General features: G+C 57.9%; 2 protein-coding genes across 4 annotated transcripts; one reads left to right on the plus strand and one right to left on the minus strand.

Annotated features, from left to right (window-relative positions):
- Positions 1-22487: 22487 nt before the first annotated feature.
- Positions 22488-29842, minus strand: HEMK1 (HemK methyltransferase 1, mitochondrial release factors N(5)-glutamine; the record flags this gene model as incomplete). Of its 2 annotated transcripts, none has more annotated exons than XM_080695971.1 (10): positions 22488-22524; positions 22651-22761; positions 22882-22977; positions 23695-23803; positions 24587-24636; positions 24861-24925; positions 25180-25314; positions 28934-29027; positions 29316-29407; positions 29612-29842. In XM_080695971.1, the coding sequence occupies 10 exons, from the start codon at positions 29840-29842 to the stop codon at positions 22488-22490; spliced, it is 1020 nt and encodes a 339-aa protein (XP_080552097.1). The 2 variants fall into 2 exon arrangements, with proteins under 2 accessions (XP_080552097.1, XP_080552096.1); XM_080695970.1 differs by having other exon boundaries at positions 22651-22764.
- A 5038-nt stretch (positions 29843-34880) lies between these two features.
- Positions 34881-42096, plus strand: LOC308263102 (uncharacterized protein C3orf18; the record flags this gene model as incomplete). 2 transcript variants are annotated; one of them, XM_080695974.1, is made up of 4 exons in its annotated part: positions 34881-35114; positions 40160-40185; positions 40515-40644; positions 42016-42096. In XM_080695974.1, 4 exons carry the CDS (start codon positions 34881-34883, stop codon positions 42094-42096), a joined length of 471 nt encoding a protein of 156 aa, XP_080552100.1. The 2 variants fall into 2 exon arrangements, with proteins under 2 accessions (XP_080552100.1, XP_080552101.1); XM_080695975.1 differs by having other exon boundaries at positions 34881-35054.
- Between the last annotated feature and the right edge of the window lie 20212 nt (positions 42097-62308).

The raw sequence follows: 62308 nt of genomic DNA on the forward strand, positions 1-62308 counted from the left end.
ACAATAACTGACGGTAACCTTGGCCAACTAAGTCCTCCACCAGCTCATGTGCTCCTGGGGCACCAGCTGGGCCAGACTCCATCCAGGCCCTGGGGACATAGCAGGGACCAAGGCAGACGTGGGCCCCATCCGCCTGGGCTCCGGGCCAGCGCGCTAGTGAACCAGGGAGTGACCCCAGGCCCGGAGGATAAGTACTGAGGGTGTAAAGAAAGCCGAGCGGAGGTGGGGTGGAGCACGGCTTCAGGGACCGGACACCCCTGCGAGGGAGTGGGCAGGAGCTGGTCTGGAAGACAGTTTGGGGAAGGGATGTCATCCATGGAAGAAACTGGCCATGCCATGGCTCCCAGGAGAAAAACCTGCCATTGGGAATGGGGCGGCGAGGCAGGAGGGGCTCATGGTTTTATTCTAACGTGGTGAAGCACCTCTTCAGAGACTAGCCAGGGACTGTCACAAGAGCCCCAAGATTTGGAGGGGATATGGAAGAGCGAGGTGCTGGGGACGGTTTTGGGGGAGAAAGGGAGGTGGGTTTGGAGGTGAGCCTATGTGCTGCCCCTCCCCAGACTCAGAAGTTTCCCCCTGGACTGACTTTGGGACAGAAATGCTGGTAAACAGCTGAGTGCAGTAGAATGCCCCGGAAACCCTAGTACTTGGGAGGATAAGACAGGAGGATCACAGGCTCAAGGCCAGCCTCAGGAACTTAACAAGGCTCTGTTTCGAAATAAAATATATAAAAAGGGTGGGGTGTGGCTTGGAGGTAGAATGCTCCTGGGTACAATTTCCGGTAACAAGGAAAAGAAGAAATGCTGGTAAGCTGTCCAGGTACTTTTGTCCATGGGGTTTAACTGGCTAGCATCTTGCTAAAAGGCTTTACCCGGATCTCAGCGTGACCCAGCACTCCTTGCGTGACTGGGCCCCTGAACTGACTGAGCCAGGCCCAGCAGCCCATACCTGGAGGGGAGGGAGGCTGAGAGCAGATCGCTTGAGTCCAGGAGTTTAAGACCAGCCTGGGCGACACAGGGAGACCTTGGCTCAAAAAGCAAAGCCAGAGGTCATGGGCCAACAGCAGACCTTGCCAGGCTAAGGCTGGACAGAGGAATGGGGCTGAGGTCACGGCTCAGATGGCCCCACTTTCAGATGGGAGCCCTCCACCCGGCGTGGCTGTCCACACTGGAGGGGCCAGGGGCCAAAGGCCTGCCCAGGAAGGCAGGCGGGTCGGGGGCTGTGAGGGCATCCACCCTGGGGACCCACAAAGGCCTTTCCCTCGGGAGAAGCAGAGCCGGGCAGGCCTGGGCAGCCCTTCACACCAACCTGTTCGACCAGATCTTGTCTAAAGCGGGCTGGAGCCTCCTCCTCCCCGCACCCGGCAGCTCAGTGGGGCAGCAGAGCCAGCCAACCCCGGGTCACTCCAGTGGTCAGTGCCGGGCAGCAGGGAGGCTCCCCTCCCAAGCCTGAGAGTCAAGATAGAGGCGGCCCCTGGAGGCTTCGCTCTGGCCAGACGCAGGCAGAGGGTTGCTGGAGCAGCCGCAAGCCAGGCTTTTGGGGAATGTGGACGGGAGGAGCCCCAGGCACAGGCAGAGGGAGGCCAACTCTGCTCAGTGGAGAGGCAGTTGTTCCAAGACCCAGGCCTGGTAGGAGAGGCAGGGCCCAGAGTCAGGAGGAGGCCCCAGGGCCAAGGAAACATGACACTACCATGACTCCTCCAGGCCGTCCGCCAGGACTGGCCACAGTGCCGGTGCCGGTGGTGTGGCTGAAGGGGCACAGTATCCAGCCAGTGCTCTCCAGGGACTCTCCGGGCGTAACACCCAAGAGCCAAACCCATGAGGCCTGCCCCTCCTCCACCAAGGTGCGGGCGCTGTGTAGTCTGGATTAGGCAAAGAGCACATTCTTTTTTTTTTTTCTTTTCTTTTCTTCTTGGTGTTACTGGGGGTGGAACCCAGGGGCTTTTCTACCTCTGGACTATACTCCCAGACCTATTTTATATTTTATTTGGAAACAGGGTCTCACTAAGTTGCTGAGAGCCTCACTAAGTAGCGGAGGCTGGCTTTGAACCTGTGCGATCCTCCTGTCTCAGCCTCCCAAGCACTGGTATAACAAGCGTGCCCACCACGCCCGGCTTATACAGAATTTAGATGAGCCCTTGGACTTTAGGGTTGGTGCAGCTCCAAGTTGGGAATCCGTTAGGATGGAATAAATGTACTTTGCATGTGAGAAAGACATGGAGTTTTGGAGGTCAGGAGCAAACGGCGTGGACTGAATGTTCGCGTCTTGCCTAAACTCATAGGTTGCCATCCAAAACCTCAGTGCATCAGGAGGCGGGACTGAGAGGTAGCCAGGTGGCAAGGGTGGAGCTGAGATCACATTCTTAAAACTCCCTCTCAGCCGGGTCAGGTGGGGCACACCTGTCATCCCAGCACTCGGGAGGCTCAGACAGGATTGCAGGTTTGCGGCCAGCCTCGGCTACTTACTGAGACCCAGTTTTAAAATAAAAAATAGGAAGCCTGGGGTGGCGGTACATTCTTGTAATCCCAGCATTTGTGAGGCTGAGACAAGGAGGATTGTGGTCTGGTGAGGCCCTTTGCAACTCAGTGAGACCTTGTTTCAAACTAAAAAAAAAAAAAAAAAATAGGGCTGGGGGTGGAGCTCAGAGATAGAATACCCCTGGGTCTCTCCCTAGTACGGAAAAATAAATAAATAAATAAATTAATTAATTAATTAATTAATTAATTAAAATAGGGCCGGCTGTATAGCTGGTGGGCAGAATGCCCCTGGGATTAACCCCCAGTACCACAAACACACAAAAAAGTGCCTCGGCCTCAGCCTCCTCCGAGGAAGCATATCACTGCCCCCACCCCACTCACCCCACCTCTGTGCACAACAGTACATGTGTACGCGTGTGTGTGCATGTGTGTGCGCGTGGGTGTGTATGTGGGTGTGTGGGTGTGTGCGCGTGGGTGTGTATGTGGGTGTGCCCGCGCGTCCGCTGACCTTTCCACTTGGCCAACATTCCTGTGTTTTCCTCTGCTCCCTCCTTCTGGTGGACAGTCTAGGAAGAGGCCCTGCCAGGAGGGTGGGTCCTCAGGAAATTTTCTCCCCAAAATTCAGACACAGGGCTTAAGGGAAGGCCCATCCAGGACATAGGCTCCCGGGGCCGTCCTTGGGGGGGTGAGGGCTGGGAGGGGCCGCCGGGGCCGCTGCTGCCCGTCTACAGGGCACAGCTGGGTGCCCCTGGGCAGATTGCTTTATCTCTCTGAGCCACCGGTGGCTCCCGGTAGGCCCAGGTCCTGGGTTTGCTGTCTGTGGGGTCAGATGGCTCTCTCTAGCCCGAGGGCGCCCAGCAGGAGCTGTGGGCTTTGGGAGCCAGAGCACCCCCCCCAACCTTGGCCAGTCACCCCATTTCGCCCTGCCGTCTCCGCAGGTAGCCTGGGGTGCCCGTGAGGGCCTGGGGTGGGCGCTCCGCCCCCACCGGGTGAGGTGTTTTCGCCAGAATCCGCAGCAGCTGCGGCTGGAGGCCTCTTCCCAGGAAGAGCCCAGCGCCTCTTCCAAGAACTCGGAGGAGGTGGCGGGAGGGGGCGGGGGAGTTAATTTTAAACCAAACGGCCTTCCCTGCTTCTCAGGAACTGGTTGCTCAACGAGATCTGGCAGGTCCCGGCGGAGCGCAGGCCGGGTGCCAGCTCAGGGGTGGTGGGGGTGGAGGACACGCCCAGAGGGTAGGCCCAGTGACCTTGAGGGAATTCGGCCCTGCCGCTCCCTGACCCCACCGACCCGGCCCAGCTTGCTGCAGGTGGGGTGATTTACTAAGTCCCAAGCAGGCTAGGTGAAATGAAAACAGGATTAATTAACACAGGTGGCCTTCCCAGAGCCCCAGGGCTGACTGTCTCACCACGACTGGCCCCCGGGCTGTCCCTGTAGAGGTCATCTGCTCTGAGGCCAGGGCAAGGGCAAGCCCCACTCGCTGGGGATGCGACCCAGGCCAGTGGGGGTGGCGGTGGAGGGTGGCAGGTGGCAAGCCGGTGCTGGGGCCCAGGGCGCGGCCCCCCATGTAGAGAGCCAGCTCAGGGACCTGCCTCCCAAGCACCTCCGCCCCCCACTTCAGTGTAGCCGCCCCCCCTGGCCCACAGCTGGGCCCACCTCTCCTCCAATCCGTGGAAAACCCTCCCCACAGAGGCCTCCCCGGTGCCCCACCCCCACCCCCGCTGCCCCGAGAGACCCCCTAGCTTGGGCTGGGCACAGCCTGGGTTCTAGGAAAAAGAACCCTGAGCCAGCGCTGCCGGGAGCTGCAGTTCTTAGAACCCGTGCGCAGGGCGAGGGGACACTTCCTGGAAACCGCTGGCCATTCTGAGGAGAGCTCAGAGGACGGCCAGTGACCCGGGGTGGGGCTGGGGGTAGGGCGCTCAGGCCCCGCCTCCAGGAAGCCCTCCTGACTGCAGCTGCCTCCTGAGGCTCCCCCAGACGGGTGCTGGGCTGCTGGGCGCTCTAAGGGCTGCTCCTAAGGGAGGGTGTGGCCAGAAGTGCTTCCACCTCAGGGTCCCAGGGTCCGCGCTGTCCAGCAGGGCTGGGAAGCCAGGCTGTGGGCACAGGGTTGTGGGCAAGGACAGCACAGAGGTGAGTAAGGACCCTATTCTCTGGTTGGGATGCTCAGGGCTGCAGCGTGTGTGTGTGTGTGTGTGTGTGTGTGTGTGCGCGCGCGCGCGCATGCGCGTGCCCTCTGGGCAGGTGGTGCTCCAGGGGTGTGAGGTGGGGAGGCAGTAGAGGCCACCCGGGGACCCCACTTATTGCTGTGCCCATGCTAGGGGGCGGCTGGCAGGGCAGGCACGCTATTGTCTGCCACTTAGCTCCCGGCGGCGTCTGACCGGCACAAAGAGCCCTAGTGGGAAAGCCGGCAGGGGTGGAGCTGCAGCAGTGGCCCCCTGCTAGGCCGCAGGAGAACCTGTGCCCTGCTACGTGTGCGTGGTTCCAAAGCCACCGGGAGCCGGCGCCATGACTGTGTCCAAAGCCTAGGCGGTGTTATCACTGACCTGCGGATCGCTGTAGGAGGAAACTAGACGTGCTGACTTTATTTCTCCTGGGGCCTCCCCCCTAGCTCCCATCTTACGCCTCAAGCTCCCCTGTTTCCAGGGGCCGCTGTACCCCTGAGCCCCAAGAGCACTTTCTCCGGCTCCTGCCACTGGGAAGCAAGAAACCGAGGACTCATCTACTTTTCTGTGCTCCGATGTTTGTGGTGCTCCAGCCAACGGACAAAGGAAGGTCCTCACACCAGAACACAAATATTTAAAATTCATAAATCAAAGTACAAACTGCTAATAAAATAGGTTCTGTCCTCCTCCTTAGCAAATAAACTTTCATAGCAAGAAAAACATCTGTAAATTTATGACTGATGTCTGGAAGTCAACAGATAGCAAGGGATGATGGAGCGTGCTGATTACTGCCCTAGTCTAGGGCTCCCTGGTGGGCTCAGGTTTAAGTAAGAAAACAGACATAGGTAGCCGGGCGTGGTGGGCGCGCTTGTAATCCCCGCGCTTGGGAGGCTGAGACAGGAGGATCACACAGGTTCGAAGCCAGCCTCAGCTACTGAGTGAGGCTCTCAGCGACTTAGTGAGACCCTGTTTCCAAATAAAATATAAAATGGGTCTGGGAGTATAGCCCAGAGGTAGAAAGTCCCTGGGTTCCACCCCCAGTACCACCAAAAAACCCAAAACAAAACAAAACAAAAACAGACATAGGTACTCAGAAGGGAGTCTGTATTGATTCCGTAAGACTAATTGTCTTGCCAGGCGTGGTGGCGCACGCTTGTAATCCCAGCATTCGGGAGGCTGAGACCAGAGGATCACGGTTCGCGGACAGCCTCAGCTACTTAGTGAGGCCCTCTGCAACTCAGTGAGACCCGGTTTCAAAATAAAGAATAAGCCGGGCGTGGTGGCACACGCTTGTGATCCCAGCATTCGGGAGGCTGAGACTGGAGGATCGCGGTTTGTGGACAGCCTCAGCTACTTAGTGAGATCCTGTTTCAAAATAAAGAATAAAAGCTGGGCCTGGTGGTGCACGCTTGTAATCCCTGCTTGGAAGGCGGAGACAGGAGGAACGCACAGGTTCGAAGCCAGCCTCTCTGGCTTAAGAGACCCTGTTTCCAAATAATAATATAAAATAGGTCTGGAAGTGTAGCCCAGAGGTAGAAGGGTTCCATCCCCAGTACCACAAAATAAATAAATAAATAATAAATAAATAGGGCAGGGGGTGTAGCTCGGAGGTTGAATGCCCCTGGGTTCCATCCCCAGACACCCCCCCCAAAAAAAAAGAAATGAAAAGAAAAGAAAAAAATTAAAATAAGTAAAAATTTAAAAAATAGGGCTGGGGTGTAGCTCAGGGACAAACTGCCCCTGAGTTCAATTCCTAGTATCACTAAATTAATAATAATAGTAATAACAATAAAATAATCAAAATTACTTAGTAAAAGTGAGGGTAAATGAACTACCCATTATAAGACACTAGTGGTAAACCTAAATATAGTTTAAAACTAAAGTTTTGCTTATCTTTTTGAGTTTTCTGAGGTGCTGGGGACTGAACCCAAGGCTCCTCGCATGCTAGGCAAGCACCCTGCCGCTGGCTATGCCTCCATTTCAGCTACACCTGAAATTTTTTTTTTTTTTTTTTTTTTTGGTGGTACTGGGGTTCCTGGAAGCCCTTCTACCTCCAGGCTATTTTTACATTTTTATTTGGAAACAGGGTCTCCTAAGCCAGTGCGTGCGGCTGGCTTCGAACCTGCGCGGGGATTACAAGCGTGCGCCACCACGCCGGGCTGAAATTTTTATTAAGTGATATTAAATATTTTTATGATGTTTCTGTTGTTGTCATTGTTATTGCTGCTTTTTGTTTGTTTGTTTGGTAGTGGGAATTGAACCCAGGGCCTTTCTATCCCCAAGCCACACTCCCAGCCCTTTTTTATTTTGAAACAGGGGCTCCTAAGCTGCTGTGACTGCCCTTGAACCTGCAATCCTTCTGCCTCGGCCTCCCAAGGACTGGGATTACAGTGTTCAATGCTCTCATAGAAAGCCGCCTTGCCGGTCTACAGGCCCGTCCAGGATGAAGCGGTCCTCCCTGCAGGCGGCGGCAGTGTGGCCTCCATGCGGACTGTTGCGTCCTGATGCCCATGTGTCCTTTGGTAAGTGTACTGGAAATTAGTCTTCTGTACATCTGTGATACGTTCTAAATGGCAGGCCCCAGGCAGATTAGGAGGGTGGTAACAGACCAGGCACGATTTCCAACAGAGGAGATTGGAACAAGTTTGAAAAAAAAAAAAAAAGTCTAATATCTACCTGCCACCTGCCACCTGCCACTCCATAAATTCTTAGATGGATCAAATAGTTAAATGTTAAAAGGAGACGCCAGGCTGGGCGTGGTGGCGCACGCTGAGGCTGAGACAGGAGAATCGCATGGGTTCAAGCCAGCCTTAGCTGGCTTAAGAGACCTTGTTTCCAAATAAAATATAAATAGGTCTGGGAGAGTAGCCCAGAAGTAGGAGACCCCTGGGTTCCATTCCCAGTACCACCAAAAAAAAAAAAAAAAAAAAGGAGACGCCAGGCCTCCTCTAGAGTTCCTTCCCAGCAGCCACCGCAGCCTGGTTCCTGGGTGAGGAAACCTCTTTTACCTGCATTATTTTCAGGACAGGGGAAGGAGACTCACCCCAGAAATCTGTCCCTGCCCATTGGGCTGTCTCTCCATCCGGGAAGCAGATCCGGAGGCACGGATCCAAACGATGGCGCGATGCCGAGGGTGGCGGCAGGGTTAGACTGCGCCCCGTGGTTTTCGCCCACGTCTGCACACTTGCACTGACCACCCTGTGCCAAACCATCTTTCCAAAGGTGGATATCAGAGCGAACAGCCTATGTCTCTGAACCCCGAGCCTCGAGGGTTCGTTCGCAGGGCTAGCTTGCCAGCTCACAAGGAGGGTAAGCTCTCAGCCTTGGCGGTCCTTAGCAGCGAGGACCGGGCAGGCAAGGCAGGAGGAAAAGGGGGCCAAACCAGGGCGCTGGACGAGCCGCTTCCCTCTGCAGGCGACCGAGGCTCAGAGCTCAGTCGCCAAGTGGTGGAGAGCAGCTAGGCAGGCAGCACACTGGACTCCAGTACTTGAGAGCCCGAAGCCAGAGGATTGCGGGTTCGAGGCCTGCCCGGCAGCTGAGCAAGACCCTATTTCAAAATAAAAAGGAAGTAGGCTGGGGATGTTGCTCAGAGGCAGGATGCCGCTGGGCTCAATCTCCAGTATAAAGAAAAAGGGGGCTGGAGTGTGTGCCCACCACTCGCCTCCCTCCCCGGCTAGAGCCGCCCCAGGGCCGAGCGCCTTTGGGTCACTTACCAGCACCGCCCATCAGTGCGGCTGCTGTGTGTGGGGGACGTGAGTGCCCGGACCCCACCGGGCTGGACTCCAGGTGAGCCCGCCCCGTCCAGGCACCGCTCATCCCAGTGCCACGCCGCGAGGACCAGGCTCACCTCCCCGCTTCTCCACTAGGCCCCGTCCTCCGAGCGCAGCGACTTTGGCTCCCGCACCCCAGTGTCAAGCGTAGACTGGCAGCCAGCAAGTGTCCACTGGAGGTTTGTTGAATGAATAAAAATGCAAATAAATGAGCATCTAAAACAAAAACAGCAAAGCCTGAGTCATGGAGAACCAGAACTAGACTTTTTTTTTCTTTTTGGTACTAACTCCAAGCTACACCCAACCTTTTATTTATTATTTATTTATTTGCATTACTGGGAATTGAACCCAGGAACATTCTACCTCTGAGTTGCACCCCAACCCTTTTTATTTTATTTATGTATTTATTTCTTTTAGTACTGATGATTGAACCCAGGGGCATTCTACCTCCAAGCTACGTCCCCAGCCCTATATTTTATTCTTTTTTTTTTTTTTTCTTTTGGTGGTTCTGGGGTTCCTGGAAGCCCTTTTACCTCCGGGCTACACTCCCAGACAGACATATGTCTGTTTGGAAACAGGGTCTCTTAAGCCAGTGTAGCTGACTTCGAACCTGCGCGATCCTCCTGTCTCCGCCTCCCAAGCGTGAGGATTACAAGCGTGCGCCACCACGCCCAGCCTATATTTTATTCTTTTATTTTATTTTATTTTATTTATTTATTTATTTTTTGGTGGTACTGGGGTTCCTGGAAGCCCTTCTACCTCTGGGCTACACTCCCAGACCTATTTTATATTTTTGAAACAGGGTCTCTTACGCCAGCGCGGCTGGCTTCGAACCTGCGCGATCCTCCTGTCTCCGCCTCCCAAGCGCGGGGATTACAAGCGTGCGCCACCACACCCGGCATTTATTCTTTATTTTTAAAAAAGGCCTCACTAAGTTGGTGAGGGCCTTACTAAGAAGCTGAAGATGGCTACAAACCTGTGATCCTCCTGTCTCGGCTTCCCAAGTACTGGGATTACAACTGTGTGCCACCACGCCCGGCTTTTGCTGAGGCTAGCCTTGAATCTCCATCCTCCTGTGTCAGCCTCCCAAGTGCTGGGATCATAGGCCTGCCCACCGCGCCTGGCCTGGCTACACCGCTGTTAGCTAGAGGAGACCCCACAGCCAGCGCGCAGTGGGGAGGTAGCAGAGGCGCCCACGGGAGTGGCAAGCACAACGCACGTGTTCCAGCCATTCCCATCTCCCAATATCATATTGACAATCTTAGGCCAATTGTAAAACAAGGGAAATAAGTAAGAGCTGTGAGCATAGGAAGGAAAAAACCAAACCTGTCATTATTGCCAGTGCAAAAATGTCGTGCAGAAAATCCGAGAGAAGCAATGAATGGCAGCTCTTATAAAGGAAACCCAGGGGAGATAAACTCACGTAACCCACCGTCCCCGCTGTGTGCCAGGAGAGCCAGTTAGGCCGTGCCTCCCTAGAACAACAGAAGCGGTGTGCGCATCGCGCCGTCATCGGGAGCCTGACTTAGCCCGCCACGTGGGGTAAGTCAGATGTGCAAAGGTGCGAGCCCCCTCCCCCGGCTGGTGAGTTCTACCTGCGTGCACCCTTGAGCCGCCCTGGCTTCTCCAGTGCGCAGGGAAGGGCCTAATATCCTCTGCTGAGCTGACCGGGGTTGGGCACGGCTGGTGGTCTCCAGAGTGAGCCACTGCCTCGTCCTTTCTCCAAGACCGCGTGGAGCTGCAGCCCTGCTCAGGGATCCCACGCTAGCCAGAGGCTCCCGGGGGAATCAGAGAGGAAATCAGAGGTTCTGGGAATCAGAGAGGAAAGTGGGGGGGGGGCAGGTGGGAGACTGGGGGGCAGCCAGGTCACTGTGGGCCTCAGAGTCCCCGAGCTCCAGGCGGCCTTTATGTGCCCCCCATGACCAAGAGGAAGTGATCAAAAAACTGGGCCAGGCGGGCGTGGTGGCGCACCTTGTGATCCCCCCATTGGGCAGGAGACCGGAGGATCCAGGTTCAAGGCCAGCCTCAGCTACTTAGTGTGGCCCTTTGCAATTCAGTGAGACCCTGTTTCCAAATAAGAAATAAAGAATAGGGCTGGGGGTGTAGCTCAGAGGTAGAATGCCCCTGGGTTCCACCCCCAGTACCACGAAAGAAAGAAAGAAAAAGAAAGAAAGAAAGAAAGAAAGAAAGAAAGAAAGAAAGAAAGAAAGACGAAAACTGTGTGGCACCCTTTAATGAAGGGCAACACCCAGGAAACCTGAGGGGCCTCTGTACTTTGGCTGCCACCCTCACCCTGCCAAGCAGGGCCAGCCACAGCTGGAGGGTGCTCAGGGTGCGGAGGAACAGCACTGGCATGGGGCCATCAGGCAGGCCTCCAGCCTCCTCTGCCCTGGAAGGGCCCTCAGATCTTGGGGGCTTCTGGCGGAGGGGGCCAGGGCTGGGTGTGGACTCTGGCTAAGCCGGTCCTCTCCTAGCTCCAGGGCCCACCCTGCAGGTCGAGGGACTGCACAGGCCCCTGCGGCTGCAGCCACCACCAACTCCAAGAAGCACCACCTGATCCTAGGGTCGGTGGGTGAGAGAGAGTGTGGGGGGCTGAGGTGGGGAGGTTCTGGGAATCAGAGAGGAAAGCCTTGGAGAAGAACTGGGAAGGCTGGTCTTTCTTTCTTTCTTTCTTTCTTTCTTTCTTTCTTTCTTTCTTTCTTTCTTTCTTTAAGGAATCAGAAGAGAGAAAGAGGAAGAGAGATAGATTGATTGATTCCAGGTTGCCAGGACAGTCCAAGCAGAGAAACTGCGGGGCATTCTGGGAATGGTGGCAGAGCTGAAGGGGATGCTAGGTTGGTCCCAGGTGGGTTTCCCAGGAGCACCGCCAGCCATATCTCCCAGCGATGGGTGGAGTGTGGTCCTCAGCCGGTGCCAGGTTCCAAATACCAGGCCCAAAGGTCAAGGATCTGGATAAGGTGCCCAGGTCTGGCTCGCTCCCCTCCCCGGGACACCCCAGCTTGCTGTGTGACCCTGGGCACATCAGGGGCCTTCTCTATACTTCAGCCCTGATTTCCAGGAAGTGGGGGCTCAGCACCTGAGCCTCCATGGGCTCCCATGATGCAGAGACAGCGGTTGGGTTGGGCCTCTGAGACAGGGTGATGCCACACACCCACACACACACACACACACACACACACACACACACCACCACCACCACCACCACCTGAACCGGAAGCTTCCCTAGTGCAGGGAGGCCTTGTGTGACTGGTCCTGACCATAGGCCCGCGTTCAGGCCCCACCTCCTGCGCACGCGTGTACGTGTGGTGCCTGTGATGTGCAGGTGTGACGCGGCCTGTCCCCTCACCCAGCCTAAGGCCTCCCGTGGCTCCCCATCCTGACAGGAGTCCCTTTGCTCCCCGGGCAGGCCCCACCTGCCCCGCCCTCCCCCCCCTTAATGGAGGCGGGAGGGGAGGCAGGAGTGGTGGCGAGGGCGCCCACCCCTTCCCTGCGCTTGGAGAGCTGGTCTCAGCCCTCTCAGAGGATGGCGGTTCACCCCAAAGCCGCGTCCTCACCTGCCCCTGGGTTCTGCCTCCTCGGGCACCCCAAGGGAGGCTGAGGTTCAGGCCCTCAGCCATGATTCAGCGGAAGGAAAAAGAAAAGGGGGGTGCTGGGGCCCCAAAGGGTTTTGCTTCTCACTTCTATTTTCCACAGCACAGGCAGTTCTCAGAATTGGAGGTACTGAGAATCCGAGAAAATCCAGGCTTTCAGGAGCACCGGTTCCCGGTCTTCCCACCTGGGCGGCACCCTCGAGGGCCTGGGGAAGCCCCCAGCCCAGGCCCCCCGCTTGGGGCTCTCCTCCCTGCCCGGGCCAGGAATGGCGCAGCTGGCGTGGGCACAGGGGCCAGGTGGGGGCCTTGGGGAAGCCTGTGGCCTAGATTCACTCCGGTGACGATGCGGGTGGAAGGAGGTGCTGGGCGCTCCCTGGAGAGTCAGGCGGGCCTGGGGGCGTGGCCTGCCGCCGCCCACCCGCACAGCTCCTCTCCTTTTCTTTCTTTCTTTCTTTCTTTCTTTCTTTCTTTCTTTCTCTCTCTCTCTCTCTCTCTCTCTCTCTCTCTCTCTCTCTCTCTCTCTCTCTCTCTCTCTTTTTGCGGGTCTGGAGATGGAACCCGGGGCATTTGACCTTCGAGCTACACCCCCAGCCCAATATTTTATTCTTTATTCTGAAACCGGGTCTCACTGAGTTGCAGAGGTCTCACTAAGTCACTGAGGCTGCCCAGAACCTCCCGAATGCTGGGATGACAAGCGTGCCCACCACGCCCGGCTTCCTTTCCTTTCTTTTCTGTCTTCCTGTCTCTCTGGTTTTCTTCTTGCTTGCTTTTTGGTATGAGGGATTGAAACAAGGGGCATTCTGCCTCGGAGCTACACTCCGGCCCTATTTTATTTTTTACTGTGAATCCAGGTCTCATTACATTGCTGAGGCCTGAGTGCCTGAGACTGGTTGTGAACCTGCGATCCTCCTGTCCCAGCCTCCCAAGTGCTGGGATTACAGGTTGAAACAGTCTTGCTAAGTTGCTGGGATGGCCTCATATTTTTCTTTTCTCTTTTTTCTTCCTCTTTTCTCACGTTCCCTTTCTCTTTCTTCTTGTATTTTATATATATACATTTATTTTCATGCATCTGGAAACATATTTATATTTATATATAATCTGGGGATCAAGCCTAGGGCCATTCTACCTCAGAGCTACACCTCCAGCCTGGTATTATTTTTGAAACAGGGTTTTGCTGCTGGGCGTGGTGGCTCACGTTTATAATCCCAGTACTTGGGAGGCTGAGACAGGAGGATCACAGGTTTCAGCCAGCCTCAGCCACTGAGTGAGGCCTCCACAACTCAGCACCCTGTTTCAAAAATAAAGAGCAAAAGCGCCAGGCGCCGGGCGTGGTGGCGCACACTTGTAATCCCCGCGCTTGGGAGGCGGAGACAGGAGGATCGCGTAGATTCGAAGCCAGCTGTGCTGGCTTGAGACCCTGTTTCAAAAATATAAAATAGGTCTGGGAGTGTAGCCCGGAGGTAGAAGGGCTTCCAGGAACCCCAGTACCACCAAAATAAATAAATAAATAAATAAATAAATAAATAAATAAATAAACAAACAAACAAACTTCACACAGCTGGGCATGGTGGTCATTCCTATAATCCCAGTACTCGAGAGACTGAAACAGGAGGATTGAAGGTTCAAGGCCAACTTCAGCAACTTAATGAGACCCTGTTGCAAAATAAAAAATAAAAGGGCTGGGACATACCTCGGAGGTAGAACACCCTTGGGTTCAATCCCTAGTACAAAACAAAAACAAAAACAAAGCCTCATCAGAGGTTCCAACAGGCCCAGCAGGAAGTTATGAGCCATTAAATCTTCCCTGCTCAGAGGACAGGGTTTGTGCTTGAAGTAGGACTGCTCCCGCTGTCCCTGCCCATCAGGCTGCCGGCTGGGCCGCAGGAGCCGCGACTGCTCTCAACACCGCTGTGAGTAGGTGCCTCGGTCCTGGGCCACTGAGAGGAACTGGACGCGGGGCCAATGGAAGAGGGCAGCTCCCGCCCAGCCCCACGGTGTGTGCCACTTGCTGCCTGCGCCATCCACCTCACTGGGCTGTGGGGCTGCTGTGGTGGGCTCGCCTGTAATCCCTGTGCAGCACCAGGGGCCTGAGACGGGACCGCTGCGAGGTTCAGGCCAGTGTGCAGTAACTTACAGAGACGCTGTTTCAAGATAAAAACAAAAAGTTGGGCGTGGTGGCGCACGCTTGTAATCCCAGCATTTGGGAGGCTGAGACCGGAGCATCGCGGTTCGCGGTTCCATCCATGGTACCGCCAAAAAAAAAAAAAGATAACAAAGATATGGAAGTGTAATTAACACACACACATATACTGCTTGTGTGTGTATGTGTGTGTGTGTGTGTGCGCGCGCGCATGCACGCGCAAGCTTACGCGCACGCACGCAGTACTAGAGATAGAACCCAGGGGCATTGTACCTCCAAGCTATACCCCCAGCCCTAATTTTTATTCCTTATTTGGAAACAGGGTCTCACTGAGTTGCAAAGGGCCTCACTAAGTAGCTGAGGCTGTCCATGAACCGTGATCCTCCTGTCTCAGCCTCCCAAGTACTGGGATTATAAGGATGCGCCACCACGCCCTGCTTGCTTTTATCTTTAGAACACCTATCTGAGCTGCATGTGAAACCTGGGTGGAAAGCTCCAGAGAGCCAGGCAGGAGGAGGAGGAGACCGCAGGCCTCCAGCCACACAGAGAGCAGGGAACGCTGGCCAGACCCGGGCCCTAACATGCTCCCCAAACACGGTGGGCTCAGTGTCCCCGCAGGTAGCTGGGGATTTGCCCCCTAGCTCACCTGTCAGCTGAGAGGAGCCAGGGCGTCTAGGGCCCCGCCCACGAGGCTCAGTCCAGAGGCAGCTGCTGTGACTGTCCTCTGTCCCCCACACTCGGGGCTGTGCAGAGGATGGCCCAGGACCTAAATGTGCCAGTCTCAGTATCTCTGATGGTCAAATTGGCACCAGTGGCAGCCTAGCCTCTTGGGTGCAACCTGACCCATGACTGTACTCTGCCGAGCACCACCGTGTCCTCAGCCTGGACATGGGGATGATTAAAAACCCTGCCTAAGCCAGACGTGGTGGCGCGTGCCTGGAATCCCAGGACTTGGGAAGCTGAGACAGGATCACAGGCCAACCTCAACAACTTAGTGAGACCCTGTTTCATATTTTTACAGCCAGACATAGTGGCCCATGCTTGGAATCCCAGTACTTGAGACGCCGAGACAAGAGGGTCTCAGGTTTGAGGCTAGTCTCAACAACTTAGACCCTCAGCAACTCAGTGAGACTCTGTTTCAAAATGAAAAATAAAAAGGGCTGGAGTGGAGCTCAGGGGTAGAGCTGGTTTCAGTCTCCAGTACAAAATAAAATACGTTTCTGTGAAATGTAAAGCTAATAACGGTGAAGCAGCTGGTTGGGCCCCATAAGGGCTCAAGGTAGGGAGGGGGAGGAGGAGGAGGGGGAGGGGAGGGGGAAGAGGGAGAGGAAGATGAGGAGGGGGAGGAGGGGGAGGAGGGGGGGAGGAGGAGGGGGAGGAGGAGGAGGAGGAGAAAGGCGATGCTGCCTGGATCCTATACCCAGCTGCAAGGGCCGAGGGCCATCAAGGCTCAGACAGTACTAGCTTGGGGTTCACACTGCAGTTACGCAGCTCAGCCCCACACTGACTTCAGGAAGGGCAGAGGGACGCGGCTGCTTCCAGCAGGCAGGGTATTCCTGAAAAGCAAGGTTGGGGGGGGTCTTCAGTCGCTGGAGAACCGGCTGGTGGCTGGGAGCCCCCCAGAAAAATCTGGGCTCGAGCGCCGGCCCTGCTGAGCCTGTTTCCTCATGGGTCACACAGGGATTCCAGCCCCAACAGTCCAGCTGCTCCCTGGGTTTAGAGGGGGAACATCTGCCCTCCGGCCCCTCAGACACACACGTGCCCATGGAAGGCTGCAGGGACAGTGGGTTGGCTCCGAGAGGCACCCAGGTCCTGGGAAAGGGGCCACCTGGCCAGGCCTGCACCCCATGGGGACAGGGTTGCTCTGAGCTGTCTCAGCCCGGCCCAGATGGAGGTCAGACCAGTTCACAGCTCAAGAGGGCTCCCCTTGCCTCGCCAGCCCTCAGCTTTGGAAAGCCACTCTCTCCTGGCCGCCCACTTGCAGGACTTAGAAGAGGCAGGAAAGAAAAGGGCCCCAGGTCTTGGCCAGATGGGAGGGTCCCTAGGGCGCTTGGCCTCGGCCTAGACAGGGCCAGGGCCAAAGGCACCTTTGGCCACTTGGGCTTGGGGGACCAGGAAGCCGAAAGCCCCTGGGATGTGCTGGTTCTACTCCAGGGGCAGAAGGGTGACACCGTCCTGGCCCAGCCTGTGGCCGGGGCTGAGCACTCCCTGGTGGCTGTCGGGAGCCCAGGCCTGCACCACTGACCTGGAGGGCTCGGGTGTTTGCTCAGTCGGCAGCTGCTAAGCTCACTTCGCAGACGTGGCCCCTGTGACCCAAGGTGTGTGGGCTCTGCTCACACTCAAGGAATGCCACAGAACGGCCACAGAGCAGCATGAGGGGCCAGGCGGGCGTGGAGCCCATCTCTCAGGTCCTCCCTGAGGCCTGGTGGCACTGCAGGGCCGTGGAGGCCAGCCTTGCACTTGCTCCTAACCCAGCCCATCCGCCAGGCATGGTGCGACACGGGGGCAGGACTGTGCGGTCAGCAGGGCAGGGTGAGGCGGTCTCCCCGACCCAGCCACAAGGAGAGGTGTTCAAGGCCCCGCACCCCCCGGCTGCTGCCCTCTTCCAGATTCCGATCACAAAGTCTCTTCCATTTTCTGGTCTTGGTTACAGCAGCTCTCTACTTGAGACCCAAATCTGTATTCGTTTCCAACAGTCCCACAAGTTTCGGGGCCTAAGACATATTCCTGTAACCCCTGCCCTTCAGGAGGGTCACAAGTTTGAGGCCAGTCTGGGCAATTTAGCCAGGCTCTGTCTCCAAATTAGTAATGCAAGAACAACAACAAAAAACTTCTACCCCCTCAAAAAAAAAAATCCCCACTCCACAAGTCCATCATCTCGCAATCCTAGAGGCTAGAAACCCAAAGCCGAGCCAGGCGCGGTGGGCACGCTTGTAATCCCAGCAGCTGGGAGGCTGAGGCAGGAGGACCGCAGGTTCTCAGCCAACCTCAGCTACGTAGTGAGGCCTCCACAATTTGGGGACTTGTTTTCAAAAATAGAGAGTAAACTGGGCTGGTGGCGCACGCTTGTAATCCCAGCATTTGGGAGACTGAGACAGGAGGATGGCGGTTCCTGGTGTTTGCAGACAGCTTCAGCTACTTAGGCCCCTTTGCAACTCAGTGAGACTTTATTTCAAAAAAATAAAGCATAGAGCCGGGCATGGTGGTGCATTGCTGAGACCAGAGGATCGCGGTTCGTGGACAGCCTCAGCTACTTAATGAGGCCCTTTGCAACTCAGTGAGACCCTGTTTCAAAATAAAGAATAAAAAATTGCACAGGGGGCGTAGCTCAGAGTTCAAATGCCTCTGGGTTCTATCCCCAGACCTACACACACAAAATAAATAAATAAAAATAAAGAACACCTGAGTGTGGTGGTGCACACTTGTAATCCCAGCATTTGGGAAGCTGAGACCAGAGAATCATGGTTCACAGCCAGCCTCAGCTACTTAATGAGGCCCTTTGCAACTCAGTGAGACCCTGTTTCAAAATAAAGAATAAAAATTAGGGGTGGGGTGTAGCTTGGAGGTCGAATGCCCCTGGGTTCTATTCCCCAGACCCCCCCCCCACACACACACAAAAGAATAATAGGTCTGGGGGTGTCACTCAGAGGTAGAATGCCCCTGGGTTCCATCCCCAGTACAATAAATAAATAAATAAATAAATAAATAGTAAAAAATAAAATAGGAGCTGGGAGTGTAGCTGAGAGGTAGAATGCCCCTGGGTTCAGTCCTCAATACTAAAAAAAAGAGAAGTAATCCAAAAATCCAGCTGGGTACAGTAGCACATGCCTTGGGAGACTAAAACAAGAGGATCACAGGTTCGCGAGAAATCCAAAATCAGTTTCAGTAGGCCTAAAACCAGAGTGTTGTAAGCTGCGTTCCTCCCTGGGGCTACGGGGGAGAGGCGGCACATTCCTTGGCTCCAGCCCCTTCCTCCAGCAATCACACCAGCCGCTGCCCTCCTCACGGCCAACTCGCCCAGGCTCCTCCTCCTCGTTTTGTTACTGGGGATTCAACCCACGGGCATCCTACCTCCAAGCTACACCCCAGACCTGTTTGTTTGTTTAAATTTATTTTGCAGTACTGGGGATGGAACCCAGGAGCATTATACCTATGAGCAACATCCCCAGTCCTATTTTTTATTTATTTTTGTATGTGTGTGGTACTGGGGGTGGAACCCAGGGGCTTTTCTACCTCTGGGCTATATTCTCAGACCTATATTATACTTTATTTGGAAACAGGGTTTCACTAAGCTGCTGAGAGCCTCACTAAGTAGCTGAGGCTGGCTTCAAACCTGTGCGTGCGATCCTCCTGTCTCAGCCTCCCAAGCGCGGGGATTACAAGCCTGCCCACCACGCCCAGCTTTATTCTTTATTTTGAAACAGGGTTCTCACTGAGTTGCAAAGGGCCTCACTAAGTAGCTGAGGCTGGGATTACAAGTGTGCACCACCATGCCCAGCTCTATTTTTTTATTTTCAAACAAGGTCTCACTAAGTTGCTGAGGCTGGCCTCAAACCTACAGTCCTGTTTCAGCCTCCCAATTACTAGGATTACAGGCATGAGACATCCAGCTCCTGCCTCCTTATACAGACCTTGTGATCACCCCCGCTGACCCCCAAATAATACAGAACAATCCATCTCGAGATCCTTGATCACATCTGCAAAGTCCCCTTTGCCAGGTAGGGCAGGAGTCGCGGGCATGGCGGATTTGGAGCTGGGCATCTTCGGGAGCCATTATTCTTCCCAACTCAGGGGGACTGGGTTACTTTGCCAGTCCCAAACACAGCAAAGGGACCTAACCCAGGACAGAGGAGTCAAGAAGGGGGACCCCGCCATTGTTCTAGCTGCCACCAGGCTGGGGCTGCCCAGGGTCAAGAGCTCCAGGAAACCTGGCACCCGGCCCTGCTGCCACCCAGGACAGCCTGTTCTCCCGGCGTGGCTGGCGTGCGGGTATCAGGTGCACTTAAGCCCTGAGAGTGGCCCTGGCTCAACTGGAACAGCTGCCTGGCTCGGGCGGGCCCAGGCTCTCGCGGCTCACAGGAATACGTGGGAGCTGCTACCGGCTCCGGTGTGCGCTGCGCGGGGAGTTCCAGCCCTGGTCTAGAAAGCAACGCTCTGTCAGCTTATTGGTGGACATTTACCGGACCGTGGTCTGCCAGGCTCACAGCGGGCCCCGGAGACCAGCGAGACGGGACGGGTTCCAAGTGCCTGGGACGGAATGTCACTGGCACCCGCAGGGCCTGGGCAGGACAGCAGGTGTCCCCGGGGTGCAGCATTTGTGCTGGGAATGGAGGGGCCCCCGGCCTGGGTGCTCAGCAAGGCGCCACAGCAGACGCCCTGCTAGAGAGAAGGCAGGCTGTGTTCAGAAAGACGGCGCTGCTGGAGGCGGGGTCCAGGACGGTAGAAAAGGCTCTGGAGGCAGAGGGAAGAGGCAGGTCTGTGGCGGTCGGCGGGGTTCCCACCTCTGCCCAGCAGTTCCCAAGCCTCCCAGCATGCCTGGAACAGGACTCCCACCCCAGCCAGGGTCTGGGCTCTGGCTGAAGGAGGCTGGGGGCAGTAGGTACGTCCCTCAAGACTGCACCAGTCTACTCCCAAGGTCTCCTTGACCATGGTGGAGGGTGAGGGCGGCTCAGGAGCGAGGGCGGGGACAGGGCAGGCCAGCCTGGCTGCCCCTGGGCCTCAGGCCACTCGGGCCCTGGTGGGGAGAGGCCATGGCATGTGGGTGGTGAGGCCGCCAGCCTCAGAGCCTCCAGCTGCAGAGGGCAGAGGGAGGCCAGGAGGCCAGGGCGAAGTCCCGGATGCCCGCCTTCTCTGCAGATGGCACCGGGCACAGTGCAGTAAGGCACAGGGTTCTCTGAGGCAGAGACGAGAGCACCCAGGGCCAAGAAAGCAGCAGCCCAGGGGCCGCACAGCCATTCCACAAAACACAGCGCTTTGAGCTGGACACAGTGGCGCACTCCTGAAATCCCCGTACCTGGGAGGCCGAGAAAGGAAGATTATAGGTTTGAGGCCAGCCTCAGCAATTTAGCGAGGCCCTCAGCAACTTAGTGAGATCCCACTTCAAAATAAAAAAGGGGGGCCGGGTGGGAGTATAGCTTGGAGGTAGAATGCTCCTGGGTTTAACCCTCAGTACAGCAAAACTAAAGTAACGCACTTTGGTCTCATTCCTCAGGGCTTGGAAGCCAAGGCCGAGCAAGGTGAAGCCGCCTCCCGAGGTCACATCCCGGTGAGGGGGACTCCAGGACTTGGAACCAGGCCCTGTGGCTCCTACGTCGCAGCTCTGTGTCCAGGCCCAGTGAGCCAGCGACTGGCTGAAGGCCCTGCCCGGCCAGGGCACTTGGCTATACCTTTCTCCCCAGCAGTCAGGCCCCACACTTTTCTGGGAAGCAGGCTGTCCCAAGGGTGGTTCCTGCTCCACTGACCCCGGCTGCCCTGGTGTCCCACCCACATGCCGGCCAAGGCTGAGGCCAGGGCATGAGACCGCAGCCCACGGTGGGGCAAGGGTGCGACAGACAGGCCCAAGGGCAGCGCTCGAGACGCCCTGGGCAGCAAGAGCTGAGGCCCAGGCGGAGGGCGGAGAGGACTGAGCTCGGAGGACTCGGCAGGCAGCGGTCCAAGAGCTCAGGGGCTCGGGAAGCCCTGCTCTGGCTCTGCCCCACTGCCCACCCAGGCTCCTCTGCAGCAGCCACGGGAAAGCCCCGGGCCCTCCCGAAGCCCGAGTCAGCTCGGGCTGGGCCAGGCAGAACACCGGGGCTTTGGGGCCAACAGCATGGCCTCTGCTGAGGTGACTGCCCACCCCAGCAATCCAGGCTTCCCAAGGCGGGACCTGCCTTCCTCCCTCCACCGGCCACCTCCTGTGGCGGCAGGCACGCCTCCCCTGGCCATCTCGGCCTCCCTGCCTGGGCAGCGGCGTTAGATACCAGCGTGCATGCTCCACCTGGCTGACCAAGTAAAAGCCTTGGCACTGCCCTGGGCTCAGAAGAGGCAGCTTCTCACAGAGACAGCAGCTGCCTGAGGCAGGACGCAGCCTGGATTCAGGCCTGACTCTAGCGGAGGGCGCTGCCCACTGGGCCACACTGGCGCTGGGCCGGGGCTCAGGGAAGTCGGGCAGGGGAAGCCTCGATTATGACCCACGGCACACCAACTTGGCCCTCTTGGCACTGCCGACCACAGGCTGGTCTCTGGGCCTCCATGCAGCCGAGTCTGCACAGCCCAGAGCTGGGGTGGGAGACACGCTGGTGGCCACGGTCTTGCTCCTCTCCCTGCCCACCCAGAGAGAAATGGGTCATTCAAAACCCAAAGGGCAACTTGGAAGGGATGTTTAGCTTAAAGCTACAGGAATAAAGAAAACATATAGAAAGATTGTGTACATTACTTCATATCTGGTGAAATAAAAGAGTATCACAATTGAGAAGCATAAAACAGGGTATATTTGTGTAAAAAGTACACACATGAAATATCCTCAATTACATACAGACTAAAAGAAAACACACCAAAATGATCCTACCCTACGTGTTTATGTCGAAACTAGGGGGATCGTTTTTAATCTCTTTCTAAAATGACTACACTGGGAGTGGGCTTTCATCATCAAATAAAAATACATACATTTAACAAGAAAAAAACATTCAAAAGCCCCGCTCACCCTCACTGGCTCAGGCCTTCAGTTCAACAAATGTGGGTGTGTGACCCTCAAACTGCGTGTCAAGGCCCCGGCCCGGCGCCTCCAGGAAGCGGGGAGGCCGCCCCAGCTGAAGAGGAGAGGGGCCACTGAGAGCCCAGGCCCAGTGGAGAAGCGGGTGCACCAGGACAGCGGAGGCCGCCGGCGACCTGAGGAGCCAGCTCCTCGGCGTCGCCCCTGTGGCGGCCAAGGCCGAGCGCATGGCCTGCGCCTTCCTCACGCTGTGCCCCGTCCCCACTTCGCTGGGGCCAGAGGATGCACTCACCCCGGCAAGGGGTCAGGGACCCATAGTCACGATAACAAACACTGGGTCGCCATTGGTCAGTCTCTCCATACTTTACTGGCCATGTGTCTGGGATCTCCACAGCAATCCCACCAACGGGAACACGAGGCAACCTGTCCCCGGCCACAGGGCCGCGATGCAGCTAGCCTGGGAAGCGCTCTGTCCACACTGCAAGCACCCTGCCCCTGATGCTGGAGGCCACCTCGCCTGTGTCTAGAAGCAGAGCGCTGAGAGGACCAGCGAGCCACGGGCCAGGCACCAAGCACCTGGGCTTCTGTGAAGCGCCGTCCAGTTCCCTCTGAGCAGCATTCCAGGGAGAAGGGTGGGCCAGGACTCCGGTCAGGGCAGCCACACTATGGCCCAGACCTCTGGATGTGCAGGAACCGGAGCCTGGGGACACGGGGACAGGGTGGCGGTTCCCACACGGGCTCTGGGGAGCGCACAGGAGGTCCAGCCGGTGAGTGCAAGGACCCGCAGAAGCGTGGCTGTGGGAACCAGGGATGGGTTGGGCCTTACCTCCCACAGAAGTCCCTGCGCACAGCCACCAGGCTGAGGTGCAGGTCGGGCCGGCTCTGAAGCCAGCTGCCGACCAGCTCGGGGTGCCTCGGGTCCACCTCCAAGAAGATGCTCCTACAGGAGGGGAAACATGGCTGGAAAGGTCTGCGCTGCCGGACTGGGGCAGGCTGCTTGCTGGGGCATGCCCAGTGTGCACCAGGTGCAGACCCATGAGACCAGATCTGTCCCTACCCAGAATCCTTCAGGAGCCAGGGTGCCAGGGTCAGGATGCGGGTGATGACGTCCATGCCCTGCTCCCCACCATCCAAGGCTGCGGGGTCTTCATAGCTAATTGGGAGACAATGGGAGGTGAGAGCCTGTGTGGGGTGGTGTCTGGGCAGCGTGGGGAGCTGGCCGGGGCCTCCACAAAGTGGGGCTGGGTGCGAGCCAGGGGAAGTGGTCCCCAGTGGACGGCAGCTCTGACTTCCCCGCCTCCTGCAGGCTGTGCCCACGCCAAGCAGTGCCGGCCAGGCTTGCTGGAGCCCCTGTCCAGCTTGTGCTTGTGGGCACTACAGACTGAACTTAGGGGCATTCGACCTCTGATCTACACCCCAGCCCTATTTTATTTTTTATTTTGAAACAGGGTCCCACTAAGTTGCTGATGGTGACCTTGAGCCTGCAATCCTCCTATCTTAGCCTCCCAAGTACTGAGATTACAGGCATGCACCACCACATCCAGCTTGTGTCCAATGTTTAAAGCTGTCACTGAGTCCTCCCCATGGCCCTAAAAAGCACGACCTCTCCTGCTTCAGAGGCAGGAAACTGGGAGAGGTTTAGGCGCCCAGAGGAGTCTTGTTTTCTTTGCAGTACTGGGGATTGAACCCGGAGCCTTGAAATGCCAGGCGAGCGCTCGGCCTCCAAGCCACACCCAAGAGTCATAGTGGGAAGGCGGAAGCTGCAGGCAGGCGGCTGTGGGCTCCCACGGGCTCCTCTCAACCCTCTTCATCCCGACAGGCAGTGGCCCACTGGGCTTTCCCAAACCTGCCCCTGCCGCCTGCCCAGCACCTGCGGATCTCTGGGGCCAGCTGCTCCATGTCCTGGTGGAAGACGTAGGGAGGGTTGCTGACGACCAGGTCCACAGGGCCCCAGGAAAGAAGGTGCGTCCAGCTACCCCCTGTGGTCATGGAAGAGGAAGAGGACGCACAGCATGAACGGACCCTGGCAGTTCCACCCAGTACCTCGCCCCTCTTCCCAAGCCACCACTTGGGCCTGTGTCTAGACCCACAGGCCGTGCCCCAGAGCACACACTGACACACAGCCTGCACCCGGGGCCCTTCTCTCCCTCCTTCCTGTCAAAACCTGCTCCTAAAGCAAAATTTATCTAAAAAGCCCCCTCCAGGAGGCCTCTCGGATTGCCTGGCACAGCGGCCTCTCACCCCACAGCCCCAGGCTTCTGTCACTGCCTTTCAGCCGGTGTGGCCTGGGAGCGTGGGGGTAGGCCTGGCCGGCAGCAATCCCTGAGAACTTGGCTCTGTACCACGTACCCCACCAGGGGGGACACACTCTACAGAGGGGCACGGGAGGCTGGGGACCCCAGGGTGACAGGCTTGAACAGGGGCGCGGTGAGCGGAGGCCGCGCCACAGCACTGGGCCGGGCGGGCACTCACAGATTCTGATCCTAAAGGCTTTTTCTCAGCTCTCATCAATACACAAGCCCAGGCTCGACTCCTGAGTTATCGGGGAGTAAGAAGGCACTGTGGCCGGTGGCCCCTTGCAAGTCAGGTCAACCACAGAGACAGCAGCAACAGAGGAGTGATCTGACACGCACGCATGCGTGTGTGGGGGTGTACATGCGCCCATGTGTGACTGCTAGCAACCCTCCCGTTTTCTCTCCACCCACATCGTCCAGGCGGCAGCACCTGCATCCAGGACCTCCATCGCAAGGCAGAGGACGTACCCAAGGTCACATCGAGGGGCAGGACCCGAATCCTGTCCTGCAACCGAAGCCTGGGGAGACAGGAGGGTGAGCCTGGGGCGCGGCCCTTCTTGGGCTACAAGAGCCAGATCCCTTCTCGGACTACAGAGTGCCCAGCACCCGCCATCCGTTCTCAGCTACGGCACCAGCGCCTGCCACCCCTGCTGCATCTATCCTTGGGAGGAGAACCGACATCGGCGGGGTTGAGGCCACGGGGTCCAAGGCCCCCATGCTGACCCGGCGCTGGCCTGCCTACCTCCGAGCATTCTCACAGGTCAGGCTGACAGCAGCGTCCCCCTTGTCCACGGCAATGACCTGGCTCTGCAGAGAACACACAGCAGGAAAGCGGAGGCAGAGTTCCGGGAGAGCCGGGGAAGGACCCCCAGCCCACCGGAGGAGGAAAGTGCCCCAGCTCTGTCCCCTCTGGCCGGGCCTGGCACGCGGGTGGGCAGCCCTAGCTTGCTTGTCTGGTCACTCCGGCTCAGGTGCCTCTAGCCGACGGCTGGGGAAAGGGCCAGGGGTGGGGGACAGGGAGTGGAGGAGGCCGCCAGGGCAGGGGAGGCAGAGAGGCTCACCTCAGGGAGCTGGCTCAGCAGGCTGAGGGACACGGCCCCGGATCCACAGCCCACATCCAGAACGAGGGGCCCGCCCCGGGCCTGCACTGCACAGGGCCTCCGGGCCACCTCCTCCAGGACCCACTCAACCAGTTCCTGGGAGACAGAGGGCCTGGGTCAGAGTTGGTGTTGGTCTGGCCTGGGCGTCCTGGCAAGGTGGTGCCAGCACTTGGCCTTGTGTGAGGGTAGAGGGGCTGGCCAGGCCGGTTGCCCTCTCTTCAGGCCTCAACTGCCCCATCTGTAAAATTCAGCACAGCTGCACATAACTCTCCACGCGGGCATGGGTTAAGGATTAAACAGCCTTGTTCATGAAGCACAGACGCCACACCTGGTACATAGAAAGTGCACACTAATACCCCGCCCAGCCCAACGGCTCTCCAGACTGCTTCCTGCTCCTGGCCACGCCTGGGCTCCGCCCTGCTCTGGAACTTTCCCTGTATGAATCTGTTAAGATTTCACCACTGGTTTCTGAGGAAACTGAGGCCCAAGGGTCAAGGCCCCACCTAGAGCCTGGCCTGCAGCTCACTGCGGTCAAGAGGTGGAGTTGGGGTGGAGCTCCGTGCTTGAGGCCCTGGGTCTAATCAGCAGCTCCAAGAAAAAGAAAAGCTCAGGGGCTGCTGTGCCCCCGGCCTCTTCAGAGAGGGAGTCCCAGAGGCCTAGGCCGCAGGGGCGGGGGGAATCCCCTCTGCGGGCCAGGGTCGTATCCCTGCCGCTGTCCACATGGGAAGGCCTGGCGCACCCACGGCAGGGCAGAGGGACCTGGGGGTGGAAGGCAGCCGGGCTGCAGAGCGCCCATCTTGGCAGCGGGAGTCTCAGACCCTCACCCTCTGCTGCCCGTGGGAACCGTTATAGAAGCGACTCTGAGAGGGGCAAGGGTGGAAGGCCACTGCTGTCCAGCGGCTGGGACGTGTCCACCTGCAGTGGACTGGAGCGCCCTCACTGGGGAGTGGGCAGAGGGCCACCCAAGGCTCAGGAGGCTGGGGGCTGGGTAAGGGGGCTGGGGCGTGGGCACCTCTCTCACCTGGAAAGCAGCCTGCCTTCTCCAGTGAGCCCTCCTCGGCCCCAGCCAGGTTCTCCCAGCAGAGCTTGCCCAGGTCTGGGCTCCGGACGGGTTTGCCTCTCCCACCATATGGAGGGAGCGCGTGCCCTGCAGAGGGCTCTGGGCTACTTTCCAAGCTCTCTGTGGCCCTGGGCAGCCGCCATCTGGGTGTCACATCCCGAGGCCCTCCTCAAGCCCCACTGCCCCAGCCAGGCTCAGTGAAGCAGAGGGCTCTGGGCCACCCAGGCCCTAGAGTTGGTGGTGCTGAGTCCCATAAGGGGCTCATCCTTCCTCTGACCTCAGTAGTAAAATGCACCCACTTCAAAGGCAGTGAGTGGAAGGCTGAGGAGGTGGCCGGTGGGCGCAGCCTCCCCACCCCAAGCCCAACTCCCACAGAAGGGGCTTCCTCTCGCTCGCTCCTGCTGACCTGTGTTGGCCTGACTGGAGAGCACCGGGCATTTCTAGTAAGCATGGGGTGTGTGGTCTGCAGCTGACACCAAGAGCCTGCGGTGCAGCCAGGAGCCAGAGGTTGGCAGGACGATGGAGATCTGTCAGGGCCAGGGCCTCTCGGCTTGCTGGCCACAGGCAGCCCACTCTGGCTGGAGATGAGCCTCAGCCAGCTGCACTGGCCAGCCACCCGGTGCTGTGAATGGCCACGTGGGTGAGCGTGAGGCAGGGACTGGGCCTCAGCACCAGCGGGCTCTTCTCTGCCGTCCAGCACCGCCCATGGGAGCTCATCTTGGTTATAGGACCGTCTGGGAAGCACAGAGAGACCAACTCTCCCAACGAGTTCTAGAAACTTCCTCCTCCCCTGCAGTGAGGAGCCTCCCTCAGCCTGAAGCTGGTGGCCCTTTGGGGGAGGCTGAAAGCCACGCCAGTCCCAGGCCCAGGGCTCCTCCTGGGTGGACTTTGCAGGAAGGGGCAGGGCAGGCAGTGCAGCGTGGACTCACCCCTCAAGGGTTGGCCCCTGGGTGCAGCAGGACCAGTAGCACATGAGGGTGGGCAGCCCCAGGCCGGAGGCACTGCCTCCCACACCTCGCCCAGCCCCCACCGGGCGAGGCCCAGGCTCCGGCTGTATAGCGGCCATGTGGGAAGGCCGGCTACCTCTGCCCCAGGGAAGGCCCAGCCAACAGGCCACAGCCACTTGCCACGCTGTACTTCTGACGTCTGCACCCATCAGAAACTGCCTGAGACGGCTGGAGGACACAGAGGCCGTGACGGCCCGCGCCTGCACCCTCCCAGCCCTGCCGCAGCCCACGTCCTCTGGAGTTCTTGGTAATGCACCCCCGCCCCAGTGCGGCTCTGGGCTGGGCGAACCTGGGGAGTTCTCAGAAATGCCTGTACAGTGAGGTGAGGCCCGGCCTCCCGACCGCAGCGCCCCCTCCCTCCCCACCTCTCACGCAAGGCTCCGTTCCACTCCCACTCCAGACCCGAAAGGCATGGGAGCCACCCTCCCATCCCGACCCTCAGCAGCCTAACCCTAACCCACGTGGGGGAGCCACAGGGTCTTCACCCCAAAACCTGCAGCCGGCAGGCCACAGCCTGCTCTGGGGCTCTGCACCCCACCCAGGTCACCCAGTCCTGGACAGACCAGCCCCACAAGAGGGTCAAGAAGTCCAAGTGCTCCCCCACGCTCCCCTGTGACGCCATCAAAGCCTCAGTTCCCTGCCGCCTGTCCTGACACTGGGCAGTGATGACCCAGTCTCCAAGCACGTGACGGGGAGGGGGACGCAGGGTTTCGTGGCTGGGACAGAGGCTGGGAGCATAAGGGGATCCTATCTAGGGCAAGTGGATGGGCCTGGCCTCTCCCAGGAATGTTTGTGTGACTGGGTATCTTCCTAGAAACAATCCTTCTTGGAACTCGGGACCCACCAGCCCCCACCCAGCCCACTCTGGGTCTGCTCTCTCTGGCTCCCCAGCTCTGTCATCCACAAAGGAAGGGGAAGTCCAAGAAGGACCAAAGAAATCATCTCTCCTCAGATCGGGGTGCCTCACCAAGGGACAGCATGCTCGGGGCACATCCCCAGCCCCAGGTCTAGTAATCCGCCAGACCAACACAAGCCATTACCTGACCAGAGAGTGGCCTGAAGAGGGCCACCACATCACAGCGTCCTGGGTCTGAAGGCCCAGCCCTCATCACCTGGCCCGGAGCAGGCAGGGGCCCGGTCCTAACAGGCCTCCAGGCGCCCACCCAGAGCCCTGTCCAGCCCCCCAGGCTCCTCGGAAGTAGCTGGGAAGCAGTGTCTCCTGTGGGTTGGGTAGGCCACGGGCCCACAGGGCGGCTTCTAGGGAGATGGTGAGAACACGGCACTGGACAGCACTGAACGCTTGGGGCACTGGGGCCACTGCCAGCCCTGGAGCTGGGGCAGGGGCTCAGGACACAAGGACGGTCAAGGGGCCAACAGGAGTCCTATCTCTTCTTGGTCCAGCCAACCCAGCCAGCAAAGGGACCCAAGTTTGGACAGGCACTGGCCCTGGACGGCAAGCACGGAGCCCAGCGCCCCCTGGAGGAAGGCAGGGGGGATGCCAGTCCTCTGAGCCTTCCCCTCACCCCCAGCCAGTGGGGTCCAGGCAGGCAGGAGCCCGAGCGCCCCCTGGAGGAAGGCGGGGGCAATGCCGGTCCTCTGAGCCTGCCCTCCCCTCACCCGCAGCCAGTGGGGTCCTGGGGGCACTTACCTCTGTTTCTGGCCGAGGAATGAACACTGGGGGTGCCATCTTCAGACAGAGGCCCTGAAAGTCCCACTCTCCAAGAATGTACTGCACAGGCATCCTGCAGAGGAGCAGTCAGGCAGCGATCAGTGCCGGGGTCAAGAGCAGTAGGGCCATGCCTGGATCAAGGGGCACTACTTGTGCCCAAGCTGTCCGGCGAGGCCATGTCCCCAGTGCCCTAGGACACCCAGCCTCGGCCTGCTCTCCCTCCCTCCCTTCCCTCTTACCATCCCCTCACCCTACACCTCCCTAGTCCTTGGACACTTTCCTCCCCTGACCATGAACTTGGTGGGGCGGGGGAGGCCCTACTGTCCACGCCGAGCGCTCAGACTGGACCCTTGGTGTTCACCTCTGCAACCGGCGGCTACACAGCTCCTGGACGCTCTGTAGTTGCTGAGGGGTCAGGGGCTGGGTCCTAAGTCCTGGCCTCAGGGTCTGAAACTGTGCCAACAGAGAATGTGAGTGGCTGGCTCCCCGGGTCTAGGCCCCAAGCCCAGTTATGTGGGCAAAGCCCGTGGGCCCCAACAGGCTGCCTTAGTTATCCCCGAGCCCTAGTGCCTGGCACGCAGTGTAAGAGTTTGTTGTGTCTGCCCCAGGGTCTTCCTCCCTCCCGCCCTCTGCCCTCCTAATAACACAGAACTTAACTGTTTTGGCTCCGAGGACATGGGCCACGATGTATTCACTGGATTCCCGGGCCTCTGGGATGCCTCTCTTCTTAAAAACCTCTGTCCAGTGGCTGGCCAGCCCTGTGGGACTCAAGGGCCCAGCCAGAGGTGGATGGGCTCGCCATGAGCTGAAGGCCCAGCTGCAGGTGCCTCCCCTTCTCGCCCCATACCCAGACAGAAGGGTGCGCAGCATCCGGCTCCAAAGCGCCATGTCTTGGGAAGGGTCCCCCAATGCTCCCAGGTCCCCAAGTCCCCCTTGTAATGTCGCTGTTGACGGAGGTACTGGGAGTGGCTCCAGGCCCCAGCTGGGTAGACGAGGAGGTCACTGGCTCCGGCTCCCTGAAATGGTTTTGTTCTCAGACAGGATTACCACCCCAGGTGGGAGAGGGGAGAACCAGAAGCTGCCTGCAAAAGGGCATGCTTACTGACACCTCCTTCACTCCATTTTGACCCTTCCCACCTACTTGATTCTTCTTGTCTTGGCTATTTATATTTTCTTCACATTTTTGGCTGAAGTGGGCTGAACCTATAGCTCAGTCCCTGCTAATAAAGGCTTGTGGTGGGTCAAGGTATGGGTTTGAGAATGGGGCAGACCTGTAACTGATCGGTGTATGACTTCACAATAATGACTTCATTATTTCTGATTTTCAGTTTCCTCATCCACAAAGTAGGGGGCCTAACACCAACCCCGTGGGAGCGGAGCACTGGTCGGTAGATGTCGACTGGGAGCCAGCTCACTACAGAGGGAGGACTTGATACTACAAGCTTTAACTAATGTCACAGGTAGCAGGAAATGCCTGCCTTGGAAGCTTTACTTGTGACATTTTGCAGGTTCTGTCATTATTTCGGTGCTGAAACTTTCCCTCTAATTTAAAGTATAATCAACGTCATTGTAAATTTCCTGGCCCTAGAAAATTAAAAACTGATATATTTAAATTGTCACACCCAGGCGTGGTGGCGCGCACTTGTAATCCCAGTACTTGGGAGGCTGAGACGGGAGGATCGCACAAGTTCAAAGCCAGCCTCAGCTACTTAGTGAGGCTCTCAGCAACTCTCTGAAATCCTGTTTCCAAATAAAATATAAAATAGGTCTGGGAGTGTAGCCCAGGGGTAGAAAGCCCCTGGATTCCATCTCCATTGCCACATAAATAAATAAATAAATAAATAGTCACAATTTTAACTGAAGGTTCAAAATCAGTGATGGCTTTCCGTTCAGAATAGGCTTCAAATCCGCATTTACCGAGCACGTTCTCATGGCCACATCCACAAACGGGGCTCCAGGAGGAGGACTTGCCCACAGTCACCCCGCTAGGAACTGTTCCAGGCAGGGCACGAATTAGGGTCTGCAGGGCTCCGGGGGCTCTGTCCACCTGCGCGCTGCCGCCGGAGGAACCCAAGCGAAGCCGGGGCCGGCCACCTCCCCAGCTCCGCACTGCCAAAGCGGCCATTCATCGACCCAGGCGAGGCCGCCGCCTCCCAGCCGTCTTCCCATCGGTAGTGAGGATGGGCCTGGCCCACCCAGCTCTCAAGGGTGCTGCAGTCCCGGGGCGCCCACCCCGAACCCCACATCTAGTGTACTCCTGCCAGAGGGGTCGCCCCACTCACCCACCCACCCACCTGCCGGGGAAGCGGCCGGGACGGCTTCCGGACGTGTGCGCCTGCGGCGCGCTCCCCCCGACGCCCGCTTCCGGTTGGCGCACTTGAGAAAGGGCTCGGGCGGACCCGGTTACCGAGCTCCAGGGTTCCTAGCGTCTCTGGGTTCCTTCTGACGGTCCGGGGATGTTTTGGGGCGCTGCCTAGGAGCCCAGACCCGCGGTCTTCCTTAACGTCCAGGCAGGAAGGTGGCTCCAGCCCGCGGCGATGGCCTGGGGCAGGGGCTTAAGGACCCGGCGCGCCCGCGGTGCTCCTTAGCGGGCCAGAACGGGGGCGTGTCCCCAGCACGCCAGGATTCGGGGCGGAGCCTGAGGTCTGGGGGCGTGGCCCAGCAGCTCTTGGCCGGAGCCTGGCTTGGGACGCGATGGGGGCGGGGGTCCCAATTTGGGGTACTCTTAGTGTTTCAGACCTGGCTGAAGGCGGAGACAAAGTGGGGGACTGGGCGTCGGCCGGACTCCAGGGCCGCTCTGGACCTCCTCGCCTCACTCGGGCTGGAGAACCGGGTGATAACCCGGCTCGTTGGCAACTCCTAGCGAGGCTGGGTCCAGGTGTCCAGACCTCTCCGAACCGCAACTGCTCTTTCTACGAAATTCACGGCCAAGCTTGACTTCTTGACACCCCCTCCCAGAGTCTTAACTGTTAACTGGATCACTGCCAACGAAACTGGCATTAAATAGCGGCTGCTTTTGTGCCTGGCTACCGCCTGCCCCGTGGGCTCTGTGGAAGCTGGGTATTAAAGGATGCCTGAGGGCTTCTTCCTTGACGTGACCTGCTGCGGGTGGAAACGATGGTGAGGGCTAGAGGTAGCCTTGCCCGGGCCGGTGCCCAACAGTAAAACCACCGGATAATAGTTCCATCTCGCTCGCAGCTTCTCTGGACTGAAACCCCCCGTTTCTCGCTCCGGGCTGGAGCCATTTACCAAGACCCGCACACCAGAGCAGCCTGAGTAGAAGCCGAGAGACACGGGGAGGCGAAGCAGCTTGCTCGAGGGCACAGAGTCGGCAGAAGGCGGACCCAGGGTTCTTCTAAGCCCCGAAGGACTCCCAGCCCAGTGCGCTCCCCAAGCCTCCCCTGGACGTCTGCATTTTGAGGCCACGCGTTTATCCCGGTGGAGGTGGAGCTGGCAAAACCCGGGTCCTGGTCCAGGGAAGGCCTGGCCACCCACGGTCCCCTGCCTGACTTCGACGCGGGTCACCAGGGTGTGGGGTGGCCTCAGAACTGGCGACCCGGCTCGCTGCTCCGGGCTTTCGGTCCCCTTTGGGGGCGGAGCCGAGCCCGAGCGACAGGCGCACACACCAATCCGGGGCGGGTGCTCGGCCTGCCGGCCAATCGGGACCCGGGGGCGCGGAGAGGGCGGAGCGCCGGAGCTGCGGGATCCCGGGCTGCGCGCGGCCGCACCCGCCGCCGTCCCGGCCCTGTCCCCCGCCCGCTGACAGCCCGCGCGTGCGGGGCGACCTCGGCCGGCCGGCGCCCTCCCCGCCAGCCCGCCGCCGCCGCCGCCCCGAGAGGACTCAGTAAGTGCCGAGGTCGCTGCCTGTAGGCAAGCACGGAAAACCCAGGGGCGTGGAGCGGAGCGCGGACCCGGACCCGAGGACCGAGGCCGCGGCGGACGGCGTGCGGTGCTCCGAGGAGGTGGAGGTCGCGGCCCCTCCCCTCCGACCCCAGCGCAGGCCCGCAAAGTGCTCCGCAGGGGCCCTTCTCCCGTGGGCGGAGGGGTGAGCAGCGCCCAGGGCAAGTTCAGGGTCTGGCCCAAGGTCATGTCCGGGGTCCGCGGCGGAGCCCAGAGGAGAGCCCGGACTGCTCAGCTAGCCTCGCTGGAGGAGGGGCGAGGGGCGAGGCTGCCGGCCGTGGGCTCTGCCCGCCTTGCCCTTTCATTGGGGGCAGCGACGTGTGCACTGCTCGCACCCACCGTGCACCTGCACCAGGGGGCGCAGCTGCACCCCGCCTCCCGGAGCTAGGAGGCCTCCTTCCTTCGGGCTTGCAGCAGAGGGGCTGGGACCCCCCTTCCCACCCCTCCTCAGCCTGGCCCCTGTGGGCTGGGCACGTCCCAGGGGAGGGGAGCCAAGTGGGGGCGCCCTTTCCGCCCCTGACGCTAAGCTCCTGAGCCTAGCAGTGGGCAGCTCCCCTGGGAGGGAAGGGGACAGGCCAGTGACCCCAATGCCTGCAGAGAGGCCCTGCCCCAAGGCCTAGCTAGTCTCCCTCCTGCCTCCTGCTCTCTGCACAGCACACACACACACACACACACACACACACACACACACACACACGCCAGCCCCAGGCACACGGCCCAACCACAGCGGACTGAGTCCAAGGCTCCTGGGCCTCCCACCCTCCCCAGCCGGCAGCCCGGAGGAAAGGCAAAGTGTGTACTGGGTGCTCACTGTGGACAGGGCTGGTGCTGAGCTAAGTCTTTAAGTCTTTTCCAAGGACCTGGTCATCTGACGTTGCAGGAACCCTCTAACATGGTGGGGATGTTCTTAATACCCCACCCTAGACTCTGGGGAACTTGGGCCGGACAGGTGGAGCAGCTTGCCGGGCCATTCAGCGAGCAGCCGGACCCCAGGGGATCCAGAGACAGGCCTGTGTGGCTTCTAGCCAAGTATTTCCCTCCAGAAAAGGAAAAAGTCGTAGGGTTTTTGTTGATTGCTTGTTTGCTTTGGGTTTTATTGTTGTTTTGGTTTGAGGTTTTTTTTTTTTTTTCTTTTTTCTTATTTTTGGTGCTGGGAATTGAACCCAGGAGTGATCTATATCTGAGCTACATCCCCAGGGCTATTTTTTTTTTTCTTGTGGTACTGGGGTTCCTGGAAACCCTTCTACCTCTGGGCTACACTCCCAGACCAATTTTTATACTTTTTTATTTGGAAACAGGGTATCTTAAGCCAGTGCACGCAGCTGGCTTCAAACCTGCGCACTCCTCCTGTCTCTGCCTCCCAAGTGCGGGGATTACAAGCGTGCGCCACCACGCCGGGCTCTCCAGGCCTTTCTTATTTTTTGTTTTGAAATGAGGTCTCGCTAAGTTGCTGCCGCTGGCCCCGACCCTGTGACCTCCTCTTGTCTCCAGTCCTGGGATTATAGTTGCATGGTAGTGGCCCTGGCCTGGCTGAGGTTTCTTTAGCCAAGTAGGAGGAGGGATGGGGGTGAGGAGGTGGGGTGGAGGTGTGGGGGCATAGAGGCAGTCCTTGAGGGGAGGGGCTTTCCATTTGACCCCGCCCCCGCTGCCTTTCCTCTCTTCCAGGCCTGATCTCTATGAGCGTCCTTCCCACCGACAGCAGACAGAGGCGGCTGGGCTTCAATCCCATGTCCCTCCTCCCGCAGGGAGCCGTAGGTGTAGAATCTAGCAGTGTCCCGAGTCCCGTGAGCCCGCCTCGCTGCCCTCCAGCTTTACTTCCCCAGCCCTTGGGAGCCTAGAGGGGCCTCGTCTGTCCTCGGCATCATGTTTGTATCCCTTCCTTCACAGCCCCCCGGGAGGCAGAGGCTCCCCTTATCAAGACGGTGGCCAGACAGGTGGCCCCACGGGCGCTGGAGCCGCAGGCTGGGGCTCTCCTGACGGCGGCGGCCCGGTGGCCTGCCCACAGGCAGCCTCTTCCTCCATCAGCATGGACTCCAGGATCCTGTCTGCTCGGGGCTGGCTCGGCAGCCACCCACCTGCCACTGAGCCTGACCTGGAGCCCGCTACCGACGCGGCCACCTCTGAGACCAGCACGCTCGGCCCAGAAGCCACGAGCTTCAACGACACCAGGATCCCCGACGTGGCGGGCGGCGCAGCCAGCCCGAGCACCATGCTGCTGTCCTTTGGGATCATCACGGTGATCGGCCTGGCTGTGGCCATGGTGAGAGCCGGGGCAGGCTGGGGGGCCGGGAGTCAGTGCTGAGATGGATAGAGAACTGAAGCAGAAGACAGCTGTCCACCAGAGATAACGCGATCCTCCCTCCCCCGAGATTTGTCCTTTGGGGCGTGATACCAGAGAGGAATTTTTTTCTGATTGGAAGAACCAGAAAAGCGTGTGTATCCGTGCGTGCGTGCGTGCGTGTGTTACTGGGGAGTGAACCCAGGGACACTGTACCACTGAGGTGCATCCCCAGCCCTTTTTTATTTTCTGTTTTGAAATCTCACTAAGTTACCGAGACTGGCCTCGAACTTGCAACCCTCCTGTCTCCACCTCCCAAGTCCTGGGATTACAGGTGTGTGCCACCACAGCTGGCAGAACCAGAAAACATTCCCAGGAGTACATGGTGTTTCAAGATGGCTTACGAGGGCCCTGGTGGGCAGGTGGAAGCAGGCAGCGGCTCTGTGAGCAGCGAGCAGGGCGGTGGGGCAGCCAGGCCTGGGCTTCCGGGGCGCAGGGCCAGCTGTGGTTGGATGGCCGAGGCTGCGGAGCGTGGGCGGGGTCGGCAGTGCCCACCCGCTCACTCGATGATTATGCCCTGGGGACCGCCCTGGTCCAGACCTTTGGGACCCAACGCGGGCAGGTGAGACAAGTCCTCCCTGTGGTTCTTTTGAGGGATGAACTAAAAATCAGGTGTGTGTGTGTGTAGTTCTAGGGATTGAATGCAGGGGACATTCTACCACTGAGCTATACCCCCATCTCTTTTTGTTTTTATTTTGCAAGAATGCCTCACTAAGGACCACGCGCTGGTCTCCAGCCTGCTTCGTAGCTGCCCAAGGACTGGGTGACGGGCGCGTGCACTGCGCCCGGCCCCCAGCTTTGGTTTGGTTTGGCTTTGAATCTAGGCTGGTGGTCAGGGACAGCTGGGGAAGCAACATTAGAGCTGAGACCAGGCAGGAGCCCGGCTTCTGGTCGGCCGCCATCAGGACAGAGGGGAGCTGAGGAGAGGGCGAGTGTTCGCACGGGCTCGGAAGGTCACTAAGGGACCCCTGGCGATTGCACAATCCAGGCCAGGGAAGGCGGGCGAGCGCTGAAGTCCCCCCGAGGGCCTTGGGGTGGCGCTCCTGCAGGCTGGGAGCACGTGGCCCTGACACGGGGGATGGTCCCTGGGTGGCCTGGCCGGAGCTGCTGTTAAACCAGGGCCGCCATATGGGCCCCACAGGCTCCGAACCGCTGCCAGGACAACTGCTGGCCAGCACGCCGGGCAGGAGAGAGCACGTGCGGAGGACGCCGGGCACAAGGTCTCCTGGGCAGAGAGGGCAGAGTGCCAGGTCCCCCTCGGCTCCCATGGCTAAGTAGGCAGGGCACCTGACCCCGGGGCGGAGCAGCCTGGAGTCGGCCTCGTTATGCTTGTGACCGATCTTTCTTTCTTTCTTTCTTTCTTTCTTTCTTTCTTTCTTTCTTTCTTTCTTTCTTTCCCTCTCTCTCTCTCTCTCTTTCTTTCTTTCTTCCTCCTCCTCCTCTTCTTTTTTTCCTCCTCCTCCTCCTTCTTCTTCTTCTTCTTCTTCTTCTTCTTCTTCTCCTTCTCCTTCTCCTTCTCCTTCTCCTCCTTCTTCTTTTGTGTATGTATGGGATTGTACACTGGGCTTGAAACCAGGGGCATTCTACCTCTGAGCCATGCCCCCAATGCTTTTAAAACTTTTTTATTTATTGGGAGGCTGAGACAGGAGGATCTCAGTTTGAGAACAGCCTCAGCTACTTAGTGAGGCCCTTTGCAACTCAGTGAGACCCTGTTTCATAATAAAAAATAGGGCTGGGGGTGTAGCTCGGAGGTAGAATGCCCCTGGGTTCCATCTCCAGTGCTGAAAAAAAAAATTTTGTTTTTTAAATTTTGAAACAGGGCCTCCTTAAGTTGCTGGCTTCAAACCTGCACCCCTCCTGTCTCAGCCTCTCAAGTACTGGGATTACAAGCGTGCACCACACGCCTGGCTTGCCTTCCTTTTTCTTGGCAAAAGGTTTTGTGCTAGGAACTTGGTAGAGCTCTGTTTGTTCTGGGGGAAGAGACTGAGGGCTGGGGTGGAGGGGCTTCCCACCAAAGGTGGAGAGGGAGGAGGTTGCGGGAAGGGGGTAGGGACCAGCTCCTGGACGCAGCGGCCCAGAGGTCCTCCCTGAGCACTGCTCCTGCCCATCACAGGCCTGAGCTGGGCCGAGAGGAGCAAGTCTTCAGGGGCGAGTGAAACAGTGCCTGGCTCTGGCAGGAAGAACGAGGCGGGCTTCCTGGTGGCAGGGACAGTAATGGGTGGGAGATTAGGAGGTGGGGCAGAGAGAGCAGTGGTAAAGGTGCAGAGATGGCGTGGAGACCCTGGCCTTGCCTGGAGGTCCTACTGGGTCCAGGCCATGGGGGACAGGGGACTTGGGGCCTCCAGGTGGGGGGTGCGGGGTGGCGGGGCAGGCCCAGAAGGCCTCAGAGCTCCTCTCGCCTGCAGGAGAGCAAGGGGCCCCCGCCCCGATTATGGCCCTCTGGAAGGGACGGGCGGGGAGGAAAAGGGCAGCCCAACTTCATTTTAGGCCTCTGGGGTCCCACAGAGGAGCCCTGGGGCCTTCTGGGCACGCTGGGAACCCACCCACATTCCATCTGTGAGTGGACTGCAGAGGGCAGGAGCCACGAGGGTTTGGGACAGACTGGGGATGTGGCTTCCCCCCAGGCGGACACAGCCATGCTCCTGATGGTTAGAAACTACCAGTTTGAGCAGAACACGGTGGGACACACCTGTAATCTTAGGACAGAGGCCGAGACAGGTTGGAGGACAGCCTTAGCTGGTAAGGAGACTCAGCACCACAGGGAGACTTCCAAATAAAAAATAAACAGGGCTGGGGATGTAACAGAGGTACAGAGCCCCTGGATTTTTTTTTTTTTTTTTTTTTTTTTTTTTTTTTTGGTGGTACTGGGGTTCCTGGAAGCCCTTCTACCTCCAGGCTACACTCCCAGACCTATTTTATACTTTTTTAATTAAAAAAAAAAACAATTTTTTTTGCGGGTCTAGAGATGGAACCCAGAGGCATTCAATCTCTGAGCTACACCCCCTGCCCAATTTTTTATTTTTTATTTTGAAACAGGGTCTCATTGAGTTGCAGAGGGCCTCACTAAGTAGCTGAGGCTGTCCGCGAACCGCGAACTGTGATCCTCCGGTCTCAGCCTCCCGAATGCTGGGATTACAATCCTGCGCCACCACACACTTTTTTTTTTTTTTTTTTTGAAACAGGGTCTCTTAAGCCAGCGCAGCTGACTTTGAACCAGCGCGATCCTCCTGTCTCCACCTCCCAAGCATGGGGATTACAAATGTGTGCCACCACACCTGGCTGCCCCTGGATTCAATTACTAGTATCAAGAAAAGGAAGGAAGGAAGGGAGGGAGGGAGGGAGGGAGGGAGGGAGGGAGGGAGGGAGGGAGGAAGGAAGGAAGGAAGGCAGGCAGGCAGGCAGGCAGGCAGGCAGGCACCGGTTTGGGGAGAGGGCAGAAGCAGGGCCGGCTGGGCTCCTGCCCGGGGTCTCCCCAGCCTCTCCTCAGTGCTTGGTACCAAGGCCTCGTGCTCCATCCTCAAGATGCTGGATATTTCCTCCTCGCCTATCCCTTCACCTCATGTCTGCACAATGGGAGATGGGTCCTAAGCGACTGTCTTGATTTCCTCTAGCGACAGAGTTCCGGGGGGGCTAGCCCGGGGCTCACTCCCACCCTGAGGGCCTCCATCCTCCCCTGGGCCGCCGCCCCAAGCCTGGCCACAGCTTTTCAGCATCTGCACCAGCCTGCGGTTCTTCCTTCTGTGGCACTGGGCGTAGGGCGGGGTTGCTGACATCTTCCCCCATCGCTCCAGAGGCCCATGCAGGCAGAGTGCCTGGCACTGCGCTCAGTACCCACAGAGCCAGGCCTAACCGCGTGGTTTCCTCAGCCTGGGCGCCTGTCAGCATCTAAAAACATCAAAGGGCAGGACTGTGAGGTATGTGTCAGTAGTACAGGGGACCCACGGACGCTCGCTCCTTTTTTTTTTTTTTTTTGGTATTGTGGATTGAACCCAGAGACATTCTACCTCCAAGATACACCCCCAGCCCTTTATTTTATTATCTTGAAATAGGATCTCACAGCAGGTGTGGTGGCACACCCCTGTAATCTCAGTACTTGGAAGGCTGAGACAGGAGTATCTCAGGTTCAAGGACTGCTTCAGCTAGTAGTGAGGCTCTCATCAACCTAGCGAGATCCTGTTTTAAAAAAATTAAATACGGCTGGACGTGGCAGCACACGCTTGTAATCCCAGCATTCGGGAGGCTGAGACCAGAGGATTGAGGTTTGTAGACAGCCTCAGTTATTTAGTGAGGCCCTCTGCAACTTAGCGAGACCTTGTTTCAAAAATAAAGAATAAAAAATAGGGCTGTGGCTGTAGCTCGGAGGTCAAATGCCCCTGAGTTCCATCCCCAAACCCGCAAATAATAAGTAAGTAAGTAAATAAATAAATAAATAAATAGGGCTGGGGAAGCCAGGCGTGGTGGTGCACACTTGTGACCCCAGCATCTGGGAGGCTGAGACAGGAGGATCGCAGTTCACAGACAGCCTCAGCTACTTAGTGAGGCCCTTTGCAACTCAGTGAGACCCTGTTTCAAAATAAAGAATAAAAAATAGAGCTGGAGGTGCAGCTCAGAAGTAGAATACCCCTGGGTTCCATCCCCATCACAGAAAAAAAATAGGGCTGGGGCAAGTATCTTGGAGGTAGAATGCCCCTAGGTTCAATCCCTAGTACCATAAAAAAAAAAAGGAAGGAAGGAAGGAAGGCCGGTTTTACTGCGTCTCCGCGGCTGGCCTCGGACCTGCGATCCTCCTGTCTCGACCTCCCAAGTACTTCACTGGCCGTGGAGCTGTGGTCCTCTGATCTCAGCGTCCCAAGCGCGGGGCTTGCAGGCATGCGCCACTGCGCCGGTGGGCTCTCCGCTGTCCAGGGTCCACACGCGCTACCCTGGGCCTCCTCTATCACCAGCTGACTCTGCCCCTTCCTTTGCAGGTTCTGTACATCAGGAAGAAGAAGAGGTAATTCCCCAGCTACCGCCCGCAGCCCCCGTCCTTGGGCAGCTGGGCTGGCCTCCGGGGTGGACGGTGGGGAGGAGAGGAGTCTCCCTCCAGAGAGCCCTCCCCGGGTCTCGCACACAGGACAGGCAGGCGTGAAGGTTCTGGGTAGCCAGGTGGGACCCCGGAATTGGGGATGGGGAGCAGGGACTGCCTTCCCCCACTGCCTAGCCACCTTCCCTGCTACCCTGGGCGTCGGGGGAACCTCAGGCCCCAGCCATGGCTGCGTGCTGGGGCTCCACGGCTCTGGGGCTGGTGGGGGGCTGCCGCGCCCACACTCTCCCCACCCCCAGGCTGGAGAAGCTGCGCCACCAGCTCATGCCCATGTACAGCTTCGACCCCGCGGAGGAGCAGGACGAACTGGAACAGGAGCTGCTGGAGCATGGGCGCGCCGCCGCCTCCACGCAGGCCGCGCAGGGCAAGGTGGGCACTGACCGGCCTCGGGCGCAGCCACCGCGGCCCATCCTTCCCGTGCCAGGCGCCAGGCCGCAGCCCCGGGCATATGGGTCTTCTTGTCGATGTTGTGCTAGGGATGGAAGCCAGGGGTGTTCTACCTCTGAGCTACACCCTCAGCCCTTTTTTTATTTTTGTGTGTGTGGTACTGGGGATGGCACCCAGGGGCATTCTACCTCCAAGTGACACCCCCAGCCCTATTTTATATTCTTTTTTTTTTTTCCTGGTCTGGGGATGGAACCCAGGGGCATTTGATCTCCGAGCTACACCCCCTGCCCTAATTTTTATTCTTTTATTTATTTTATATATTTTTTGTAGTATTGGGGATGGAACTCAGGGGCTTTCTACCTCCAGGCTACACTCCCAGACCTATTTTATATTTTATTTGGAAACACGGTCTCAGTAAGTTGCCGAGAGCCTCACTCAGTAGCTGAGGCTGGCTTTGAACCTGTGCGATCCTCCTGTCTCAGCCTCCCAAGCACAGGGATTACAAGAGTGTGCCACCACGCCCGGCCTCCTAGCTTTCTTTTCTGCACGTGAAAATCCTACTTCTTGCCCTCTGCACCCTCACGAACTGGCTGGGAGTGCAGGAAAGGACCAACGGGAGAGATTGCTGGGGCAGGGACTCTGGCTTCCTCTGTTCCCTGAGGCCCCTGAGCAGGTGGCTGGGGGGGGGTCAGAGCCCCAAACAGTGGCATGTCCAGGTAGGTTGGTGGATTCCATCCAGAGACCACGGGTCAGTGGAGACCCCAGACATCTCCTGTATCCAAAGGGATGGGTACCTACCTGGTCATCCTGCCACCAGACTGCCCGGCCATTCGCCACCCCCAGTCCTCAAGGGCCAGAGTGTCATGAAGCGGCTGGGCCCACCCGGTCCATCCCAGCTCCTTGGCTCTCCCTGGGCTCGGAAGTCCCCTTGGTATGGCTGCCGGCGCTGTCACCTGGGTCAGGATACAGTGTGTCCTTGCAATGTTCAGAACAATCTGCTGAGAATCTTGGTTCCCCAGCCCCCGGGGCCGACTGGCCATTTGACAGCTGTTTCTGTGTCTGCCCCCATCCTGGGTGTTGGGGAGTAGGGGGCAGAGCAGAGAGGACCCCTGCTGGGAGGAGAAGGGGATTCGTGCATAGAATTACACTCAGCATGGAAGACTGCAGTAAGGGCTGCCAGGATGACGGAGCACCCTGGGCATGGCCGCTGGGGGCGGAGTCTCCTGAGCTGGGTCGCATTTCTAGGCTGAGCCCGCAGGGAAGCCGGTCCAGGCAGATGGCAGAGCCGGCACCAGGAATTGAGGGCAAAAGGGACAGAGCCAGGTCTCTGAGGCCCCTCCTGTCTCCCCGCAGAGCACACTCTCCTCCCAGGGCCCGCTGCAGAGGCCCAACCGGCTGGTGTTCACCGACGTAGCCAATGCCATCCACGCGTGAGCAGCCCCGCCGAGGACAGGCCTGGACCTCTGCCAGAGCCACCACCACAGTGCCACGGTGCCGCCGCTCCTGGACCACCCAACCTGTTCTCAGGACCTGCCCTGCCAGATAGGAGAGGGCCGGGCCGGGCCTGCTGAAGAGAGCCCTGGCCAGGCTAGTCATCTGGCCACTGACCTCTCCTGAGCCGACGGCCGGCATGGAGGGCTTCCCACACAACAGAAAGTCCAAGAGCCAGCATGGCTTCCTGCCCCAGCCACATCCCTCACACCAAGGCCGGCTTCTCTAATGTGGAGAAAATGAGCTGGCCTGGGAAGGGGAGAGGGAGGAGAGACCTGATCTTGTCTTTGTTTTTTTCAATCTGGAGCCTCCTCCCAGGGGTTCAGAGACCAGGGGGGCAGGGTGGGCGGCACCTGCGAGAGGAGAGGCCCGGGGTTAGCTGAAGCTGCCCCACAGGCAGGGCACCAGGGGAAGGGCGGCTCCATGCCAGGGGCCATCCATGGTACAAGGGGCCGTGAGGTCTCCAGCCTCCCAGGGGCCTGGTTGAAGATCCTCCGCGTTGAGCCCCGCCCCGCAGCATGTACGTAGTGGAGCCCTGGGGCTGGCCGCCTCTTCTGCCTTCAACCCTCAGGGACCCCGGGGAGCAGGGAACAAGGCCGGTTTCCACTGTCCACCAGTGTCCTCAGGGGCTCTAAGAGCCAGGCCAACTGCTCCTAGAGACGGGCCCCTGCCCCCTCAGGGCCTGCAGGGGAGGCTGAGGGTAGCGGGGGTGGTTCTGACCGCCTGAAAGGGAGTGCTCCTTGGGAACTGGGACCTCCTCTGGGGTGGAGAGGGACAACCAGCCAGGTCCGGAGGACAGGGTGGGCCAGCACCTGCTCCAGGTGGAGATGGAGCCGGAATTGCCCAGGAGACGAGATGCCAGGAGAAGGGCTGCGCATACCCAGGGTCCATCCACAGCTCAGCGCCTCCTCAGGTCTCCGCCCCTCCAGAGAAGCCTAGTCCATTTGATAATGTCCCGGCTCTGGAAGGGCCTGTCCAAGTTCACTGAGCGGGGAACTAGGCCCCCGTGCCTGGCCTCCCCCTAATCCTTGAAGGGTTGATGCGGGGGCAGCTGGGTGAGGCCTTGGGCGGAGGCAGAGCCCCAGGGCTGGCCAGATTTTCTACCCAGGCATGGCGCTCACATTAACCCACACAGAGGCATGTCCCCGCACTCAGCCTGTCACCAGGACTGTCCTCTGCCCGCTGGAGGTTGACGCGGGGGCAAGACCTATGGATCGCCCATCAGTCAAAGGGCACATGTCAGGAGGTGGGGGCCTAGGAGGCCCCGGGGGAAGATTCTGGATTTATTCCCTCTTCCAGATGCTATAAATACATTAGCACTTGAGCGGCTGGAGGACTGCGGGTAATTTAGGATGCACAAAGCTGTAATTTAACTCACAGCGTCTCTATGTTTGAGAGCATTAAAGATGTAATTAAGATGTTTACACGAAGAGCTTGGAGCCTGTGACACTTGGGGTGTGAAACCCTAGGAGGGGCAGAGTGGTGAGGGGCGGAGGGAGGCCTGGGGACTGTGGATCCCAGCGGGGAGGTGGCTGCCCAGTGGCTTTTCTTGGTCCATGGGAGGGTATTCTCTGGGCCTGTGGAATTGACTCCACTGCAGAACTAATTCACAACGCCTGTCACTCCCTGGGATGGACAGGGCCTGTGGGCCAAGGAGGGGGGACCTGACCCCCAAGGGTGGGGAGGATGGCCCCTTAGGTTCACAGGAGCTGGCTCACGCCTGTAATCCCAATACTTGGGAGGCTCACAGGTTCAAGGCCAACCTCAGCAATTTATCGAGACCCTCAGTAACATAGACACTGTTTCAAAATAAAAAATAAGCCCGACCTGGTGGCACACACTTGTAATACCAGTACTTGGGAGGCTGAGACAGGAGGACCGTTCAGATTCGAAGCCAGCCTCAGCTACTTAGTGAGGCTCTCAGCAACTTAGTGAGACCCTGTTTCCAAATAAAATATAAAAATAAGTCTGGGAATGTAGCCCAGAGGTAGAAGGCCCCTGGGTTCCATCCCCAGTACCACAAAAATAAATAAATAATAAAAATTAAAATTAAAAAATAAGGGGTGGGAATGTACCCCAGTGGTAGACAGCCCCTGGGATCCATCCCCAGTGCCAAAGTAATATGAACTTCCCAGAAGCTCAGGGCGCAGGGTGGGGGTGGGGTGAGGAGGCATGGTGTTGCGTTTGCGGAACCCACCTATGAGGTAAGAAGGAAGGGTTTGGCCGGACATGGTGGTGCGCGCTTATAATCCCAGTTTTTGGGAGGCTGAGGCAGGAGGATTGCAGGTTCCTGGCCAGCCTCAGCTACTTAATGAGGCCCCTACAAGTCAGTGAGACCCTGTTTCAAAATAATTAAAAATAGGGTTGGAAGCCGGGCGTGGTGGCGCACGCTTGTCATCCCCATGCTTGGGAGGCGGAGACAGGAGGATCGCAGGTTCACAGCCAGCCTCAGCTACTTAGGCCCTCTGCAACTTGGTGAGACCATGTTTCCAGATGAAAAATTAAAAAAAAAAATAGGGCTGGGGTGTAGCTCAGAGGTAGAATGCCCCTGAATTCAGTCTCTGGTACTAAATAGTAGTAGTAGCAACAGCAATAGTGAGGTGTGGTTTGCTGAGCTGTGCACCGCCAGCTTGCGCTTCTCCAAGCCTCGGAGGGAGCGGCGCGTGGAGCTCGGTGCTCCAGGACCAGCTGGCTGTGACCGAGCCTTCCGCACGAGCTGCCCAGCACTTCACCTCCCGCACCCACAGCTGGAGGGCCACCGCAGAGGCCTTGGCGCTGGGCCTGGTCTCCTCACGGAGCCCTCTGGAGGGAAGAGTACCCAGAACCCAGGGACTGGGGCCTCAGGTCAGAGCTGGGCTAGGGTCTTCCACGCCGCTCCAGAAGGGAAGTCCTGGTGCTAGGGGCGCCCAGCCAGGCACCTGCCTCCAGCTTCCCCATCCACGGACGCCGCCCTATGCTGCCACCTGCTGGCAGCCCCGAGCACTGCACCGTTACTCCCAGCCTGGTCCAGCGCATCCTGCCCAAGGGTTCTCGGGTCTCCTCTGCTTTCAGTATCCCCACGAGGCACCGGGACACTGACATGAGTGAGGGGCCTCGGGCTCAAGGCTGGGGACCTTCTCGTCCCGGGGCTGGCACTGCAGTGGCGCCGCCCGACCGGAGCCTGAGCACCTGCTTGGGCCCGTCCGTGGGTACCTGGCGCCCTCACCCTTGTCCCAGCCCACCACCCCGGCTCCTCCTGGCTGGGGTCCAGCCGCCCACCTTGACTCCACACCCCACCCCACTCCCTGCCCGCAGCTGGAGGACCCGGAGCTCTCGGAAAGGCTCTTTACCCAAAAGAGGCCGAGGACACCAGATTATGAGAGGTTTAAGGGATTTATCAGCGGCTCAATAATAGGTCAATAAAACGACACTGAGGCCCGGGCAGGAGAGGAGGCCGGAATCCTGCTATAAGTCTCCGCGGGTGGGTCAGGCCCAGCGTGGGAGCACGCGGCCTCCTGGGGCACTTACAGGCGGGATCAGAGCACATCCCATCCCCCAGGAACCCAGCGAGTGGGCAACCCTTGTGTCTCACTATAGATGGGGGAATGAGGCACAGGACCATCAGGTTGCTAGCACGCGGCAGGGCCTGCGCCTCAGCACAGGTAGGTTAACCCCAGAGCCGACCGCCAAGATTGCTAAGGAGGGAAGGAATGTTCTCCAAAAACAGAGCCGTCCCCTCCTCTCACCAGTAATTTGTCCTGTTTCGCCCCTGCCAACTTGTGGACACCAGGCCCTGTGCTGAGCTCTGGCACCAGGAGGCACAGAGGGGGCCGGCCCTGGGAGAGCCCGCCCAGGGAGAACCAGGGGCAGCGGCACAGCCAGCCGCAGCGCCCTCGCCAGATGACGGGACGCACAGGGGACGTGACGGGGATCCAGAGGACGACTGTCACTCCGGGGCAGGCAACGTTTATGTCGTGCTGGGCTTATGATGGGGCTGATTTTTATTTTTTTTTTTATTTTTTGGTACTGGGGTTCCTGGAAGCCCTTCTACCTCCAGGCTACACTCCCAGACCTACTTTTACATTTTTATTTGGAAACAGGGTCTCCTAAGCCAGCGCTCGCGGCTGGCTTCGAGCCTGCGCAATCCTCCTGTCTCTGCCTCCCAAGCGCGGGGATTACAAGCGTGCGCCACCACGCCCGGCCAAAAAAATTTTTTTGAAACAGGGTCTTGCTAAATTGATGAGGCTGGCCTTGAACTTGTGATCCTCCCTTCTCAGCCTCCCAAGTACTGGGATTATAGGTGTGCGCCACCACACCCTGCAAGACCTGGGTCCAGAGGTGCACCGCTGCATCCAGCAACGCTGGGTTTGCTGTGAGGCGACAGGAGACTCTCCTGGCTGCGTAGAAGGGGAGGCAAAAGGGACTCCCTCAAGCCAGGCCGTTGTGAAGGCGAGCTCAGCTGGTCATCCCTGCAAACACGGCTGGCACTGTGCATCTCCTCTCCCAAGACTCCTGCCTCAGACATCTGCTGGACACTACTCCAGGAGCCGACAGGACAGCGGAGGCAGCGACATGACCCAAGGAGCCAAGGACGCATCTCCCCTCCTTCCGTGAGGCCTTCCCAAGCCAGAGTGGGCGGGAAGTGGACTCATCCCCTGGTGATGGGAGGCTGCCGACTCTGCCTGGAGCCATTCCCACTGAGGCCACCAGGTGGCGGTGCCGGCCCGGGTTATGGGTGGGTGTGTAGGGCCGGGCAGGGGACCAGCCTTGTCTGAACAGGGCAGAGTTTTCTGAGCTTTCCCCTGGCGATGGGCAGCCGGTGCACTGGAGCTGTTTGCATCCTCTGCCAGAAGCAGGTCTGGCCTGGGCTGGGTCAGGGTGACTGGTCCCTGCTATGGCCTGTGTATCCAGAATGGAGCCTGGCGCAGAATGGGTCCTCGGGGCTGTTTATTGAATGGATGATTGGACGGGGTTGGGGCAGGGGGATGAGTGCCTCGCTATATCCAAAACATGTGAGAGCCTTCAGTAAAAGGTTAGCCGGGCGTGGTGGCGCACGCTCGTAATCCCAGCATTCAGGAGGCTGAGACAGGAGGATCACGGTTCTTGGGCAGCCTCAGCTACTTAGTGAGGCCCTCTGCAACTCAGTGAGACCTTGTTTCAAAAATAAAAAATAAAAGTAGGGCACGGGGTGTAGCTCAGAGGTCGAATGCCCCTGGGTTCCATCCCCAGTACCACAAGAAAAAAAAAGTTTGCGCGTATTTGTACTTGCATTATGGAGAGCGGCTCTCCCCGATGTCCTGGCAGGGACCCAGGGGTCTGCTTTCTTTTAGCGCCACACCCCGGGCCCTCCCTGCCGTCCTCTCCTGCCCACGGTGGAGCGCCTTTCCATTGCTCCCCTGCGCCCATCCCGCTGTCCCTCCTAGAGAGGCTTTCAGTGAGGAAGTGACTTGCCCCAGTCACAGAGGATCTGAGCCCAGCTCAGCAGGCCCCTGCCCGGCTCCCAGTGGCCTGCTGGGCCCCGCATCCCTCAGCTGGGTCCTGCCCGCCTCCCTTCCATCGTGCCCTGTGCCGCTCTGGTCACTGGGGGAGGCATTTGACCTTGTTATCACTCGACATCTGGCAGGTCTGGTCTCTCTGAGAGTTTTCGAAGTTAGTTAGCCTCTGTTACCTCTCAGAAAAAGAAGCTTTTCCACTGTGGCCTCCGACCCTGTCTGCCTACATCTTTCTACCTCCTTACTATGCCCCAGCCTTTATTAATTAATTAATTAATTTATTTATTTTGAAGCAGGGTCTCCCTAAGCTAACTTGCCGAGGGTCTCTGTAAGTGCCTGGGGCTGTCCTTGAACCTGGGGTCCTCCTGTCTCTGCCTCTCAAGTACTGAGATTACGGGTGTGTGCCACCACACCCAGCGGCCACTGCCTTCCTCTCCTCCACTCCAGGCCTGTGGCTGAACTCAGGACTGGCCTGCACTGGCCCCAACCTGCTGGCTCCCTGGGTGCCCAAGCCATCTGAAGCCACCTGCTGCAGCCAGTCTCTCCCCACGGCCTCTCGCCCTGCTGATCCACGGAGACTTCACACCCTGCCCTGGCTGGGCCTTGCCTCCGGAGGGCAGCAGCCTCCTCTCGCCCTCCGCCCAGCTCTCTGACAATTACCCGGGTGATTAATTTGGCAATTAATTTGGTAATTAATCATGTTCTGGCTGCTCCGGACAGTCCTCTTGCTCTAGCCTGGCCTGGAATATAGATCTGCTTGGTTCTACTTTCCCTGGGAAGGAGGCTGGGCTCTGGAGGCAGCGAAGGACTGAATCCCAGGTGCACAGGATTCAGAGTGGCCAGGACGAGGATGAGCCCGGCACGATGGTGCCTGCCTACGACCCCAGCACGTGGGAGGCTGAGACAGGAGGATTGCAGATTTGCGGCCAGCCTCAGCAACTTAGTGAGGCCCTCTGCAGCTTAGTAAGGCCCTGTTTCAAAATAAAGAATAAGCCGGGCGTGGTGGCACACGCTTGTAATCCCCGCACTTGGAAGGCAGAGAGGAGGATCATACAGGTTCGAAGTCAGCCGCGCGCGCTGGCTTAGGAGACCCTGTTTCCAAATAAAAATGTAAAAATAGGTCTGGGAGTGTAGCCCGGAGGTAGAAGGGCTTCCAGGAACCCCAGTACCACCAAAAAAAAAAAAAAAAAAAGAAAGAAAGAAAAGAAAAGAAAAAGAAAGAAAGGCCCTGGGTTCCAGCCCCAGTAAAACACACACACACACACACACACACACACACACACACACACACACACACTAAATAAAAAGGGCTGGGGGTATACTTAGAGGTAGAACACCCTCCTGAGTTCAAACCCCAGTACCAATAATGCTAATAATAAAATGAAGCGGCCAGCATGGGCTTTACCGGAGAGGCAGAGGCAGGGAGGCACCCAGCTGCCCAGCGAGGTGGAGGTGCCCGGACACGCTGGGTGCCCGCTCTGGCTGCGGAGCGGGAGGGCCTCGCGGCCGGCGGCCCCGCTCCCTGCAGCGCCTGGGGAGGCAGGCACTGGCCGGGACCTTGGTTCCGGTCAGCTGTGAGCCGCTGGAGGAACCGAGGCCCGGCGGGGACTGGGGCCAGGTCCAAGCCAGGAGAGGCCCCCACGGCCGCGGCCGCCAGATGCGCTGCGGGGAGGGGGCGGCGGAGCCAGCACCGTGGCATTGATTGAAACACCCCCTGCCAATTAGGACTTTAAAGAAATATGTAATGATGCCTAATTGGCCCCCTCATTAGGTGGCAATTAAACACTTAAGTATTTCCTACAAGTTCAACACATTAATAAGGCAGCTCATTCCATGGTAACAGATTTATTTCTCATATTTATTACATTGTTTTGCCCCAACTGACGTACAGTCCTGTTTAGGAACACGCTGCTTGCACACAGATGCCTTCCTGCCCTGCCTGGCCAGCTGTTCCGCCCAGCTGCAAGGGGCCAGGCCCGATGGCTGCAGAGGCCAAGAGCCTGGGAAGCTGTCTGTTTAGCCAGACCTTACATTGCAGGGGGCCCTGGAGCAGGCCGTGGGGCGCACTCCTGCTCCCCATCCCGACAGAGCCCGGCCCGGAAGCGGTACCACGTGGGCAGCCCCACTGAGGGCAGGGCCACAGCAGCCAGGGAGGACCAGGAGGCCCTGGCGTGGGAAGCAGAGGAGTGGGAACCGGCCCAAGGCCAGAGGCCCGGGAGAGGCTGGCATTCGGAAAGATGGGCTGCTCGTGACGCTGCAGCGCCATGCGGACATCTGACCTCCATCCAGAGGAAAGCAGGGAGCCCCTGTACGCGGCGCTGCCCCACCCCCCATTTGTCGTGTTTGGTGTCGGAGCCAGCCGGCAAAGGTACGGGTTCTGAAGAGAGGCGTGAGGATGGAGAATTTTAAATTCTAACATGGGGGAGCCGTCAGCCTACTATCTACTGGCCGACCCCTGTTCGTGGGTCAATATTTCCTGCGGGTCGACGACTATGCCTGGGTCAGTATTCTCTATTGTGGGGACACTCCTGGCCCACGCAACTTCTGGGTCAATCTCGTCTTTATTGCGCCGACCCTGGGTTTGTTTTTCCAGAAGTATTTATACACAGCTACAGGTCAATCAACATTCTCGTGCTACCACCACCAGAATACAATACAGACCAATACAAAACACACATTACAGATAGGCCTATCAGTACCCTCGTGTCTTCACCACCTGATCCTCTCTCAGACCCTTTGAACTTTCCATAACCCCAAACCTTGTTGAGTCTGGGCGAAGGACAGTCAGCTGAGTCAGAGACACCGATCTAGGGGAAGCCTCGATGGCTCCCCACAGTTTGGGTTTGGATTTTATTTTTGTTTTGTGTCCTTTTGTTGTTGTTGTTACTGGAGATTGAATGCAGGGGCGTTCTACCTCCGAGCTACACCCCCAGCCGTATTTTTACAGGCCTTGCTAGGTTGCCGAGAGTCTCACTATTGCTGAGGCTGTCCTCAAACCTGCGCTCCTCCCGTCTCAGCCTCCCGAGCACTGGGAGTGAAGGCGTGCATCACCGTGCCCAGCTTCCTCATCCGTTTTGGGTTTTGTTTTTGGTTTTTGTTTTGTTTCTTCTGGGTCTGGGGACGGAACCCAGGGGCATTTGACCTCCGAGCTACACCCCCTGCCCTATTTTTTTTTTTTTTTATTCTTCATTTTGAAACCAGGTCTCACTGAGTTGCAGAGGGCCTCACTAAGTAGCCGAGGCCGTCCGCGAACCGCGATCCTCCGGTCTCAGCCTCCCGAACGGCTGGGATTCCAAGCGTGCGCCCCCACGCCCGGCTTCCTCGTCGTTTTAGCAGCTGCAGAGTATACGGGAGCATTCCCTCTTCACTCGCCAGGCTCCTCAGGGGAGCCGTTTTCAATCAATTACTCCTAGAACCCCGTGCAGTGAACGCCCCTGGGCATAATTTCACACGTGCGTGAGTTTGTCTAGGGGATAAATTCCTAGAAGTGGACAGTGCTGGGTCCGAGGGTCTGTGCATTTACATTTTGACGGATATTGCCAAATTGCTTCTGTGGAAACTGCGCAATTTTCTTTCCAAGGAGCAACTATTAGTTTCTGCTTCACCCGCAAGTGCGCGGACCTCTCCTGCTCTGCCCGCTGGACTTGGCGTTTCTCTTGGAGGAACGCGGCTGGGCACGGCCCAGCGCCGCTCTGTAGGGTTTCCTTTTGTGTGGACCTATGCCCATCCCTTTGGCCCATTTTCAAGAGCATTTTGCCTCTGGGTTAAATTCTCAGTACCACAAAAAACAAGAAAGAAAAGAAAAGAAAAGAAAAGAAAAGAAAGAAAGAAAGAAAGAAAGAAAGGGTCTTTGATATTACCTATCTACTTTTTATCTCTTCCTTATCAATCTGCAGGACCACTTTATGTATTTATAATTGTGTTTTTCCCCTGAGCTGGCTCTTTGTGTGTGTGTGTGTGTGTGTGTGTGTGTGTGTGTGTGTGTGAGAGAGAGAGAGAGAGAGAGAGAGAGAGAGAGAGGACCGAACCAAGGGACATTCTACCACTGAGCTAAACCCCAAGTCCCACTTTATTTTTTATTTTGAAACAGGGTCTCGCTAAGGTGCCGAGAGGCTCAAACCTGCGATCCTCCTGCCTGGGCCTCCTTAGTACTGGACCACCATGTCCAGCTGGCTCGTTCATTTTTTTTCTTTGTAGTACTGGAGATTGAACCCAGGGGCATTCTACCTCTGAGCAACAGCCCCAGCCCTTTAAAAAAAAGTTTATATTGAAACAGGGTCTCGTTAGGTGGATCAAAGTCTCATTACTTGCTGAGGCTGTCCTCCGACCTGGGCCTCCTGTCTCAGCCTCCCGAGCACTGAGTGTCTGGCCTGCACCACACTGACTTAGCTTGTTCATCTTTAAGCCTTCATTTCCCCTATGTACACATTTTTTTATGGCTGGGCGTGGTGGCACATGCCTATACTCTTAGCGCTTGGGAGGCTGAGACAGGAGGATCACACAGGTTCGAAGCCAGCCTCAGCTACTTAGTGAGGCTCTCAGCAACTGAGTGAGACCCTGTTTCCAAATAAAATATAAAAAAATGGGTCTGGGGGTATAGCCTGGAGGTAGAAGGCCCCTGGGTTCCACCCCCAGTACCACACACACAAAAAAAAAAAAAGGAAAAAGAAAAGGCTGGGGGTGTCGCTCACAGGTAGAATGCCCCTGGGTTCCACCCTTTTGTACCTAAAAAAAAAATCTTAAAGAAATATAGTCAGACCCATGTATTTTTTTTTCTTTATGACTTCTGTTATACTTAGAAAAGGCCGTAACAAGTCAAACATATGCAAAAGTCCCTCTGTTTTCTTGAAGCAATTTCTTCTTCATTCTTTAATCTTGCTAGCTTTGATCCAACAAGAATTGGTTTTTGTTTTATGATGTGAGGTAGGGATCCCCCTAGATTATCACCTAGATTTAATGCCATCTTTTTTTTTTACAGTACTGGGGCCTGAACCCAGGGGGTGCTCTACCAGTGAGCTACACCCCCAGCCCTTTTTATTATATATTTTGAGACTGAGTGGCCCCGCTGCCCACTAATTTGTGACCCCCCCAGCCTTAGCCCCCACGCCCTAAGGTGCTGGGGTTGCAAGCATGAGTCACCATGTCCGGCCAACGCCCTCTTTTCCTAGAGGTTATTCTCGGCTGAGTTGTTGAGCCTTTGGGAAGCAGGGAGCTGCTGCCGGCGGGTGGGGGAGGCAGAGCCTGTCAGGGGACCAGCTCCCGCGGGAGGCTGGGCAGGGTGGGCTGAGCCGGGTGGGAGAGGGAAGGCGGGAGAGCCCGTGATGGGCTGCAGTGGACGTCCCCTCGGGCTCCAGGCGCCGTCGTTCTTGGTGCTCAGTTATGACTTTGCCCGGCTACACCATGATTCTTTCAGTGTGCGTGACCTTGGTGTGACCTTGAGGGGAGGGAAGCCTCTGCCTGGGCCAGCTGGCAAGGCCTGGGGCCTGAGCAGTCCCTCCTCTTTGCCCGTGCCCACTAGAGCTGGGGGACAGTGTGTTACACGACGGCGGGGCGGGGCCCCATCCAGGTCCCTGCATGTGTAAGGTGGGCCGGGGCAGGGGTCACGGGCCCACCTGCTTCCTCCTCCCGGCCGCCAGGCCCCACTGGGTGTGGCCCCTGGTGTCTTTAGGGACACTGGTGGAGCTGGACAGGCTGTCCCTGAGGCTAGATCTGCCGTGACAGCTTTCTGGAAGGTTCTGAAGGGCACCTGTCTCATGCACCTAAGAGAACGCCCAGGTTCCGGGGCACACCCGGGGACCTGTGTGTCCCCTCCAAGCTTCAGCCTGCACCTGAGGAGTAGCCTTAGCTCCACCTCTGGGAATTGGGCCGCAGGTGCTTTGGGTGCGTTTCCTCTTTCAGCCACCAGGTGGCAGAAGGGAACGCACGATTCAGTCTCCGTTCACTGGTTTGACCTCCGACCAGTTCTTTCTCTGTTCCTTCCTCCCTCCCTCTCTCCCTCCCTCCTTCCTTCCTAATTTTTTATCTCTTTCTTTCTTGTCCTGGGGATTGAACCCAGGGGCATCTGTCTCTGAGCTCACCCCAAGGCCCATTTTATTTTCTGTTTCAAAACAGGGTCTCACGACTTGCTGAGGCTGGTCATGAACCTGCGATCTTCCTGCCTCACCTCCAAGTGCTGGGGTTATGAGCATGTGCCACTGCGCCAGGCTGAACCCTGAGTTTCTCTGGTGGCCGGGGAGTGCAAGGGTTGAGGAACCTCGCAGGCCCCGGGCTCGGGGACCTCCATCATGGTAAGGGAGCTGGTGGCCCTGGAAGTAGCTGGGCTGAGCCACCAGACTGGGGCGCGGGCTCCCAGGAGCCTGGCTGCCCAAGGCACCCACATGGATCAGGCCCACGATTCCCTGGAGTCCAAGGAGGTAGCGGGGAGAGGGAGTGAAGGGGAGGGCGCAGGGAGGGGCCAGGACCAAGGAGGCTCCTCCTTTCCTCCGCAGGCCCAGGCTCAGCACCGGGGATGTCAAGGCTCTAGAGTGCCCCTCCATGGCCCCCAGCACACACCTGTAGGGCACACCGCCCTCCAGCTCGTGGACAGACCAGAGGCAGTGTCCTGAAGGACTTCCCAGCATCTTGTCACCACCCCCTCCCAAGCCCTGAACCAATCGGGCTGCGCCAGCCTCCTCGGCCATAGCACCCCAGATGCCTCTCCTTTGTCTCCAGCATGTTAGGGGCGGAGCTGCCCTGACTCACACCCAGGGGTACCCTCTCTGGGCTCCAGCAGGAGCAGGAGGCCCAGGTCTGGCTGGCAAACCTGCGTTCTGGGTCCTTGGGTCCTGGCCACCTGGACTCCCTGACAGCCTGGTGGAGTCCCTGGCAGCAGTCCGTTGTTGCTGGTCCAGGGCCGGCCTGCAGGGCGCCCTGGGCACTCAGACAGGTGGGGAGAGCAGTGGGACCCCCGTTCCTAGGGAAGGGCTTGATAAGGTGTCTTTTTGGGGCCCCTGATGCCTGGGGAGGCTGATGATAAGCAGACGAAGCCATAAGCAAGGATTTCTGAAGGAAACAGAGCAGACCACATGAGAATAAAAACAAAGTGGCCGGGTGTGGTGGCGCACACCTGTGAGCCTAGTACTTGGGAGGCTGAGGCAGGAGGATCACAGGTTTGAGGTCAGCCTCACCAACTTACTGAGACCCTGACCAACTTAGACCCTATTTCAAAATAAAAAATAAAGAAGGCTGGGGGTGTAGCTTGGAGGTAGAATTCCCTGGGTTCAATCTCCAGTGCCAAAAAAAAAAAAAAAAAAAAAATAGGAGGAAAAAGGCAGCTTCTGAGAGGGGGGCTCCAGAGGAGGAGGGCCCCTCCAGCATTGGGCCCAGACCTGAATCTCTAGAGTTGCTGGCCACACAGGCACCTCACACAGGAGGGGTCCAGGTTGGGGCCTGGGTCAGATCAACTAGGGGTGATGTCAACACCTGCAGCCCCCATACCTGGGAGGCTGAGACAGGAGTATCGCGGGTTCAAAAACGGCCTCTGCTAGTGCTGAGATTCCTAGTGCTCCTAGACTCCTCGTGAGACCCTGTCTCAAAATAAAATAGGGCTGAGGGTGTAGCTCAGAGGTAGAATGCCCCTGGTGCCATCCCCAGTAACTCACGCACGCATGCACACACGCGCTCAGGGCTCCTTAGGGAAACAGCCAGAGGCTGGCGTGCCAGGAGGGCAGTGTGGGCAGGAGGAACCAGGGCGGGCGGGCGGGAGGCCTGGGCTGGCCAGCGGAGGGAGCTTGCGGCAGGCCAGAGAGGTGGCAGGGCCGGCATGGGCGTGAGCGAGCGAGAGGCCTGGCCCCAGCTCCTGTGGGGCCACCGGGGTCGTCCTGATGACCGTGCTGCGCGCCCCAGCACTCCCGGCTCTGCAGGGCCACTGGGCAGGTGGGGCCGCGGGGGCTCGGCTCCCCCTGAGCTTCCAGGCAGACCCGCCCCAGGAGCCTCCTCGGCTCCCAGGCCCAGCCCGGTCTCATCCATCAGGCCCCAGACGGCCTCACCCGGCCCTGACCTCACCTGGGACAGGGGCCGTTTATCTCCGTCAGCCCTCCCGGCAGCCAGGCTCCCGGCCAACAGGTTCTAGCTGCGCCCCCGGGCTGGTCTCATCGGCTGGACTCCCTCGGGGAGGAGGCTGCGGCAGGCAGGCCCCTGCACCGCTCTGAGGGTTTGCGAGGGCTTTGCACCAAGCCCCGGGAGCCCCAGCTTCTAACACGCAGCTCCTGTGCGTGCCCCCGGTTCCCCCCCAGGTGCTGGTGTTAGGAGAGACAAGCCCAGGGTCCTGCCCCCTTGGGCTGGGCTTGCCAGGCCCAGGCCACGCAGGCACAGGTGTAGGGAGCCCCGGGCCCAGGGTCCACAGGCCTCCGCGAAGGACCACGGTCCTGTCTGGGAAGGTGTCTTTAAAACCCAGCGGTGTAGCCCCGCACCGGCCCCAGCGGCCACACTCTTGTCTTCCTCTTCCTGGCAGTCACAGCACCAGGCGGAGTGCTGGGATCCGAGAGGCTGCCCGAGGGCTGACCAGCTCCCCCAGGGTGCGGTCCCCGAGCCTCCCACTAGGCCGCTGGTGGGGTGCAGCTCATGGGACGAGGTCTCCCTGCTCTATGTGAGTGCTTTTTGTACTGGGGGTGGCACCCAGGGGCATTCCACCTCTGAGCTACACCCTCAGCCCTTTTTATTTTATTATTATTTTTTTATTTATTTATTTATTTTTTTTGGTGGTACTGGGGTTCCTGGAAGCCCTTCTACCTCTGGGCTATACTCCCAGACCTATTTTATTTTTGGAAACAGGGTCTCTTAAGCCAGCACGGCTGGCTTCGAACCTGCGCGATCCTCCTGTCTCCACCTCCCAAACGCGGGGATGACAAGCGTGCGCCACCACGCCCGGCTATTTTTTGAAACAAGGTCTTACTAAGTTGCCGAGGGTCTTGCTAATTCACTGAGGCTGGCCTCAAACCTGTGTTCCTCCCATCTCAGCCTCTCATGCCCCAGGATTACAGGCGTGTGACATCACCTGGCTGTCATCTTTGATAGGAGGGCAGCCCAGGGCCTGGGCCTGCTTAGCCTACTGGGAGACAGAGAGGCCTGGGGGCGGGGCCTTCGATTGTTCCCCAAGGGCAGAGGGCCCGAAGTAGGAGCCTCCTCTCTTTCCTCCAGCCTCCCTTCTCCCTGGGTTTCCACAGAGGCCCAGGATGGGCCCTTGGAGCCCCTAATCCCTGTATCCCATCAGCCACAGCGTCTCTCTCCGACCTTATCTGTCTCCTGCAGCCACCATCGACTCCCCTGCGGCCGCTCCCCTCCCTGCAGCTCAGGTTGGTGTGTCCTCCCTCCTCCCTCTCCTTCCTTCCCCTCCTCCCTGCTCCCCCCCCAAGCCCCCCTTTAGCGAGAGGGAGGGTGGGAGGTGCACCTCCGCCAGGCTCTCTAGTCCAAGGTCATTCTCAGACCTGAGGACCCCTAGGCCACCTTCCGAACCCCAGTCTAATCCTGGCCCAGTGCGGCAGGAGCGCTCATGACACCCGATGAAGAGAGGGCCCTGGAGCTGTTGTATTGTGGAGATAAGAGGGAGAGGGAGGCGCTTTCCCTGTGCCAGAGTGAGCTCTGGAAGCGCTGCCCTGGCACCCTGCAAGTCAAGCGCAGTCTTCAGGAAACCTTCCCTGGAGCATCCTCCGCAGTTCCAGAAAGAATGCTGAGCGGAGGAAAAGCACTCTCTATTCCTCACCTACTGCAGGTCATGGCAGGCGCTCCTATGTAAAAAGACAATCAACCCCTGGGTGGACTGCAGGCCTGTGAGCCCAGTGCTTGGGAGGCTGAGACAGGAGGATCACAGGTTTGAGGCCAGCCGCAGCAACTTACGAGACCCTCAACCACTTAGTGACAACCTGTTTCAAATTAAAAATAAAATAGGGCTGAGAGAGCAGGATGTGGTGGGCACACTTATAATCCCAGCATTTGGGAGGTTGCGACAGGAGGAATATGTTTTGTGGACAGCCTCAGCTACTTAGCAAGACCCTTTGCAACTCAATGAGACCCTGTTTCAAAATAAAGAATAAAAAAATAGGGCTGGAGATGTAATTTGGAGGTAGAATACCTCTGGGTTCCATCCCCAGTACTGCAAAAAAAAAAAAAAAATAGGGCTGGGGGTGTAGCTCAGAAGTAGAATGCCTCTGGGTTCAATCCCAAGTACCACACACACACACACACACACACACACACACACACACATGATTGGGCATGGTGGCACATACCTGTAACCCCCAGTACTTAGGAGGCTGAGACAGGAGGATCACAGGTCCAAGGCCAGCTTCAGAAATTTAGCAGGTCCTCAGCAACTTAGTGAGACCCTATTTCAAAATTAAAAAAAAAAAGGGGCCAGGGGTCAAACTCATAGATAGAATGTCTCTGGTTCAACCCCCAGTACCACTCCCCCCTCCCATAAAAAAAATGATTTACATTGATTAACTGTTAGTGTCCTTAGACAAAAGTGATCCCATCTTGCGAAGACATTTTGCAGGTCTCTTTGCTGACCAGAAATACTTGCTCAAATATACCCTCCCCCTTGTCCTGCCCAAGATGCACCTGACAAGCCCCTCGCTTATGGCCTCCCTCTGCTTAGGGAAAGTTTCTCCTGCCCCGCTTAACCCAGTTCCCACAGCCCGGCCAGCACCTCTACAGCCCCTTAGCAATGGCTACCGCAGTCGCGCCACCCATGGAAGCGCCCCCTAAACAACCTATCTAAGCATGTGGTCTGTACACGGACCCGGGCTCCCTCCTTTCCTGGAGACCCCGCCACGGGTTTTATCCCAATAAAGCCTGTCCTGCCTTAGCGCCTTCTGCCATCTCCTTCCTCCCCAGATGTTTCATTAACAAGAGAAAAGCACAACAAATATATTTATTGAACCAAAGTTTTACGCAGAACCTTTTGGAAATGAGGGCCCAGACGTAACAGGGACTTAGAGGAGGCTTTTGCTAAAAACGCTCTTCTCTTGGGCTTCAGGTGCCTGATGGGTGACTAAATCAGGACAGAGCCTGGCATCTCTGCCTTCATTTTTATGTCTCCTTTATCACCTTAAACTTTAGGTCAGCTTCCTGCTCAGCTCTGCACATCGACTTGTTAATCACTCAGAATATCTGTCTAAAAACTGGCGATACGAGGTTGATTCGCCCCAAATGTACCTAACCTCCCCCTAAATTTACGTAACCCCCCTGGTTTCCCGTCAAGGCTGAAGGCACCAAGATAAAGACTAACTAACGTGTCTCCAGGATCTGCAGGACATCATCATCAACAGACTGTCAGCTGCCAGCTTCCACGCGTCCTATTCCAGACCCCGGGAGCGATGCTGGCGGTCTCCAGCCATTGACCTGAGCCTTCAGGAGCAGCCAGCCTTGCAGACAGAGCACCAGATGACGACAGTTACCCCACAACGGGGGCTGGAGCCCTCCCCCAGACAGGAGCTCTCGTCCCCTGATGGGAACCAATTTTCCCTTAAAGCTCTCCAGGCTTCGCCAGGACCCCGAAGACCCAGACCGGAGATGCTGACCAACCTGAGCGCAGTTGGGCCAAGACCGCGTAATGATGCACACCTCCCGCTCCCTACTCCAATCCTTCCCCCATTTTTTTTTTTTTTTGTGGTACCGGGGGTGGAACCCAGGGGCTTTTCTACCTCCAGGCTACACTCCCAGACCTTTTTTATGCTTTGTTTGGAAAAGAAGAGTGGCAGAATGCTCTATTAGAGGCCTCGAATGCCATGGCAATAGTAGCTGTTGGCTGCAGCTGGAAGCGTGTCCACTGGTGTGCAAGAGAGGGGTGCGTGTGTGCACGTGCGTGTGCACAGAGCCGGCAGTGTGGGGCCTGGCTGGGTGAGAGCGTCAGGCATGCAGAAGCCCTGATGAGGTGGCTGAAGAAGGAACTCGTGAGCGTCTGAAACGGGTGGGGCCGGAGAGAGCCGAGCTGGGGTGCCGGTGAAGGGCTGCGGTCAGCAGGGCCGGGTGGCAGAGGCCGGCCTTCAGAGACTCGGGCCGAGGAAGTGGAAACAGCGGGTGCAGGTAGGAGTGCAGGCAAAGGAGCAGACCACCGAGGCAGAGCTGGAGGCCGCCGCCCGGCGGCAAGGGGCGGGCGGAAGGGGTGTTATGGTTGGAGTAGAACCCTGAAGGGCTCCTGTACTGGTGTGCAGAGGGGATGTCATTGAATCACAAGGCTCCAATCTCATCAGAGACTGAGCCTCCGCAAGGGCTCCTTGGGTGGTACCCTAGGCAGGGAGGATATGACTGGGGGTTCCCTGGGGGTGTGACTTTGGGGATGATACATTTGTCCGTGGACCCCCTTCTCATTAGCTCTTCTGATTCTGGCCTCTGTGACCCGAGACAGGGCCCCTGCGCTTTTCTCCCTCATCTCCCCACGCCACGCCACACCACGCCCTGAGCTCCGCAGACCTCACCTGACCGACATGGACTGGACCCCTGAAATCTCCGTAACTGTGAGCAAATCCATCTCCTTCCTCTAAGTCGTGGTCATCAGGTGCTCGGGGCCACTGCAGGGAGACTGCTGCCTGAGTCAGGGGGACATGGCAGCAGAGGGGGGTTGGGTGGAAGGCACCTCGGCGTGAACAAGGGCATGCGGTCTTGGCCAGCCCCTGACTCAGTTTCCCCATCTGTTACACAAGGGGCTCCTTCTTGCTCAGGGGCACTGGGGATGTCATGGTAGACACACACCCTGGCTCCTGCCTCCGGCTCAGTCTAGGGGAGGTGAGACAGGGGAGTGGCCCCTTCCAGGAGCTATTCAGGAAGGAGGAGGGGTTTCACTTGGTGTTTTTGTTTTGCTTTGTTTCATACTAGAGATTGAACCCAGGAGTATTCAGTCTCCAAGCTACACCCCTTAGCTTTATTTATTTATTTATTTATTTATTTATTTATTTATTTTTGTGATACTGGGGATTGGACCCAGGGACTTTCTACATAGACCCTCAGCCCTGTTTTTTTTATTTATTTATTTATTTATTTATTTATTTATTTATTGGTGGTACTGGGGGTGGAACCCAGGGGCTTTCTACCTCCGGGCTATACTCCCAGACCTATTTTATATTTTTTATTTGGAAACAGGGTCTCACTAAATTTCTGAGAGCCTCACTAAGTAGCTGAGGCTGTCTTTGAACCCATGCGATCCTCCTGTCTCAGCCTCCCAAGCGCAGGGATTACAAGCATGTGCCATCACGCCCGACTCCTATTTTATTTTATTTATTTATTTATTTATTTATTTAATTTATTTATTTATTTTGGTGGTACTGGGGTTCCTGGAAGCCCTTCTACTTCTGGGCTACACTCCCAGACCTATTTTTACATTTTTATTTGGAAACAGGGTCTCCTAAGCCAGCGCGCGTGGCTGGCTTTGAACCTGCGCGATCCTCCTGTCTCAGCCTCCCAAGCGCGGGGATTACAAGCGTGCGCCACCACGCCCGGCCTATTTTATTTTATTTTTTTATTTTGAAACAGGGTCTCACTAAGTTGCTGAAAACCTTGCTAAATTGATGAGGCTGACTTTGAACCTGCAATTCTCCTGTCTGAGACTCCCAAGTATAGGGATTGCAGGCATACGCCACACCACCACTCCCGGCTTTATTTTTCATTTTGAAACAGAGTCTTGCTAAGTTGCTGAGAAGGGCCTAAAGCCTGCTATCCTCTGGTCTCGGCCTCCCGGGTGCTGGGATTACAGGTGTGGGCCACCGAGCCTGGCAGGAAGGAGGCGTCCAAGCACTGTGTGCCTAGTGCCTTGTCCTAGGAGAGCCCCACGCTGTCCTCTCATGGCCATGGCTTGGGCAGGAACGGTGCCCTCCTCATGTCACAGGCTTGGTGGGGACAAGCAGTGGACGGCAGGACGAGGCCGCTGCCGAGGAGAGAGGGGGCCGGGAGGGGAGCAGGTGTGGGGCGGGGCGTGCATTGCCGGAGCTGGAGGAGGCGCGGGTACCGCAGCACAGGGTTGGGGCGGCGGGCCAGTGCTGCTCACAGAAGACCAGGGCTGATCCCAGAAGGCGTAAGAGAATCAGAGTAGGTCCAGGATGTGGGTTCCTCTTCCACTCTGAGCAGCATGACCTTCGGTGACCTTGGCCTGAGCCACCTCTGGGGTGTGGAGAGAACTGGGCCAGCGCCAGCAGAGGAGAGAATGACAGACAGAAGAGTGGGCGAGGCCGGGGTCACCCTGGCTCAGCCTGCACCTCCAGCGCCCCCTGTGCACCGCCGTGGACGAGGTTTGCCCAGCCGCTCCCAGCCTCCACGCAGAGCCGTGGACCAGAGACATGGGGACCACGAGCGATAAGTGGGGGTCAGGAGGCTCGGGGTGTGTGGGAGCTGGGGGCCAGGTGCTCACCCCACCTGCAGCAAGCCCCCCTCCCGCAGTCACAAGAGCTGGGAGGCCCGGCAGAGAGGCAGGAGAGGGCCCGAGAGGCCCACGGGAGAGGATGTGGAGCGGAGGTACCAGGAGCGGTCGAGGTGGCGCCTGCCCGCTGAGACTCTGGTCTCCTTCTCCCTCCTGTGAAATGGGGGTGCTCTGGGGCTCCTAGGGGGAGGGGCAGGAATTCAGCCCCGCCCTAAATCAACACTCCCCCACCTCCCCTCCCCACCGCGTGGCTAAAAATAAAAGCAACGATAATTTCCCTAAATGAAACCTCCACTTA

Source organism: Muscardinus avellanarius (genome assembly GCF_963383645.1).
Source record: "Muscardinus avellanarius genome assembly, chromosome: 5".
Lineage (NCBI taxonomy): Eukaryota > Metazoa > Chordata > Mammalia > Rodentia > Gliridae > Muscardinus > Muscardinus avellanarius.